General features: G+C 46.9%; 1 protein-coding gene across 6 annotated transcripts; it reads right to left on the reverse strand.

The window, feature by feature from the left end:
• Window positions 1–19,804: 19,804 nt before the first annotated feature.
• PFKFB3 (6-phosphofructo-2-kinase/fructose-2,6-biphosphatase 3) lies at window positions 19,805–57,797 on the reverse strand. Of its 6 annotated transcripts, none has more exons than XM_065743785.1 (16): window positions 56,716–57,797; window positions 38,017–38,134; window positions 33,162–33,287; window positions 32,789–32,885; window positions 32,096–32,162; window positions 31,720–31,794; window positions 31,389–31,445; window positions 30,083–30,207; window positions 29,049–29,256; window positions 28,179–28,325; window positions 27,705–27,809; window positions 26,589–26,718; window positions 26,329–26,391; window positions 26,096–26,160; window positions 24,517–24,687; window positions 19,805–20,255 (listed from the first exon to the last, which is right to left on the reverse strand). In XM_065743785.1, exons 2-16 carry the CDS (start codon window positions 38,093–38,095, stop codon window positions 20,226–20,228), a joined length of 1,545 nt encoding a protein of 514 aa, XP_065599857.1. In that variant the 5' UTR covers window positions 38,096–38,134; window positions 56,716–57,797; the 3' UTR covers window positions 19,805–20,225. The 6 variants fall into 6 exon arrangements, with proteins under 6 accessions (XP_065599857.1, XP_065599859.1, XP_065599855.1 ...); XM_065743789.1 differs by lacking the exons at window positions 19,805–20,255; window positions 56,716–57,797 and adding exons at window positions 21,045–21,215; window positions 23,026–23,048; XM_065743787.1 differs by lacking the exon at window positions 38,017–38,134.
• Window positions 57,798–58,692: the final 895 nt, after the last annotated feature.

Consider the following 58,692-nt stretch of genomic DNA (forward strand, 5'->3'; position numbering starts at 1 on the left):
TCAGAACTGAAAAGAACCTGCAGAAAAAAAAAAATAAAAAAAAGGAAAGGAAAAGAAAAAAAAAGAAGTAGATGAAGCACAATAGGAAAGGATAAAGAGCAGGTGAGCAGGTGTAAGAAATGAACCTGTGGTGGATGATAATGGGTTGACTGTGAGTGGCAGCCCAGCCTTTAGCAGAGGGGTTGGAACTAGATGGTCTTTACGGTCTCTTCCAAAGAAAGCCATCCATGACTCTATGATTCTATGAATCTGTCCCTTTTCTCCACAAAGGAAATTTTGGCTGGTTTTTAACTCATTGTTTGAAAATGCTTATCTTCTTAGGTCTGAAAATCACTATGTCTCTGGAAAGGAGAAGGCTGGAGCACCTCTCCTGTGAAGAGAGGAGCTGGGTTTGGTCAGCCTGGAGGAGATAAGGCTCCAGAGAGACCTCATTGTGGCCATCCAGTACTTAAAGGGAGATTATAAACAGGAGGGAAATCAGCTTACATAGATAGGTAGTGATAGAACAAAGGGGAATGGTTTTAAATTAAAAGAGGAGAGATTTAGATTAGATGTCAGGGGTATTATATTTATTTATTTATTTATTGCTAAGAGGGTGGTACATTGCTGGAACAGGTTCCCTAGAAAGGCTTTGGATGCCCCATCCCTGGATGTGTTCAAGGCCAAGTCAGGTGGGGCCCTGGGCAACCTGATCTGGTAGGGGGCAGCTCTGCCCAGAGCAAGGGGTTGAAACTAGATGATCTTTGATGTCCCAGACAGCCCAACCCATTCAATGATTCTACAATTTTATGAAGGCAGTCTGACTAATTCAAGCTGAGTTAAAGGGAAGTGACTTGGAGAAATGTCCGTAGGAATCCACCTATGAGGGGTAGATTCTACACGACAGACGCTCTTAGTTCAGACCTGTAGACCCATCAGGTGAACTTGATTCCTATGACATTTTATGTAGAAAGACTTGGTTGCCCAAAAAGATAGTGTGTATAACATATATATCTTCAAAAATCTCCACTTCTATGTGTTTAGAATAGGAGGGAGTTGCCCAAGCATATTATACTAGAGGTAGAATATTCCTTCTGCTCATGCTGGTTGCCATAAACCAAATACAAACTTGTTATCACAGGCCCCTCCAGAGCACAACATTGATGCCAAGACCACAAATGGAAGCAACAAGGAAGAAAATGATAAGCATCTCTGCATTTCCTGGCACTCAGGCTGCCTTAGCAAGGAATTCATCACCTGCCTGAGCTGCTCGGTGATACACACACTGTTTTATATGTGAGTAATGTGAGCCATTGAGATGCTTAAGTGTCCTAGCCAAAGACTTGGGGGAGTCGTGGTCACAGATTCAAGAATAGAGCTCATATGTCTTGTCTCTAAGTCACACTGACTAAGCACTATGAGAAGTTTCTTGTCCCATCACCTCGTGTAGATTCCTTTGTGCTAAATCACTAGTAGTAAAAAGGCTACAACAATTAGAATAATTAACTCCTACATAACCTTGTCGTGATGCACTTTGCAAAGAGCTCCAAGAATCCCTTATCACTGTTTTGCATCTGGCTTAGTTGAAGCACTGGAAAGTGAAATCATTCAGCCCCAGGCTTGTCCTTTTCAGTCCTAGGCGTGTCTGGGATCAGAGACACTCTAAGGTCACTATGAACTCTTGGATCTTAGCTCTCTGCTGGCCAAGGTGCAGGACTGCCAAAGGGATGTGTAGTCTTTGGCAACACCAGGACACCAAAAATGGTAGAGAATACATATTAGTTGTATCACATACCTACAAGCCACCCCGGGAAGGCTGCATAATCTTATCACTCGTACCGATAGTAGAAATGGTCAATTGAACGGTTCCTCAGTAGAGAGTGTTTTGACTGGAGTTTCATCTCTGCAGAAACCATACTGCATTTTTAGTTCTTTTTCTTCTGTTTTGTTTTGGGGGAGGACAATTCAGATTTACCCAACCATCTGCAACAGAAAGCTGATGACTGATAACACCAGCAGGAGCTGAACAGAAGCATCCACATTGCCATTATGCTAGGCTCAGTTCCGATCCTTCATTATTGGGAACCACTTAATTGATATTAAACTGCCATTTTCATTGCAGTACTGAATCATGCTGATCACATCGTTATCAGTTGTGTTTAACTCACAGACCACCAGTGCTCCTTTGAGCCTGCTGGTGGCACAAAGCAAAATTTTTAATGAGCTCAATCTCCAATTTTCACATTCTCCTCCAAAATCTCCTTTGCTTCAGGGTTCAAAATTCCTCAAAAACCAATTGCCTCTATTTTCCACTTTACAGGGGGCCTGACAGCATATCATACCTTGGTGGAGGCAAAGTTTGGTGTGGGAATGTGCTGAGATCTCTTCTAGATCTCTTAATCAAAATGTTACCTGAAGTCAAAGCCACCTGTCGGATTCTCTGCCCTGCTCAAGGATCAGAACAGAGATATTCACAGTTAAAAGTACACAATGCAACAAAAGTGTGATTCGGGGCCATTCACAGCCCCTTGAATTAACTCGAAATGATATCAGCTCCTAATAACAATTTGACTACTCATAAAAATTAGATGAAGCAAATGTATTTTAGCATCTTGGACACTGGCTAACACAGGAGCAAAAAATATTACTGAAATGGGTTTGGTTATTTATACTTCTGGAAGACACAGTACTCCCTCAACAACAGCAAGCTCTTCTGCAAGAAAGTTGATGATAGGATATTTTCCAGAGCCCCAGACACCTCTAATCACATGAGATCACACAGCCCAGGAGATACCCAAGTCCCATTTTCTTTATGTTGTAAGACTTTTATTGCCCTACAACAGAGCTACAGACAGTGCTTCCATATCACTGTTCACCTTCCCCTTGCCTAAAAGTGGACTGCTAGGGCTGAAACACTCTGAAGCTTCTTCATGGTTCTTTGGATTCATCTACAGAAGAGGGAAAGTTGAATCAATTTGACTGGATGTCTGAAGTTTATAAAGTTAATAACCTGGATGTGGCAGAAAGAAAAGAGGACTGGAGGGAGAAAATAGCCCACAAAATGCTTCTATATGACACCATGTCCCAGCTGAGCTGGTTTCTGCATTTGGCCACTGAAGCTCTTGTCATGTAGATGAAATCTTGAGACATTTGAGATGGTTTACCATCGTGCTCTACAGACTGGATACTTATAGGCCTGAGCTGAACATCTGTATTATTCTACCCAGAAGTAGCACATTGACCCAAGTTCTGTGCTTAATACGATGCTGTAAATCCAGCCCAACTTCAAAGATTTCAGCTGATTTACTTCAAGGTGATTGAGATTAGAACATGACGTAGAGAAATATGTTCCTTCAGCCACAACTATCTTTTCACTTGTTGGTTTAACACCCCTGAGCTGCTTAATGAGAGGAATGCTTCAGATCTGATCTAAAACAAACCAATAAACCCAAAGCAATAACCATCCTATCTGCTTCCCTCTGACCTTCACTGAAAGGCCTACTCAGCCTTCACCTCATAATTTTATGCTGACAGCAGGGAACATCCTAGAGCCAGAAGGAGATCAGAGAGAACAGCACCATAGCTCCCAGTTACTACCTTTGACCGAGCTTTTGCTCATTTCACCCCTGGAGTTAATAGCTTTTTCTTGCCTTCTGTATGAATTTTAAAGGCAAACAGCGACAAGTTTTGTTTCCAGACACTAACACATTTTAAATTTTGCACTCAACCCATAGGATTTGCAGGGCAATAGTCGTCTTCATTATCACCATCGTGAAAGTGAACTGGGAGCACGTCCCTGGAGGGACGACAAGGCAGACGGGGCTCAGCATGGCAGTAGATGGCGCTGAAGACCTCGGAGCACACCAAGGAGCCTTGGATAACCCACACTCACCTTCCAGGGCTTCTCGAGGAGCCTTTTCCTTCTTTAGTCCTTTCTAACAGAGAAACCACTGCAGAAGGACACGAGAAGACCCTCCCACTAAAAACTGGGCCATTAGGGCTCAGTGCAGAGCAAGCTAATCTTAGAGAAACTCTTATTAGATGAGGGGTCATGCGCTGTGTATAAGTTACTGGCTGTAATGGGGAGCATTAAAAAGTCAGCAAAGCATGCAGGATGGAACAGCCCTCTTTCTGGGCAGGTGTAATGCCTTCTCCATCACTTAGCTATTCCTCTATTTGGAGAGGTCAGCCTGATTGCAGAGAGCTGATGGCCTTCTTTCTCTGATTGCAGTAATCTCCCAAGGTGCAATTACATTTATAGCTTCACAGGTGTGTCTCCAATTACAGAAGTGCTGCAAGTCAGCTCCAAGCCACCGTCTGTCACTGTTATCACGAGACTGCTGGGAACATGTGACTACCTGTACCGTGAGATTTCAGGTCAGGAGCCATCATTCTTTTCTCTTATCTGATAGAACATGTCGTATCTTATGTGGAGCTGGATGCATCTGAAAAAAAGAATTACCTTGACCTCCCAGACTTCCCTGTCTGTTCTTCCTGGTTTCAGGGGAAAAGTAGAAGAAAATTCTCCTTTGGGCTGTTATGGAGCAGAAGATGTACACACATTATATCCAGTAGTTTGCTATAGTTCACATGGCTTTGGGACCACATGGGTTTCCTAGGTGGGAAATGCAGATTTGTGTCATTACAGTGATGGATAGATCTGATACTTTTCAGAGCTGCCTGACCCCAGCTTCCTGTCCAGGCAATAGTCAATCGTGTCAATGGTACAAGGACATATGTACCACCTACATCTAAGGTGAGCATCACATCTACTTCTTTCACGGCAAACCAGGCTTCACCCACCTTTCTATTACACTACAATGGGGACACTTAAGCATGTTGCAGGTGCTGGAGTGGGAAATCTCAATTAAGGCTTGTGTCTTCTTAGTAAATTGCTGTCATAAAAACATTGATAAGGATAAAACATCTCTTTAATTATCTGTGGGTGTAAGAGGCAGATAGAATTTTGCCAGAACAAGATGTTCATGCTGTCTTTAATAACTCTCTGAGTTATCAGTTCAAATTTCCTTCCTGAGTCTCACAGGGCAATGGATAATCACCCCGAGGATAAAACCCTGGCTTCAAAAAATACTCTGGTTGGGTGAAGACTCCCCTCTCTTTTACATCCTTGAAGACATTAAAAAAGAAACCAAACATTTCCCTGGGGGCCATTCACCTGGTGTAGGGAACCTGCTTTGGCAGGGGGGTTGGACTCGATGATCTGTAGAGGTCCCTTCCAACCCCTACAATTCCGTGATTCTGTGATTCCCTGACCTCTAGTGTAGTTATTCATCCCATCACAGATCATCATGATCATTCTAGGCAGGAAATTAAGTTTCTGACTGAGCAGTGTTATCTAATCACGACAGTCAACGTTTCAAACTAATTTGCCCTCCTAACCCTAACATTTTCCCCAGATCCAAGGGTGGTTATCATACATCACGTGTGCTAACCATCAAGGAAAGCTTTTCTCCCAGGTGCCACACCTCCACATTTTCCCTTGGCTTAATTCAGTCTGTCTGTGGATGAGGTGCATTAGTGGCCATGGAGTCAATCAGAAAATTTTCCTCTTGAGTCATATGAGGACATGTTTTTTTTTCCTGGTAGCTATATCAGGATATTGATCATGGTATCATTAAGGTTGGAAAAGACTAAGATCATCCAGTCCAACCATCAACCCCTCCCCACCGTGCCCTCTGTGTCCGTCTTCTCTTTCCTTGAAATACCCCCAGGAGTGGTGACCCCACCACCTCTTTGAGCAGCCTGTTCCAAAATCAATGCATGCACCCGATTCATATTGACTCAGCCAGATAAACCCAGCATACAGTTTTAATTAAATCTTTCTATTGAAGTTCACTCTGGCAGTGTGCTAACTCAACTCCATTTTCATCTAAGAACATACTGATATTACATACATCTCTATATAGGTGTGTTTGTAATGACACAGACTGAGAAAAGATGTAGATGCGTGCATCATGCGCCAGTTATTCACTTCTGCAAACATCAGATTCATGCATTGCAAATGCCAAGGCATCCAGACTATCAAATCCAGCATTGCCTATTCATATGTAGTTGAGTGTGGGTGGATATACGTATATGCATAAATGCATATGCACACATACACGCACATATACATATGTAAAAACTTGTGAGTGCGTGAGGATAAATGAGTGATCCAGATGAGCACTAAGGTGGAAGTTCAGCTATCCAAGAAGAAATGTTCTTGTGCATCCGGACACCAAATTGATGGGTATCCCAACACGTTTGTAACAACCTCACAGGCAGGAACTCCTTCCTGCCCTGCCTCAGCGGACAAAACTGTGCCCGACTTCTTTGCAAAGGAAGGAGTCTGGCATGCTGCATGAATGTGAGTGTGTCCATGAGACAAAGAGAAACAAATATTTGAATGCTGAGTGGCGATGAACAAATAGCTGCCAGTGTTTATCCCACACCCCAGGGTGGGGCTGGCACTCAGGCTGATCAGGTGAGCCTTTCTCTTGTTTATTTTTTCAGTGTTGTTGGTTTTTCTCCACCTTTGCCGGCCCTTCAGTGGGGTTTGGTGGGGGAGGTAGGGTCAGAAGTGCTCTGTAACCATTAAGGGTGCTGGGGATGAGCTGATCAGGAATTAATGGTGTGGGGAATGGGGAGGCATCTCTCTAAAAACAGTGAGTCAAATTCACCTCTGGGGAAGGGAGAATACAACCCAGAGCAAAGAGGCATTGATGAAGTACCGTATGTGCATTCAGTCACATCCACTGCTGTTTACTCAAGCTGGAAGGATGGGAGCAGGAGGAAAACCTGATTTAGGTCACATCAGCTTTTCTCATTCCTGGGAGCAAAACATCCCTTGGGCAAGAAGAAGGAGGAGACGATGAGCTGGTGCATTGCGTGGGTGATCAGATAGGACCTGATGCACAGTCCTGCACGATGCCATTTCTCCCAGCTCCAGAGGGTGGTTTCTGCTTCTCTAAACATTTTATTTTTTGTTGATCTCCTAGTAGGCTATTTTGGCTAACCTGACACTTCATTTCCATAATCGTGCTGCTTTGCATAACTGTGAACTCTTGTTCTCACCGCAAGCATTAGCTGACATGGATCTTGCCATATTATGTGCCTAAAGGATGGGCATGGCTTGGTTCCCCCATCTCCCTTCTCAGTGCACAGCTTCTGGGCTCGGCACAAAACCTTCTTGGACGTTGAGACTTGTAACCAAGCAGTGAGAGAGTTATCCAATATCTAACTGGCTATCAATTAAACATCAGTTTTGCCTGAGCCATGCTGCGTGCACTAATTACTGGAAACGACTCAGCAGCACGTGGTTTTGTGCTCACAGCCCCACTCTGTTCTTTCATTTTGAGCAACTGTGCTGTTCCCAGCAACTGGGCAAAGATGCAGCACTCAGTCACTTCTTCCACTCACTGCATGTGAGTGAACTGCATTTACTGGCAGAGAGCTGTGACTACCCACAACTTAAATATTGATGCAAAGCCTCCAGACTTTCTTAAGTAAGGGAGAAGGCAACCCCATGTGTTTTCTACAGGGTTCACTCTAAATGGATAGGTGAAATTCATTTAAGTCGAACACAAAGTCAAGAAGTTAAGGATGGGGTAAATGTCTTTGAGTTTTGTGGCTCCATCATCTGCCTAACGAGGTGACATGAATTCTGCAATCACCTGCTTCCTGGAGATCCTGAACTGAAAGGTGTGACTGGGGTGAGGTGAGAGCACTAATGCCCAGAGTGGTGGTGACAGAGGTTGATGTATGACATGGGATCACTGATTGGTGAAGACTACTTCATGACAATTCTCCGTACTGAATAAATTGCATCGGATTATCAGTCTATAACTTGGACCACAGTGGAGGAAGAGGGATGCTGGAAGGCAGGGAGGATGTTTTCACTTTGGATCTCCTTTGGGAGATGCCTTGGGGATGTCTGAAAGCAGAACATTCATCAGCCATGCAGGCGTGTATGTGGTTCTTGCTAGAGGCTACAGCTGAAATATCCAAGGTAAGGAGCTGTGAAATGTGCCTGGGATCCTGGAGATAAGAAAGGAGACAAGTTGGCAAGTCTTCCAGACCTGTCCTGGATGGAAAGAAACCATCTAAAGGCTATGGGCTCCAGCAGAGCTATAATGCTATAATGCAGCCTGCATCCCTCTCTGACCTCCCAAGATGCTCAGATGAGCATTAGATGTGCCACTCCCAGAGATAATAGTAATAGCAATAGAAATAGATGCAATAGCAACTACAATAATATTATTAATAACATTAATAGTAAAATATAAATGTATATATGAGAGGCAGTACTGCTTGCCCAAATTCCTGGCTAGCCAGAGCTAGTGTGCTGGTGAGGTAAAATCATCTCCCTCTGACTCAACGGGCCAAGAAATTTCCTATTCCCCTCACCTCTCAACCTCCACGTGCAGTTGGGACACAGCTGTTGGGACTGAGTTTTGCTCTGAGTGTTGGGACTTTCCCCAGGCCATGTGGCATAATCATGATGTGAATCACACCCTGCTCTGCTCCTTACCCAGTGGCTCCCAGTCTCCTCCAGTTCAACTGCCACAGAGGTTGAGCAGCCCCATTGTTTTGCCAGTATGAACACATTCCTGCAGAAAATTTCAATTTTTGACTGAGCAACATTTTCAGGGAGAAGGAAGCTCACCCAGAAGAACCTTGCCCGGCTTTCCCTGTTCTTCCAACCCTGTTTAAAAGGAGCTGGCTTTTCCAAGCAGTCGCAGCCCCTGCTACATCTCTTTCATGCCCAGGTGAGCTCCTACAGACAGCCCAACTACAGATAATTCCAACCAGAATGAGAAACAAGCTCCTTGACAGCTTTATTTACTGCAGACATGAGCAGTGCACTATGATTTAATTTGCTCTCTGTGCATATTTTCTTTGGTTACTTACTTGAAAGCAGATGCTACTGGATTTCTACCTTGGAATAGAGTTGTTTTTCAACGAATGCCTCAGTGCTGCGCTTTGTCTCACTTGCCACAAGCAGAGGTGATGACAAATGAGAGTGTCTGGGGTGCAGCTAATGGGATGCAAAGCATATCTGATCCAACAGAGGAGACAAGTCCTGATTCTGCAATCCCTCTTAGCCCTTAGTTACCTTTGGTATGTTCGTTTGTAAAGCTTCGCAGCTGTTGTTTATTCCTACAGAGATATCTTGACCTCTGGTATTTGTATAATGGAGGGTGCAAATGGATTTTGAGCAAGCACGGACTCCCCACGCAGCACTCTGCCATGAAACTGGACTCAGACCGCTTGGAACAATGGGTCCTGCAGGTGTTTATCTCAAATCACCCATTCAAAACAATAGAGGGATGTAACAGCTTCTCCATACTTCATCCAGTGTTTACACAGGGGCCAACGCAGCCCCTTTTTGGAGTGGATGGACAACTTGCTTGTGATCATTAGCACTTTAAATATTGACTTCCTGAGCAGTTTTTAATTATTAGTTATGGCTTGCATTTCTTTTGGTGATGACTGATTCGCAACCTGTGAGAGATGCACAGACGTGAGATCTCCTGTTATCATATAGTTGAGGAATGGACTGGACTTTGTGATTGTGTGGGGTTCTACCTGTGCCTGGCAAACATCACTGCAAGAACCCCAAAGCCAAGCCAGGAAGCCCAGTCCTCCCTCTCAGAATGACATACAAACCTATTGGCACAATCCAGAGGGAAAATACTGTGCAGTGCATTGCTTGTGTGGCCGCTGGGAAATACCAGAGGGCTTCAGATTCCCAGATTGCATGTGTGCAGAATGCAAAAAAATCCTCCCAAAGAAGCTGAAAAACTCACATTATGAGCTCAGAGCTATTGCAGTAGAGCCCATCCACTAAACCCCACATGCATGCTGTCTTCCAGCGGCAGCTGTGCAATGGCCTGGCTTAACTTACCCCTCCCATCACTGCTGAGTCAGCCTCTTCGCAGGCAAATCAGCTTCACAGCCATGACACAGAGCCTTCCAGGCTGTCTGACATCCTCACAGCCCCTAATCGCTGTGTCCTGTCCTTGCCAGCCCTCGGAGCTGTCATGCAGGGAGCAGCAGCTTTGCGAGGAGACGGCTTCGGGGGAAAGCGACCGTTTGTAGACGTGCTCAGATCAGCTTAGCAGATAGGAAGGTAATTAATACCTTCACTAAAACCACTACAGTCACACAGGTGGGCTTTCTGTTTGAACTTACCTCCCAACCCTTTCAGCCTGTCTGGGTCATTGGTGGCCATCTGTCTCTTGTGGTTTCCAAGATCATTTTAAGGGAAGATAGTGAGATGCCAAAGACACCCCTCTGAATCCTGTGTGCATTCCTGAGCCCATAGCTGCTTTCTGCTTGGACTCCCAGGAGGGGCCTGGAGGTGATCTGTTGTGTGGGCAAGGTATGTGCCCATCCCTCTGTGAGATAAGGGCAATAAACCCTAATTTCCTCTTTCTTGAGTGATGAAGAGCAGTCCCCCATTCTCTCACTAGCGGTGCTTTATCCCCATAAGTTTATCTTGCATAGTGTTTTCCAACAAAACGATGTTTTGTCAAAAATAGGCCAACAGTTTGATCCTGATGCCGTAGAACCATAGGATGTCTTGGTTTGGAGAGGACCACAAAGACCATCTAGTTCCAAACCTCCTGCTGCAGCTAAACCAAACACCACTAGATCAGGCTGCCCAGGGCCCCATCCAACCTGACCTTGAACACCTCCAGAAATGAGGAATCCACATGAGGAAGCCACTCTGGGTAGACTATTCCAGTTTCATGTAACCATTAACCTAAATCTTTTAGTTCAAAATCATTCCCCATGGTTAAAACCATTCCCTGTTCTACCATGTCTTCATTTCTATGGAAGGGGGATGACCAGAGTTGTTCTGCCTGGATTCCAGCTCGTCGCAGCTGAGTGAGGGATGCTGGATGCTACAGAGGGATCTCCTTAGGATGTACCACCCTGCCACTCTGCCACTCTGCCAGGGGTCGAGAATATGTCCATTCATGACATGGAAACAAGCTCTGGAACATTTGAAAGATGCTTGTTTCCATCTCATTTGGACAGGAATATATTTTTATTTTTATTTACATTTGAAAGAGAAAACCTCTGGTGAGCCAAAAGCCTTGGTGCTCTGCCAACTTCAACCATAAGTCTTGCAAACCCTTTATTACAGCTCTCCTGATTTAATTCACTTTTTATTTCCAGCCCCGTCTCTCTCTGGTGTTTGCTGGTTCTTAACAAATGTTTCTGTGAAATGTGTGCAGACTGACTTTTCTCACCTCTGTGCAGTGGATCTCATCAGGAGAAAATATGCTAGAAGCACCAGCTTAAAATTAGTCTCTGTGCAATGCCCATGCTCAGGAATACTCACTAGAAGCCTGCATGCTGGTTTAGCAAGTCTGGGAAGGCATCCTAGTCATTATTACAAATTAATTATAGTGAATATTGGTGCGTTATTATTTTATTATGCCTTATTTATACAGCTGCCAGTCCCTGCTGGGTAATTTATAGCCAAATAAGAAAATAACTTCTCTAAGTAGCTTCTAAAAGGAGAGCTGGAGTCCGTCTGATCTGCTTATTCACTCCGATGGGTTCTGTTTCACTACAAGAACATCAGTGAGAATGCACCCTGAGAGATGGTGCCTTCCTAGGAAAAAACTTCGAGAAAATTTTAAGCCATAAATCAAAATATTGGCTGGAAATGTGTTGGATTTTGTGGTGATGACACTGTAGATGGGCACATCTCAGGCAGAAAAGGCGTTCTCCTCCTCTGGATATCTGCCCTGGGAACAGTCTCCAGGTCCTTTCCATCACCTTTCTCCTGTAGGTTAAAGCCACCAGTGCAGTCACTGAGTCCTGATGCCTCACTGTTGTATATATACAACAGAAGCTAGGCAGGCTGAGCAATTATAGAATGGGTCAATAAACAAGGTATTTGTAGTTTATTAAAGCATACAAATGGGGCTTCTGGGTGCTGTTTGAGGAAGATAAGCTTGGGGGGGTGCCTACACACCATGTCAAAACTACAGAGCAAGAAATTATGCAAATGCTTAGCAAATGCTAAAGGAGCAGGGCAATTAAAGAGTGAGGACGTGTGGCAGGAGAGCACGTCTGCCTCTTGTCATAGCTGAATCTAGGCTGGGCAGAAGGAAGAGTGAGTGAGTCACGATGCCTGGCTGGTAGGGTGGCATCACCCACTGGTGACATTAATCCTGTCTGGAAGGTGAGGGAGCAGCTCTGGAACAGCCAAAGTAAGTCACAGTCCCTGCAGCATCACCAGAGGGAGAGACTGGAAGGAAATAAGCTATTAACATTTGTCCCACTACCTTGAGAAGAGGGTTGATGGTGTGATGTCCTGCAGAGTCACCCTCGAGGACAGTGTGCTTGCAGGTGACCAGAGAGCCATATGTGAAATTTTTCCTCTCTGTTCTTTCACTGGTCCCTGAAGTAATGAGAGAGTAGAAAAAGAGCCAGGACCAGAGAAATGCTTGGTGATGTTTGCTTCTCCATGCTGCCATATCATGGGACTCGCTGCTCCCAAGGGAAGACATCAGTATTTTTAGGTACTTCTAAACCCACACAACCCCTGCCAGCCAGCCAGCCTTCTCTCTACAGGAAACAGCAGCTCTGCCCACAGGTTGGCATCCAGCTTTGGTGAAAGCGTCCAACGCAGTGAAGTGCTCTCCAGTCTGGTTGATGACATTTATCAAAATGTTGGGTTTTCTTTCTGTTGATGCTGAGTCAGTTGTTTTGGTGGATAAAGGCAGCAAAAGACAAGACCCAGCTCTGGAAATACTTCCTCATAATGACCAAAATCACAGCTTAATTGTGGGGTTTGAGCTGCAGCTAGAAATATCTGGATTTGGGGCTATGCTGGTTCTCAAGCCACCCTCCACAATGGTAATCAGTTGTTAGGTCTTAATTACTGCTTCTCTTCATAGCTCCAATTCAGCTGGGCTTTTTGGTCACAACCTCTTCTGCCATCCACTTCTGTACCAGGCCAAAATTTTGCCAATTTTCTGGATTTCAGTGAGAAGAGTGCAAAAATATCTGTTTCAGGAGTAGACATCCAATAATGTCTGATGTGAGGTGTGGATGCAATGCAAAAGTCTGTGCCTTGCACTGGAGACATAATTAATTCAGTGCCTATATTATCTTGACCATTAGCTCATCACAACCCCTTCAGGTCATGCTAGCTGAGGAACATTGTCAAGTCTCCTTCGATCAGCCAAGAATGATCTCACTTTGCCAACAGGTTGGCTGGCCTGCTGCATCAGTTGGGTTTGGTCTGCCTTGCCATCAAGGTCACCACACTCAGCAACCCACTGGACGTGCTCTTATCATGTTATAAACTAGTTCTTCCATAGCATCATGGAAGATAACATTCGAGAAGACCTCTCAAGGCATGTAGCATGTTGTTGGCTGGTTTTGGTTGTCAAGATTTAGCTCGTGAGAGGAGAAACTACTAGGAGATGTGGCACCACTCTGTATGTCAGTGACTGATGTTTTGGTATTATGTTGCTATGTGGATACCAACAGCTGTGGGTGGGGGTGATTTCCCCATGTACTGTGTGGGACCACCCAAACCAGCAGTCCACCCTCCGGAATTGAGAAGCAACTGGCTTATCAGTAGAAGTTTTGGTTGTATTGACTCTTTCCAATTGGGAGTCAATCAATTTTTGGTTAGACAGTGAAATTCAGATGCAAGCGAAAAATTGCCTCCTTTTATCCATGAGCTGTGGCTTTGGGTCTACACATTCCCATAGGGCAATACTGTAGCCCTGAGACAAACCTATCCCTTTTTTTGAACACAACACATTCAAAACACGATTCCCCTCTTTGGTGAGGGAGGTTTGGGTTCCTGTTTCTCAAAAAGGACAATGTTTCTGGTAATGCTGGATTATTAGGAAAGCTCTAAAATGACCCATTCACCTACAAAAAAAGACTGCAGCAGAGCACCTCCAAGGAAGGGTCTAAACAGAATCCAGTTCTGTGGCCACAGTCACTGAAGAAGAATTTCGGGGTGAAATCAGTCATTTCAGTGTCACTCTACCCTTGTTACTGTCTTTAGAGAATGCAGTTTCATCTAGCACTGCTGACAATGAGATTCAGTTTCAATTCTCTTTCTCTGCCCTTTTTTTTGGACCTCAAAAGGAAAGAGATAGGAAAGGAAAAGCATGTGCCTGGGGAAATGACACAATCCAGTTTCTCCCTGTGACCCCACTGTCTGAAAAAATATATATTTTAAAAAGTTCATGTATTTACTAAGGATGTTGCAAGAGGCTGTCACAAAGCATCTGTCACTGAAAGGCCAGAAGGGTTGTTGAGTATCTATGATTTCCTCTTCCATGGGGTGGGATGCGGAGCTGGGAGGATGCTCTGCAGCTGCCAGGAGGGTGCTGTGCAAAATGAGATTTCTCCCGCCATCCTGGGGAGCTTGGCAGCACCTGAGCATGGGTGTCTGCTGCTGGTGGTACAGCTGGTGGCTGTTCCCAGTTTTTCCTTTTGAATATGTCTCTTTTTTTACCCAACATTTAAATTCTGAGAGGTTTTTTTTTTTTTTTTTTAACATCCTATATTTGTGGGATCTGAGGGTAGAGGAGGGCTTCAGCATTGCTGGTTCTCTCATTTGTTACCAGAAAGACACGGGATGTTGCAAAGCCATGGGATAAATGGCTGAGGGACCCTCTGATGAGCATTAATTGTTGAGCATCACTCTGTAGGGCAGATAGAATAAGCCCTTCACTTTGCTGTATCTCCATCCATTTGACCTTCTTGCCCAAGTGGGGTTACCACCAGGCCAATCCTGCAGGCAGGTAAGGCAGCAGGGATTGTGTTTCTTCTGTCCTTTGGGGCTTCCTATTTAATTTTGGGTCTCAAGTGAGAGAAGAAGGGCTCAGGCTCCTCCACGAGAGCCACAACCAAAGGGTTTAAACAGGAGATCCTGAACCCACTTTAAGTCCAGCTGCCCCTGGGCACACAAGGATGGAGGAGATCAAGAAGTAGAAGCCTGGTATTGCCTCCATTCCATCCCATCTCACCCCATCCCAGCTCTTTCCATGCCATGCCATGGCATGCAATGTAATCCCATCCCATTCCAGCTCATCTCATCCCATCCCACCCGATCTCATTGTAGAAAAAGTGCACACCTGCATTTAGACACCTGGAGCTGTTGCAAACCAACATAATCCCCATTAGCAACACCAAACCTTGCAAAATACCAATTCTTTTTTTTATTTTATTTTTTTGCCAGGGTAAAATGGAAACAAACCCTGCAGATGGCGCAGTGAGTGGCAGGCACTGGCCAGGCACAGGCAGGTGGACGGCTGCTGGCTGCACTTCATACAGCGTGCTGCATTGTAAAGGTTTGCCCACAGTTTATTTAATCCCTTGCACGTATCAGACGCATTCCTGAGCCATCAATCAGAGCTGAGTCAGCCAGCGTGACCGGTCTGTGTTTTTTTTAATAGCAATCACAAGTTCTCTCGGCTTGTTTGCTGGCAGAGAGGTTGGATATTTTTTTTTTTATTATTAATTAATTATTTTAATAGAATGATAAAGGGAACCCAGTGAATTGAGAAGGACTTGACTGTGAGCAGGAAACGTTCCTGCCGTCAGGGGTAACCTTTAAATCCACTCTGCTTCAAGGAATGAGTGCTACGGTACACAACACGTCATGTGGAAAAGAAAAAGAAACTCAAACCAAAAATCAAACAAATAAATGCATATAAAAAAAATTAAAAATAAAAAGAGAGATGCTGCTGGGATGGTGTTGAACTGTGACCCCTGCCATGAACAGATGGCATTTCAAGTCCCATCTTCTCCCTGCATGCAGAAAGAGAAGCAAAAGCATTTTCTTGCTGAACAGCCTTGACAGTGCTGCCCCAGGAGATGAAAGCTCTTTCTAAGCTCTCCCTGCAAGGATGAGGTTATTGTGGCTTCAAACAGCCATAACAAAGGATGCAGAAGCAGTGCTAGTGTTGTGTCTGTGCCCAGCATCAACTCAGCTGCATATGGGGTGGGTGCAAGGCCACGGTCCCTATTCTAAAGCAATGCAGGAGTGTTTTGTCCTCAACTGGGTCAGGGAGGGCAGCAGGTTGCTGAATAGGCAAACGAAGAAGGTGTGGTTACCAACTTTCCTGGAGAGCATTGAGTCCTCCGTGCCTCTGGGATGTTCGCAGGGTGAACATCACCCCACAGCTCTCAATGTCTGCATGCAAGCCTAGAAAAATGCAGGTGCAAATGAATTTTAAAACCCTACAGAATGATGGGGACTAGAGGAGAAGGCAGATGGTCCCTGAGCATCTCAAGCCCTGCTCCGAAAAGGTTCCTTCTGCCCCAAAGGGAAGATCAGAGCAAGGCTTGCAGTTGTCAACCAGCAGTAATCAAACCCACACCTATAGGGTTTTTTTTTTAATGTCTTTTCACCCCTATTTCAGGGGTGCAGTTGCTCAAAGGGGACCACATGGGGAACATCAACCCAAATACACTTCATGGCATCACATCCAGCTTACAACACTCTCTGCCTTGTCCTCCCAGTAATGCTTTGGGGTCAGAAAACAAAGTAAAATGAAAAAAAAATATTTATATGTGTATATACGTATGTAACCTCTTCATAGGGAATTTGACAATTCAACTCCATGTGTCATCTACTGTTTTCTAGCTCTGAATACAAAGACAGTCATGATCCCATAGGACAGCTCTGCTTTGACACAGCAGCACCAAACTATTGCAGAGAGGCGTAACAGGTTCGAATAAATGGCTGCTCTCAGGAAAAAAAAAAGAAAAAAATCATATAATCATTTAAGTTGTAAGGGACCCCAAAGGTCATCTATTCCAGCTCCCCTGCAGTCAACAGGGACACCTACAGCTCAATCAGGTTGCCTGGAGCTCCATCCAGCCTGATTTCAGATGTCTTCATGGACAGGGCAGCTACCCTAAGCAACCTTGGACTCTCTTTTACATTCATCTGGGATGATAGTGGGAAGAGTGCGAGGAGTTCTTGCCTTAAGTGCACGTGAGCTCTCAGTTGGATGAATTGCACTCTCACTCCCACTAATGAGCTCTCTCCATGGACCAAACAAAAGCCTTCAAATTGCTGCCACGTGGTTAGAATAGAAGGATTTATCCACCAGACCAGAATAGCTTTTCCTCAGTTGATCTGCAGAAAAATCAAGAGATTTGAGAGTGGGATATAAGGCACAGGAACACAGTAATCCCCACATGTATAGGGCAGGATTGAATTGGGCATGATCACCCTTGAGATCACCACCCTTAGGTTGGAACAGAGAACAGTTTAGGTTGGAAGAGACCTTAAGAATCATCAAGCACCAACCCCCTGCCCTGGGCTGGTTGCCACACAGTAGATCAGGTTGCCCAGGGCCCCATCCAACCTGGCCTTGAACACCTCCATGCTGTGCCTAAGGGCACAAATTTAAAGCAATGGTAAAACCAAGTCATGTCTGTATTTCAACAAGGTATTTTATTGGTCCAGCAACTGCAAAATATACAAATTTCTGAAAGGCAGACCCTGTTTAAGCTGGCACAGCTTGATATCAGGCAATTATTACAGATGTATATACAGAACAGTTAACAGCATAAGTCAAAAAAACACAAAAACCGAAGTAACTACCCTTCTCTCCAAGCTTTACAGTATGCATTAAATAAATAAACAGCGCTTTGCTATTAAAAAAAAAAATCATAAAAAAATAAATTCAAGTATCACAAAAAAACAACAAAAACACAGGAGAAAATAAAGCAAAAGGGGGGGAAAAAAAATCACTGGTGTGGTTCAACAGCTCTCTCTTTGCACCCTCCCTCCCTCCTTGACTGCACCATCACTGCTTGGACTTTGGTTGAACAGCCAAAACACAAGGGGAAGCACAATGGGATGGGATGGAGATGATGTCCTGCCACCCACTGCCAGCATGAGAGGACCACTTTGCCACTCAAGGGCCACAACCTCTCCTCTCAATGAAGTGGGATAAAATAAAAAAGCCAACCAACTTCAAAATTTCATCTTTTTGTAGGACCAAAACTTCTATTTCCAGAGAAGAAATTAAGCTTAAGGTTTGGGTTTATTTTTATTTCTTTTTTGCAGACTTTTATATAAGTGTATGTATGCATAGACACGCACTCAAGTACACACCAAACATCATGTTTACAGGGTCAATCGTGGGCAGCCAGACATCACATGCTGGCGTGTGCTGGCTTATCTTTGGGTAGCAGGAGGAGACAGATCAACTCCCCAGGAAACGGGCCGAGAAGGCAGCAATGTCACCTTCCCCCAGCATCTGCCCTCCTCAAAGGCAGAGAAACCAAAAGGGCTGATGTCAACAGCATATGGACACAAGTCTGTGTTAATGCAGTTATTAACATTAAAATAAAAAAAACACAAGGGAAATAAGTGTTTTTGTTTCATCTGTACAATATACACATATGGACACGCTCATACAGGGTACCATCAGGATGGTTGGATAGGGACCAATGGAGTCCCTGAGCCTTCCCTGCTGTCAGTACTGCTCCGAGCCTATGCAATGTGGTTTTGTTGCATGGGACTGAAGCACTAGGCACTGTGGTTCACCTTTTCTCATAGGACAAAGGGATCAAACCCCCCAGAAACCAAAATAAAATAGTAATTAAAAAAAAAAAAAACAAAAACCAACAACCTTACAACAACACTTTCCCCACAAATCTCTCTGCTCCCATCTGCAGGGATGTTTCCTACCCAGGGGAGAGGAGAAAGGCACAGAAGGGATAAAAGCAAAGGGCTGCCCATCTCTAAATCTCCCAGCAGTGGAAGGGGACTCTGATGACTTTGCCTCCTGCCTCCAGTTCAATTGTGGAAGGGAAAAAGACCAAAAAAAACCAAACAAAATGGGAACAGAGAGATACTGCACACAGGAGGGGATTGGGGGGGGGAAAAAACACAGATTTTTGCACAATGCAGTAGTGGTTAATTGCCATGGCCAACTGCTGGCTCACAGCCTGCATAAAAAGGCTCTCACCTCCAACCTCTGGGAGCTGGCCAAAGGAGCCCAAGCCAGGACTCTGTCCATTGCCCCCTGCACACACACACACACCCACCCAACCTCTTTGGAAGCCACAGTTACTGTTTTTGTGCAGTCCCAGCTTCTCAGCACACACAAAAAAATAAAAAATAAAAAGTTGCCTGTATTCAAGCTTCCCTTGTTAAGAGGCACAGGTTAAAAAGAAATAAAAAAAACAACCAAAGAAATATAGTCATGCTTCTGCCACAAATAAAGTGCAAAAACCAAGCGGTTTCTAAGTATAAACACATACCCACACACACATCTCTGTGCATGTATATATATTAAAGGAAAACAACGACAACAAAAAAAAACCTCTCTTCTTGACACTTTCTGTCAACACCCAGAGCTTCCTGCATCCTGCCCAAGACATCTGAGTGTCTGCAAAACGCACCCAGTGCAGCTCCACCTGCATCCTGCAGCAATGCAGGGACCCAACCATCCCATCTCCTCTTTCCTCCAATGCAGAGCATCCCCAGGAGCCAACATCAGTGTGGTTCCCCTCAATATTACAAGGGGCTCACAGCCAGTTTCACAGCAGCAGACTGTTATTCTCTGCAACATTCTCTTCCCCCCCCCCCCCCCCTCTTTGAGGGGCATCAATGAACATGAGGGTTTTATCATTTTTGGCTAAAACCAGGAGTTTTCATGTATGAGCTGGGCTGTGAGTGGGGCAGGTCATAGTTGGTGCGGATACAGGACTGCAGCACAGCACAGTAGGGGCTTTCTTGCAAAAAAAAATAATACTTATAAAATAATAATAATAATAGGAAAAAAAAAATCCATATTCCCCCTTTGTTCCCTCCCGCCCTTCCCGTCCCCATTACTCCGCTAACCCCGCACCATTCACGTATATACACACTCCACCCAAAGATGGATGGGTACCATTAGTCTATACAAAAAGAGATCAAAACCGCTTAGAGAAGGAAAATTAGAACTTGGAAACTCTCCTGTGCACTAGGAGCACTTCCCAGCTTGCTACACACTAGCAGGACGCCAGAGAGAAGAGCAGTGCTGCAGCCTGAAGACCTCAGAGCTCGTCTCCTTCCTCTCCATCGTTCTCCCACCTCTCCCTCCCCTCCAGCAGAGCAGTTTGCAGATGAACAGGCATGGGTAGAAACAGCCGAGGGTCAACCTCGCCACGAACGGAGGAGACCTGTTTACAAGCAAGCTTCAGAAATGATGATGGGATGGGAGCTGGCGTCGCTGGTGGCCTCACGACGGCTTCTGCGAGTTGTTCATGTTCTGCAACGAGAGGGTAAGGAGCATGGTTGGGGTCATGCTTGGAGGATCTTCAATGCATGCAGTGGGAAAGGGATGGAAGCACAACACGCCACTAAGAAAGCATATATCTACCACACGAGGAGAAGACATTGTCCACCCAAGGAGAGAGGTGAGGGAGACTTGTTGACTTGCTGCCTGAATCCCTCCCTTGAGCATCACTCATCCTCAGGGTGGGAATGTGGCAAAGGTAGGCCTGAAAACTGAGCTGCTCTTTTGGTCTGTGCAAGACAAGGAGATGGGAGCACCATAAGAGCCCAATTAAGCATCTCTCTTGCTTCCCACTCAGGTGGGCAGTGTCCCCACATCTGCTAGGTGTGGGGTCACTGTTTGCTCATCTTCAGCACTGCCCTGCTGAAAAACCAGCTCTAGCCAGAGCAGCAATAGCCTGGAAAAGCTGGTATGGATGCCAGCCACCATCAGTGGTGCAGCTGAAGCCAGTGATCACCTGCAACACTTCAAGAGTTCTAGAATGGCTTCAGGCACAGCCCCGGTGCCACCACAGTGTCAAGAAGAGACATCCACTAGTACACAGCAAGCAGCAAAGACCACAAATCCATAGACAACTAGCTGAGCACCAGCAAGAACAGCTCCCAGAAGTAATGATTGCAGGAGACCATCAGAGAAACCCAAGGAGAGATGACCACAACAAGGACATTTCTTACATCACAAAACTGTACAAAAATAAAGGGGAGGGAAGGGACTAGGAAACAGCTAGAAAGGCTTCTCAATCTATTTTTAATCTTTTACAACCTAAACTGTCTCTTACGAGCACCAGGAGCCACGGCCATGCTACGAGACAGCGCTGTTCTGCAGTAGTTAAAGAGACAGGACAAGGGTTAGGAAAAGCCACATGCACCCACAGCTGTTTACCTTGGAAATATTAGTAAAGAGAAAACTTTGAGAAAGTGACAAACAGGTCTTCTTTAAGCATGAAAAGTGAAAGGGGAGAAGAAGGGAGGGGTGAGGAGAAACTTTTAAGTTGGGTTGTTGTTACAAAGGGCACTCTGGATCACACATCAAGCAAAAAGAGAAGAAACCACCACATCAGTTCACCCTGCAAACACAACAAGTCCAGGGGCACACAGCTATGCCCCCTGGGCTCCCCAGGTATCCCCCTGGATGGGGTCAAGCCCCCAGTGGAGATGAACTCAGCAATACTGTTGCTCTCAACCACCTCCAGCAGTGCAAACAGGGGAGGGAGGGAATCTCAAATTCCCTGAACCTGTATGGGTTGTGGTGGAACACGGTGAGGGATTGGATGCACAAGGTGACAGAAGTGACAGTGATGAAGGTCACTCACAAACCAAAGGCTTAGTGGCATCTTCTTGGTTCCCTCAAAAGCTAATATTAAAGTCCCACAACAGTAAGTGGAAGCAGACTACCAGAACTGGAGAACTTTTAACTAGCTGCATCCAATCTACACCTGGGATGGGAAGCCATCACCACCTGATCCAAGAGAGCTTGGCGTAGCACAACCTGATGCAAACATCCCAAATTCAACATCAATGGGTTTCTTTGGTTGGCCTTTTTTTTTTTTGGTCTGTGTCCCAGTCAGTATGCAATAATTTTGGAAAAAAAGCTAAATGAAGGAATGGACAAAAAGTCACTCTCAAAGCGACCAAAGACCAGGAACTTCATTGAGGCAAGGGAAGGAACATAGGCACGCATGCCATGGTGAGCAGCTCAGCATTCACCCAGGAGCATCAGGACACTCTTCCTAAACGCACCCATCAACGAAGTCTGACTTTTCTACCATCCATTTTGGGGAACATGGAGTAAATGTGAGGTCCACCAGCTGTTACGTACAACCAAAGCCAGTTTATAGCAACTCTTCCCATCTTATCTCACAGAATGAATCAGGACGAGGATTGATGTGAGCTGACTGCTCTATAAGGACAAAAACACACCCCAGCCCAACTCCCAAATCACCCTAGTTTGAGAAGACATTTGAGCACTCCTTCTCTAATGGCTGATGCTCTCTTTACTCAGTGAGGTAATATGAAATGAGTCCAAAGGCTTCAATTTACCCAGAACCGTACTGTCCCTATTATACAATAATTTAACACCATCAAAACTTTAATCAATCCTAAATAATGCATTGAATGCTCAAGGCATCTTGCCTACTAGAGCTAGGTAGTAGGACAACATCCTTGTTTCTAACCCACCCAAGACAACTGGGCAGGTTAGTCCCAAAATTCACACTGGCAGAACTACAGATGCCAGGATCATCCCACCTCCTAGAAGTATATTCCACTTCCCACACAGGTGGATAAAACACTGCTGAGAACTGAGGTCAGACCTGAATCTGGAAATCTTCAGTGGCATCACAGAGGCATAACTCAAGAGTCCACATGACAGACAAACCACTGGGGTCTATCACTGTGAAGCGCTACCAAGGAAAACTCAAGGAAAACCCAAGGGTATCTCCAACTACTCAATGAGAAAGCAGGAATTCAGACAGCATCTCCAGATAGCATCTAAAGTCATTATTAGCTGTTTCCCAACAAAAATTTGAGCACTTCATCAAGATAGGATACTCAGGGGTTGGACAAATCAGCACTCAGCGTCCCCTTTTGTAATACTTAAGGGGCACCCAATTCCCACCCTAACACGCAGATATTCAGTCCAAGAAAGTCATGTCTCAGCCAAGTTTCACAGTTACAAAATAACCAGTGGGATGAGAAACAGGGGAAGAGGGAGGGAAGAAAATAAGACGGAAGAAGGTACTTACAGGCATGCCTTTCCTAGTAAAGGCTGTAGAGAGACAGAGAGAAGGGAAAGAGAGGTGTCAGTAACGCCACGCGAGACAAGGCAGGGGACATGGGACAGCAGCAAGGGGTACCTGGACACCAAGCACCTCCAGACCCTGTAGCCAGGACAGGGTTTGTTGTAAGACTCAAGCAGCCCAAAGCAAAGCCCCAAAAGCCAAGACACTGAGGAACTGACCCGCTCGGTGCTGTCCAGGGTGAAAAGGTTCATGCAAAGCCATGAAGCACAGCAGTTGGAAGGGATCCAGGGGGCACATCACCCTAATCCTGGCCAAGGAGGAATCAGGGACAACACAGACAAGGCAAAGAAGGAGCAGACAAGACAATGAGAGCCAACAAGAAGCACAATATGTATGTATATGGCTGCTTCTCTGGTTCCACCCAAGCTCATTCATTAAGGGATGCGGGCTTTTGTTTCTGGGAACCCTGACCCAAGCAAGGTCTCTCCATCTTTTCACAGGTGGGTGAAAGAAGAGATTACATACAAGCAACGTAGCAGCAGGGGAGGATCAGGTTGGATATTAGGAATAACCCTTCTTCTCAGAAGAGTGGTGAGGTATTGGAACAGCCTGCCCAGGGAAGCGGTACAGTCACCATCCCTGGAGGTTTTCAAGAAAAGGGGGAGATGTTGCACTGAGTGACATGGTCTAGAGCAGTCACAGGAACAGGTTCATGGTTGGACAAGCTGATCTTAATGGTCTTTCCAACTTTAACGATTCTATGAATCCCTGGGTTTTCACCCAGGGCTGCAGAAGGCAACTGATGTACATGGCATGGTGAACTCCCAAAGAGGCTTCAACTCAGTTTTGGCCCATTTTGCCTATTCTTCTGGGAAGAGAGAACTGGAGGCAGAAATGGGTCCTGACAGTTATCTTCCCAGTGGAAGCCCAAGAATATTTTTGTTGTTGCAATGCCCAGGTCTACAGTGGAGCAAATGCATTTGGGGGAGTTGAAAAGGCACAGGCCCTTTGGTTTTGCCCGCTTAGCCAACTGGCTCCCACATGGACTTGGTTGTGGGGACTCTGCACTGGATGACACTGGCTCGATGAGAGGTTAGACCAGCTGGACCCAGATGTCATTTTCAACCCCAACCATTCCACAATTCTGTGACACAGCAGTGTCAGATGGGGGACACCGAGGCAGTGCCTAGGTCAGCTGCTTGATTCAACCCAGAGCTTTGGGCTAACCGAGGGACTGACATCCACCTAACACTACTCCCAAAAACCAACCCCCAGCTTGGAGAGGGGGGCACAGCACCTATGGGAGAAGCACAGACAGAGCATCTCAGAGCCAGCAGCACAAGTTGCGACAAGTGCAAGCCATTCTCAGCTTCGGGAGCAACAGGAGGAAGACAACAAACAAACAAACGAGAATGACAACCAAAAGAAAAACAAAATAATAAAAGGAAAAAAAAACAACAAAAAAAAACCAACAAAAAAAAGAGTTCAACTAACTTGTCCCGGCAGCTGCGTGGGCACTTCCTGAGGAACACAGCCTGGCAGGGCAGAAGAAACAGCCACATGCTCCTCAAAGCTGTTGATGCGAGGTTTTTTGATGGGCTCTGGGCTTGCTAGAGGGGTAACGCTATTACGTCTCATGAGCGGGTTAGGTCCCTTCTTTGCTTCCTAAATTAGAGTGAGACAAAGAAAAAAAAAGTAAATAAAAATAAATTAAAAAAAAAAATGAAAAGGGAAGAAGGCGACAGTTATAAAGAAAAAAAAGCAAGTTGTTTTTTTCCTTAAAGCAGCCTCTGCTTTTCCCCCACAATTGCTTTTGATGTGCAAAGGATTAGTTGGATGCAGTGAAATGCTCTGGACACCAAAAGAAGAGAAACTATTGCACAATGTTTGAGAAAATAATATGATTTCCCCAGAAAGGGAGGAAAAAAAAAAGCCTTGCACTCAGAAATGAGATAAGAGTTTCTCTACACCTGAGCCTTCAATCACAAAAATAAAAGTTAAGCGTGCATTACCACAAAGTGTAGCAGTAACCAACAGCCATTGCTGGGCACAGCAGAGCAGTGCCCATAGCTCTGCTCACCAATGCTGGTCCCTCTGAGTATGACAGCAAGAAGAGGAAAGAAAAGTGAGCCTGAGTGGATAAGAAAGGATGGGGAAGTGGGACAGAGCAGCCAGCAAGGGTCAGCACAGCACCAAGCTCCAACTCATGGCATATGGGATGGAGGGCAGCACCCTTGTGGCAGAGCAGAGGAACCCAAGCGCTTTGCACGTGCCTCACTCCATCCTAACTGAGCCCCACAGCCACGCCAGGCAATGGTGACACAAGCACATCAATGGCCCTGCTGCTATGGGGAAGTGACCATCTCTCCCTATGCACTGAGGTCAGAGTATGAAGAAAATATGTGAATGGATGAGACCATCCAAAAACCCAGACGGAACCCATCACCACAAGCTTGAAAGGTTGGGATGCAGGGTCCCCCTTGAGTGATCCATCCAGCCCCACCACAAACCTGGTGTCCCCCTTGCTCTATTGTCTCCTGGTTCTGGCCTCTGAGTTCCTAGTGGAGCACAAAGACCTGACCTGGTGGTCCTCCCCTCTGCACAAGGGGTATTTTCCCCTGGTAAACCACCACCCTACATAACAGCAACCTGGTAGCCTCATGGAGCCAAAGGCACACCAGGAAAAAACTACACAGGCAGGTGCTGGCCAGGCCACTAAGCATGGGCTCTGCCAGTCAGCTGGGACACCTAGGAGAAGTCACCTTCTCCATCCACAGCTCTAATCCCTATTGGGCAAGTGGATGACCACAGGCAAAAGTCAGAGACTGGCTGACCTTTCCCTGGATCAGCTATAAACTAGGTAGCAGGCACATGCAAGAGTCCTTTGCCCTTGGAAAACCCCTTGATCAGCCACATCTATGTGGAGCAAGAGCCCAAACAATGCTCCCAGTCCCTCCAGTGGTACTTTGAGCCACTGGGCTGAGCAATCTCCCCAGGCATCCTTCCTGTTGGGTTACCATAGGGGAAAGGAAGGGGACACTGAGGGATGGCTCAGAGGGAAACACACACTTACCTCTGGCCGCTCCCTGTGAGTGTTAACAGCTTCAATATTCAGGGAGATGGATTCCACTCGGCAGCCTGAAGAAGGAAGCAAAGAGAGAAGAGGCTGTCAAGAAACCCAAGAGAAAGTGTTACAAGGTGTTCCATCCCAGACATCTGCCCATCTCACAGAGGTTTAGATTTGGGAGAAGGTGCAAGTTGAACACATCGATGTGTAGAACATCAGTAAGTAGTATTCCCACTTACCATAAGCCACTGGGGTCAACTTCAATACCGTGTGAAGAGGACATTTCAGGTAGGGCATTTCATCTGCAGGGAAAGCAAAACAAGATTATCCCACCCCCTCTCTAAATACAGGTTTAGATATCTTTCTCAGCACCTAAAGCCACCCCGTACCAATGAGCTGCATACTCCAGGTCCTGAAAGGACACAAGCACATCTCATCTCCTCCAAGCTGCATCCCTCCTCCAACAGGATCCACCTCCAGCCCTGGGACAGGAACTTACCTGCGCTCTTGTCCAGGAAGTAAGCAAGGAGACAGCGCATGACAGCCTGGTGACAGATCACAAGGACATTCTCTTGTCTCTCCAGCTCCATGATGACTGGCTCCAGGCGCTGCACCAAGTCTTGGTATGACTGAAACAGAAGAGCAGGGAGATGAACAGAGATTCAGGAAGACAAGGACCTCACAAGAAACAACTGTCATTGTCTTGGTCTGAGTATTGACTTCATGCTTCTGATTAAACTAAACCAACATAAATACTGATAAAGATGAGTAAAGTCCAACAAACCAGTGCTTCAGTTTGGCTACTCTAGAACATTGCCACTGATCAGAGGAAGAAATAAACCATTTACATCTCAATTACAGCCCTGGAGAGTTTATTTGAGGTAAGCTACAACTGCGAAGAGGCTTTGAGATTACTGTCTCTGTTGTTTCAAAACTTGCTTTTCTGTAGAATAAGTTCTAACATACGAATCGCCCTGAACATCTCTACAGTTTTGAAAGTTTTCACTAAGAGTCACTCCATATAGAACCATGACAGACACCCAGAAGGAACTCAGACACCTGGAGTCAGTGTCAGTCACTCCCAGACACTCTCCTTTACTTTAGACATGCTGTCATGAGGATGAAACTAAATATTTATTGTCCCCAAGTGCCTACGGACATGATTTTTAATTTGGGACTAAAAAGGTCAGCTCACAACCAAAATTACCATCTAGAATTGACGTAAATTCCCACCTCCATATGTCACATCTTGAAAGCAGATACTGTTCCCCAAGCTAGGAACAGAGATATCAGCATCAGCCCTCAGCAAATGACGCAGAGAGCAGAGGATGAAATTACTACTTCAGAAACAAATGAAAGGGGAAATCCTGGGCAGCACAACTCTGAGTGAACCTAATGGAGAGGACAGACTAGGAAGCCTTTGAATGTTTCCAAGTAATATGCTACAAAATCAGTGGGACAGATTGCTAATTGATATATTTCTTAAGACCTTAAAAGTGGGAGCAAAAATGCGAGCACCTGCTTTTCTTTTATTCTCCTATTCTGGGTGTAGACAAGAGCATGAAAACAAGAAGGCCACATTTAAGTAACAGCTGCATCTCCAAAGGTCTCCTACCTCTCCAGAAGGATAGCGGTAGTAATATTTATCCTGATCACGTAAGACAAATTCCTCTGGATGCTGATCCCTAATTTCTTCATAAGTCATTTCTTCACAAACACCCTGCAAGAAGAGGATAGCCATAAGGTAACTGGCCATGTTAAAACAGAACATGGCCCATCTAACATGGACACCCTTCTCCAAGGCAACAGTCTTTAATCTGCTAAGAGATCAGATATAGAGCAGTTTCATGCAAAAATCATCTTAATCTACTTATTCAAGCCAACATCCTAAACATTCTGCATAAAGCAGAGGTAAAATCACAAGCCAAATTATGAGTGCCAAAGCAGGAGAAGTATCCAATTCCCCATAGAAGGGAAAACTCCCTACAGGAGGTAGGGCTTAGGCAAGACTGAAAAAAACCAACAAACAACTATCATCTCCTCCACCAGTTCCCACTGAGCCTTCCCTACTGCAACCAAAGCTACTTACAGCATCTATTTCATTGAGGGCCTTCCACTGCTCATAGGGCAGCTGGAGTGCTTCTGCTGTTTGGATTGTTCTCTTCAGTTGGCTGGTCCAGACTTTGAGGTCCTTCAGGTTCTGCTCCTCGACAAACTTGTTCAGTGCCACTGCAAACTGTAGGACAGAGAACAGGTTGATTCCTGATCGAAATGGGAACCCATTCAGCTTTCAAATGAGTTATCCTCTCTGGTTCCTAGTAAATATTCCCTTCTCCAGGTCCTCTTCAGTATTCCACGGCAGATGTATTGGCCTTCTGTTCTAAGGTGGGGAACAGCCTCACACATCTGAGATTCCCAAAAAACTATAAAGGAGCATGAAAACACAGAATGGAAGAAGAAGAAGCTACAACCTAATGTAATCAAGGAACAGCAGCAGCATCCAAGAAACCATGTCACAATGTGGACTCCTTTCTATCATACTCCTATGATGTAAAATATCACAGACCTTAACCACAGCTCCCTTAACCACAGCTCTACTTATCTGTCAGAGAGTTAATTTGATGTTTTATGTAGCCCTTGACAAGTCATACCTCAAGTAAGTGAGTCTATTTGGACTTCAAAATGGTAATGGCAAGCCAAAATAGATAGTACCCCTCCATGAACCAGTTCTCTTGACCATGTCCTTGAAGAAGCAATTCTTGAATGGACTGAGCTCTTAACTGTAAGAGGTTTTTTTTTTTTTTTTTTTTTTTTTGAGGCCACACTTGAGCTGAAATTTAACCAGCCCTATAGATAAATCTTCAGACCACCCCAGCTGGTATTGAATATACATTCAGCCCAATAGATGGCATCTCCTACTGCCAAATCCCAGGGAAATAAATATTCCTCTCCTCCATACCTTCTTGCCCCTGTTGGAGAGGCCTGAGTCACCTCCAATCTTCCCCTTGAGGTTGAACTCACTTTCACCATGCCGACAAAGATAAATGGTACGGGGCTGGACGTGGATGTTCATCAGGTAGTAAACAATCCTGCTCTGGATGTGATCCTGAACCCTGTTGACCAGGAATCGTCGGCCAACATCGATGACTTTGATGAGAGAAAGCTCCCTAGGGAAATAACAGCAAGGACAGAAGGGGGGTGGGAGAGAGAGTAGGTGTCAGTGGGAAAAGTAGAAAGGAAAAACATCACAGAACAACCTTGTGAGGTATCTTAGTCAATGTAATCACTCAGCTAAAAGGATTTCCTGCAGGCTATTTTCAACAATAAGTTGATAGGTCACAGCAATTCATGGAGAGCTAAGTAACACGAGTGTAATCACCTTCCCTCCTTGCAGCAGTAAAGAGGATTAAGCCTAGCAAGAAGCAAGTTCCACCTCAAGACAGCACTGAGCTGGACTGAGATTATCCACACAAGGCACATGGATGTGCCTGTGAGAAGTGGAATGGCTGAGAGGTAAAACATTGCTGACTGGCTGCCCATGTGGCCATGCAAAAAGCAAAGGTTCAGCGAGCTTTAGTTGTGTACCCTGAGTCAACCTTGAACCTGTCTAAGCAACCCATTCCTTTAAGTGGCACCATGACAAAAGCATCCCAGAAACACTCCAGCCCACCTGCCAATCCCTCTGTTTTATTTGTATTTAGGCCTGGAACTGGGTAATCTTTAAAGTCTCTTCCAGTTCAAGACTTTCATGTTCCTATGAATATGATCAATACCAGTACATCTGAACACACCCCCTAACACAGAGCTGGAGAAGACAGTGCTACATTTTCAAGGAAAAAGTGTGATTTACAGCAAGCCTCAGCCACACACTATGCCAGCACAGTCACGTGTTTGAACACCAAGTGAAATACAGCTCCATACTTCATTACCCCGTTCCCAGGGAACAAAAGGTATTCAAAGAGAGGTTCTTTGTAAGTCAGCAAAGTTTCTTACCGGTCATAGTCATCGGGGTCAAGAGGCTGGTAGCTGGCCTGGTAACAATTGATTCTCTTCATGAAGTCCTCCATGGCATCGGTTGAATTACAATCCCGGTAATCAGGACTGGACAGTTTTACTTCCTGCAACAGGGGAGAGAACACACCAAAAGAAGAGGTCAGGAAGCTTCCCAAGCAGGCAGAGAAAGCTGCTGCCCCATCTGGGGCAACGGGTACAGTAAGGCTCAGATGGTCAGACCATGCTAATCTCAAAATCCTGTCATGACCCAGCTTTTGGCTGAGACATTTTACATTCATCACTTATTATAAGATAGAAGTCAACGGAGACACAAAGTTCAGCACAAGGAAAACGGATTTGCTATAAACCATTGTGTGACTACACACCAGAATATGCTGGAAGTGGTCTAGGAGAACTCACAGGGAATAAATTCTGCCTAACTTGCTTTAATGGGATGCCTTTCCAGAAGATTTAGGTTTGAGCAGAAGTATTACACATCAGTAACCTGCCAACCAATCCAGAAACTAATGGGATGACATCTCAGGGCAGCAACTCCCAGCAGGAACAAATGCCTCTAGACCAGTGCCCTTTGTGAAGCCAGTCCTGGGGGCAGGGCAAAACCCCTAGTATAGTAGACTCTGGATATCCTGTGACACATTCCCAGACACTGTAAAACAACTCCCAAATGCAGACTGGAGATAAGGTTGGAGCATAGCCCAAGGGGGGAAAGGACACTTCCATTGAAGTTAATCATACCCAGGTAGGCCAATTAGCATCTACTCACCCTAGCCAAGCCTAACGGGCAGAAGCTCATTTTTGCTGATGAGAAATCAAAGATCCAGCAGCTCCCAAAGGAGCCGATAAGCAATGTTTTACACTTCACTGCCCCGTACAAGATCTCAGCTATTGACAGGAAGCCTCTAAACTGAGCTTCTATTCCCCTCAAAACAGCCTTCAATAGATACTGTGAAGCTGGATGTAACTGAAAGTCAACAAATCTAACTGGAATTTTAACCACACCCATCAAGAAATCTGATGGGATTTAAGCCCTTAACCACACCTATCACTTCAAAAGGGAGTTTGAGGTCACTAAAGTATCCTAAATATACATCTCTCCTCCATCCTATTAGACATCATAGAAACACAAAGGCTCCCTTCTCATCCCAGGATGAATATATCATAAAAAGGCAAAGAACTCCCGACCCGCAACTGAGTCTGCTAGGATGTCTTTTAAAAAGAAACCAGTTGGACACAGATGGAGAATCCTACACAGAAGAAAACAAAAGAAAGTTACTTTCATGCTTACCATTACATTGGTGGCAACAACATTGGGGTCATTGCAGACAGATTCAATGAAGAACACCTGCAACGCAAAGCAAAGCCCAGCTGAAGTCCAGCAGTAAGGTTTGGAACATTCTGCTCAACCCATCCTTCCTCTCTGCTTCACCCAAGGAAGCACTCTTTCCACCTCATTTCTATCCTTTCGATCCCCAGCACTCAGGACCAGGAAAGATCTCCCATTCCAGCAGCAAAATCCCCCTTACAATAGAGCATCGTGAGGATAACAGTGATGAACTACACACCACAAATAATAAATAATGTCTATGCAACATGGGCAGCAGCAGGATGGTACCAACCTTGAACCCATTTTCTTTGGCAAAATTTAGGATCATCCCTCTCCTCTCCCGTGTGGTATTTGTGGCATCAAAAACCTTTAAAAACAAAGACTTTGGTTATCATCCAGGATGCCTGGTTTCTCACCAAGCCCTCTTCAGTCTAAATCCAGATGGGACAGTGGATATTTTAGAGAAGCTGAGCTCACTCTAGCTGCACACTTTTCTCTATCGTTGAGGGCATTTTGTAACATCCTTCCCCCATCTGCCTACTTCTGATTAACTTCTAGGAACCTTCTCTCAGTCTCTGACCCTTTTCCTGTAGGCAACATTGCCCTGAGCCATGCAGGACTCAGCACTTTCAGGATTAGTGCCAAGCACCACAGAGGGCATCTCTTACCGCAATCTGGCCAGCCTCCTCTGTAAGGTACAGCTTGACATCCCTCAGGGCAGCCAGAGCACACTGCCTGCAAAAAGACACCAGAGCCATGTATTTAAACATCAATTAAAATGATGCTTTATGCTTTGTAGACAACTAAGCAATTGAATGGAGGGACAAGTTGCATGATCTCCTGTCCATACACTTTTGCATGTTTCTTCTGCATAGGAAGAGCAGGGACTGAATGCCAACACCATTCCCTCATTACCTCAAGTCTTTGGCTTCAGCCTCTTACCCCCCTCTTTTTTTTTTTTTTTTTTTGCTGATGTTCTATCAGATGCTTATGTCAAATGGCACATTTGAGGGTAATGGGGGCCTGAAACCTAAATTTCTTCCTCCTAGGTGACACCCTCAGCCTACTGAAAATCTGACTACCAAGCTGCTCTTCGTGGCAGACAAAGAAGCAAAGGGCAAATACCACTGCAGAGCTCATGCCCTCCATCACTGAGCCTGATGGTGACCTCAGGCTACCAGTGATGTAGGACGTATTGGTGACCCTGACCTACCAAGCCCCAACACCTTTCATTTGTGCCTCTGCATCAAGGAAATCTCAGCCCAGCTCTTCTGCCCATCACCCAAGAACAAGTAGAGTAACCCCACTGTCAGCTTTACAACCCATTTGGGACACAAGAGGAGGACAGGACACACACTCACCTCCTGACTTTCATTGCCTCTTCGTTGTCGGGACGAAAGAAGTCATAGGAGCTGTAATGCTTCACTGCCTCACGACGATATTCCCCCACATTGAAAACTGCAGGAGAAAGGCAAAAACCATCAAAACCAGGAAAATACATCAGCTTGAATCAGCATGCAGCTGCCGGGAATAACACCTTTTAGCAACAGTCTGAGTCAAGACATCTTTAGAGGAATAAGCTCAGGGATATCTTTGTTTAAAAAGGGATGGGAAAAACAGGGCATCTCCCATCCCATGTGTGACAATGTCCCACCAGTCACAGGACTGAGGCACTGTAACTCCTTCTGAGGAGCTGAAGCTGGTCCTTTCCCCAGAAACCGGTGAACATCTCACCTTTTGTAGGGACACCAATCCAATTGAGGTAACGAGTCAGCTTCTTGGAGATGTAAGTCTTCCCTCGGGCTGGGAGCCCGACCATCACTATCACAGTGGGGGAATTGGCAAGCTGTGGCCCACAGGCTACAAGGAGGAAGAGAAAGCAAAATACAAGCAGCTGTTAATTCACCAGCTCATCCTCCTTGTTGTTGAGCCAACCTCCTCCAGGTCTTTCTGAAGCTGCAGAAAGCCCAAAGCCTCCGCACCATCTCCCCTGCATCCTCCACCCATGAACCTGAATGACCAAAACTTCAAGCAGAGGAGCCCACCAACTCAGTTTCACAATGGAATCTGCTGAAAGAGCACATCAGAGCTGGAGCATATGGTGAATGGCTCTATGAGTCACAAGTGAGACGACCGGCCCACTTAAGCCATGCTGACCCAAATTCAGAGCCAACAGGCAAAAGGAGAACATCCTAATGGACGCAGAGGTACAGCTGACTTCCCAAAGCATCTTGCAGGACCCTCTGCACCTCTGTTTCCCCATCAAGGGGAACACAATCCCTCATTCCTATGGTAGGCTGATATTAGGAAAATCCAGAGGATGGCCCTAATCTGATTAGAACCATCAGCATATAAAAGCAGATACACGAGAATGATTTATCTCTTTTTCTTCTAAACCTAAGCTGATTACTTTTAGAAGAGAGTCTTATATCAAAACAGGTGTAAATAAACCCAGAGTGATGACTGGCAAGCTGAAGAAGATTCGAGTTCACTAGAACTACATGACCAAAATGCAAACAGAATGATGACAGATTTACCCAGGAGAGCCACTTTTCTCCATAAATCATTTAGAAATTGAATTCTGGGACAGTAGACTGATTCATAGGAAAGCACACACAGCAGCATCCCTCTGCCCTCCCACATCACCAATGTTCACATGGCTCTACACACCAAGAGCCCAAGGCAGCAAGCCAAACACTTTACAGGCAGGAAGGGAAGATCTTAACGATGCCTAATGGAATTTGGATTAGGCAGCCACCTTTCATACCACGCAGCATCACGTGCTGAGCCCTCCTGGCAAGGAGCAAGCCCCTCCAACGGGATTTCTCATCCACCCTTCAATCCTGGAAACCTCATGGGAAAGGAATGTGGGGAGTGAATGGCTGATGGCAGAGTTGTAAAAATGTGCCTTAATTATGGGCTATGAGCTGAGCTGCTCTCCTCACTGTGGGGCAGGTGGGATCCTGGGATGCAGCACAATTGGTAGCTGCCAGGGAATGGAAGCAAGAGGGAGGGATTGGTCCCAGGGAAGGGCAAACACACCGAGAGGTATGCAGAGAGTATGCAAAGCACGTGGCATTTCCCTTCCAACAAACAAACAAAAAATCCTACAGCCAAATTAAATCCACAAGTTTAAATGCCAGAATTGCAAAGAGCCACTCATCATCTGCTTGACTGTCTCGACAAAGCAGAAAGGAGATGAGAAAGCTACCAAAAAAATAAGATTTCACACCCCCCCTTTTTTTTTTTTTTTTTTTTTTTGCTTAAGTATTCTGCATTCCTCAGGACAGTGCACTGGGTCCCTTTGTGCAACCCATCCCCTGGGTGCCACGTTTCAAAAGCCCAGGGCAGCTCCCACTGACCCCAGTGGCAGGCAGTGACTTTGAATGGTGGGGTACCCAAGGGGCCAGGCATCCAAAGGGAAATGGCTTTTCCTCCCTGAATGTCTAAGTGCAGACAGAGAAAACATGTCTCATATAACCTAACAACTTAAGAGGGAAGGGAAACAAATTATACCTCCTTTCTCTATCTGCCAGCAGACACAAGATCTCTGATATAAAGATCGAAGCCTAGAAGGTTTGAGCCACTGGTGCTTAATGAGGGACAGGGACAACACTGGGTACTGTCTGGAGCCTAAGGGGGCACAAACAAGTAGAACTGAGGCAGTCCTAGAGCTCCTGCCTCCATAGGCATCTGGGAAGCACTTCCCAAAGCTCCAGGTCAGTGGTGGGCTCAGCACGTGCACCTACCTATAAGGAACCTGAGCCCAAATCTAGCCAAGTCACAAAAGCCAGCCCCAAGAACTTTGCAGCAGGGATGAAATAGAACCCGTGTTTTGCTCCTGTGCATCACAAAGACTCAATTCATCATTCCTTTTCACCACACCAGAAAGCTATCAGGGTTTTCAATGCATATTCATTACTCATTAAGGACAGCAGTCCAGGTAAGCCAAGGTTATGGATGACTTTCAGAAAGCTCCAGCAGTGTATTTCATTGAACCATAGAATGGCTTTGGTCGGAAAGGACCTTAAAGCCCATCCAATTCCAGTCCCACTGCCATGGGCTGCTGCCAAACACCAGATCAGGCTGCCCAGTGTCCCATCCAACCTGGCATTAAACATCTCTTCAGATGGGGGCACAAACAGCTTCTTCAGTCAACCCATCGCAGTGTCTCACCACCCTCTGAGTAAAGACTTTCTTCTTAACATCTAACCTGAATTTACTATTTTTTTTTAGTTAAAACCATTTCCCCTTATCCTACCACTGTTGGATCATGCATAGAGTCACTTCCCCTCCTGCTCATGAGATTTCCCACAATGAGGTCTCCCAGGAGCCTTCTCCAAGTTCAACAAGCCCAACTCCCCTAACCTTTTTTCATTGGAGAGAGTCTCATAGGACCTCGTGGCTGGGAGCTGCTGAGAGCTCACTGGAGTGCAGAAGGAAAAAATTAAAAAAAAAAAGGCAAATTTTCCTCTCTAAACGGTAAGATAAGAGAAGGAGCCACCTCCCAGATCCACGTGCTTTTACAGCCTCTTTGTAGGCAGTGCTCCCATACACCTCCCCCTCCTGAAAACCCACGCTGCACCCTCCGTGCTCCTCTCAGATTCCTTTTTTTTCCCAGCTTTTTTATCCTTTCTTTTCCTATCGCGTTCTGCTGACGCCTTCTCCAAGTGACACATCCCGACTCTGCACATCACCGCAAGGAGCTCACACAACCCGCACAGCCTCCCCGCGTCCCACGTGCGGAGCGATGCGATGGAGAGGGGCCCGCCGCCTTCTCTCTCCCCCTGCATCCCCCTGCCCGGCCCCTTCCCAGCCCCTACGTGAGCGACGTGCAGCCGGACCCCCATTGAATGGATCGCCGTCAGAGGGCCGGATGAAGGCATCGCCGCATCCATTCGCGCTGCCGTGAGGGCAGGAACAATCGGGCCAATTATTCCACGCGCAGAGCATCCACTCGGCGGTTTCCCGTGGATGCTCTGCGAGCCTCTCCCGGTGTCCCCCCCCCCACCCCCCCACCGCAACAGCCTCACATCGCGCCTTTGTGTCCCCGTTCTTTGTTGCTGCCGAGAAATGGACGTTGCCTATGGGAAACTACTTAGTTTCCAAAAAGCTCAGTGGGGCTCTTCCCATAGATCTCAATGAATGATGCCCGAGCGTGGTTTGCTTCCACCCCGAGAAAAATAAATGAAATAATTAGAAGCCAAGTTAATAACGAGCCGCTTGACGTATTACAACGTTAAGAAAACTCTGCTCTGTCAGAAACCAGAGGAAAAAAAAAAAAAAAACCCACTTAGGAATTTCTTTCAGAGGTGTCAGCCCTTGAGAAAAATTCGCATCACCCCACGCCAGCTGCAAAGCATTACACCAGTCCCAACCCCCCCCCCCCCCCACCGCCAGCCCCACTAAAAGCAAAGCCCCGCGGCAATCCAGATGCTGCAGAACCCCTTGGAGGCTGCTCCCACGGATGCGCGTGGGGCACAGCATCATCCCTCACGGCGCGGCCGTGGGGCAACCACTGTGCAAATTAACGCTGCTGTGAACGCAACCCAGAACCTGTTGCTTTGTCTTTTTGGTTTCTTCCTCCCCCCCCAAAACGGGCAAACTTTCCAGCCAAGCGAAACACAAAGCAGCTCGAAGAAAACCTCGCGAAAACCATCGGAAACACTGATTCACCCAACTGCTTCCATCCCCCTCCAAGGCTGCGAAGTGCCACCTCTCCTCCTTCCCTCCCCACGGCCCTATGGATTCCCACAGCAGCCCACGGGGGAATCCCACGGAGCTGCCCCAGCGGTAGCTGTCAGCTAAGGGCGAGCGAAAAGCCGCGCTGCGATCCACGCCACGGATGCGCCCACGCGTCCGCTTTCACTTATTATTCATTCAATTTTATGTTAAGGCACGGAGTTCGCTTTTGAACAGCCACATTCATTCCGAGCGTTGGCGAGGGGGTCGGAAGTGCCATTTCTGCCCAGCCCCAAACTCACTGCAGGACTTAAAGGTAAATCCTTCTTGCACTTCTCTACCCCTGCTACCTCGCCCTTACCGCAGCTCTAACCTTTCCCCTACAGAATTCATTGCTAAAGGCTCCAAGCTGATCGCCAGGTATCAATTTAAATCAAAACAAAAAAATCAAACCTCGCACAGGGTGTAGGACACCCCGAAAATCCCGTCGGATTTAAACAGGGAGCTCATCTTAGCGACCTGCCCCGTAGCCTTATAATCCCATCGGCATTATGAGGCGGAAGAAGAGGAGAATTAGGCCACGCGTGTCCCGTGGGGCCGTATCCTGCACCGCTGTGCCTTCCTCCTGGAAGTGAGTCACGGGCCGGCGGAGGAGGGACGTATGGCACGGGTAACACAATATATCGCACGCCGCGCTGTATAGCGCAAATGATAAGAGGCGCTACTGCGCATCGCGTGATAGACGTGAATATTAAGCGGATGCGCCGACATCAGGAGGGCTCAACCGAGCAGGCAGCATCGCGCACGAGGGATGCAGGGCTGCTCACGTCCCATCGCTGCGATGCTACGACCTCCCCCGTCCCCCTCACCCCCGCCCAGCACCCCCACTCCCCATGCCCGTACTCACAGCGGCGGGGCAGCGCGGGGCGGTTGTCATTGGGCAGCCAGATCTTCTGGATGCGGCTCTGCGTCAGCTCCATGGGCATGGTTAAAACAAAGGTCTTTTTGCGCTGCTCCGCGGCCACCTTGGGGCGTTTGCACGGGGTGAAAAGGGAAAAAAGACGAAAGGAAAAAAAAAATCTGGAAAGGGGAAAACAGTGAAATAAATAAAAACGATTTGCTGCGCGGAAGGTGGAAGGATGGAGGTGAGGGCACTGCGCGGTCACCGCGTGCACGAGAGAAGGGTGAAGCGCAGATGTTAATATAAAAACCCGCAAAATAATAATATTAATAAATAAATTTAAAAGTTTTGTCTTTTTTTCCGCTTTAAAAAAAAATCAAACCCCACCAGCCGGCAGCAGCAGGGAAAAGGATGGAAGCGAAAGCCAAGCAGCAGCAGCAGCACCGCTCCTCTCCCCACTTCGCGCTGAAGCCGGCCCGGCTCCGGCACCGCCTATTTGTAGCCCGGGGGGAACCGGCAACGGCTCCACGCCCCCGGGGGCGGTCCGGGAGGAGCGCCGCTGCGCTGTCGCGGAGGGCGGAGCTGAGCGGAGCGGAGCTGAGCTGCCGCCTGGTGAGCGTCTCCCGCACTGCAGCGCGGACAAAGGCGGCGCCGCTGTGCCCGTGCCCCCCCCCCTCCCCCCCACACCTTTTCGGCCGGGCTTTGTTCGGGGGTGGGTGGGGTGCAGGTGGTGGCGAAGAGATGGGAGTGGAGAGTGAACGCTAGGCGTTGGAATAATGGGGTCGGAATGAAGTGGGATACGATGAGAGCAGAAATAAAAAACGTGGACGAGTAAGAATGAAGCAGAATGCCAATAAAGCAAAGCGCGGGGGGGGGAGGAAGAAAAAAAAAAAAAAGTGATGAATAAATGCGATAAAGCAGAAGCGAAACGCAAATAAAGAAGAAAAAAAAGCGCAAGTGAAAGTCAGGAATTGAAAAGAAATGCAGGACTTAAAAAAAAAAAAGGAAAATGCAAAGAAAAAAGGTAAAGAAAAAAAGGTAAAAAAAGTGCAAAAAAATATAGAAAAATAGAGGGAAAAAATGAAAAAAGAAAAATGCAAAAAAAAAAAAGGAAGAAAGTAAAAAATAGAGCAGAAATAAAATGTAAAATAAAAAGGCAGGAATTTAAGGCAGAAATAAAATGCAAATAAAGCAGAAAGAATGCAAATAAAGTCAGGCAAAAAAAAAAAGAAACGACGAAACGAAGCAGAAATAAAATGCAAATCAGAAATGAAAAGAAAAAAAAAGCAAAGAAAACCTTAAAATAATAAATAAAAATTAAAACATGAAATAGCGCAAAGCTAAAAAAAAAAAAAAAAGGAGAAATTGAATTAAAATAAATTATGAAGTGCAACTAATGTGGAAGAAATGAGTTGGGAATAACGTAACGCCTAAGAGAGCGATGAGACGCGGAAAGGAGCGCTGCGGTGCGCGCATCCCGGGGGGGGCGGGGGCCGGCGGGGCTGCCGGCGCCGCACGTCGCTCACGTCGCACATGGCTGAGCCGGGCAGGGCCGCCTCCTCCCCCCGCGGGGATCCCCGCACCGCTCCGCCTCTTCCCGCCCCGCTCAGCGCAGCGCTGCCCGCCCCGGAGTGGAGGAGAGCGGGGATAGTACGCTCGGCGCTGCGTTCTCTTCTACGGAGCGCATCCGCGCATCCTTACGCATCGTTACTGGTAACCGAGCCCGCGGGTTGACCTGTCCGCTTTAGAGGAAAATCTGTAAAGCCGTATTAACGACCCGAAGAAATACTTTTTTGTTTGTTTTCATCTCCCCCCGATAATTAAATATATCGTGTCACCCCCCACTAAATAATCCCTCTGGGGATGCGCTGCCCTCGAACAATGTGATGGACCTAAGAGGGGTCCAGGGTTGGCCGGTGTGTAAACCTGAGACATCTGGTAGCTGGGAATGCCACACATCTGCTTGGGTAGGTGTTAACAGTGCAAATACTGCACGGAAATTAAAATGCCAAGAAGGAACATCTGGGGTTCTGTCTCATTCTATACGCATATATATATATTCCTCTATTTATATTCCTCTATATAATGCTCTGTATTATTCCATATACTTAAGATACTATATTTTCATTCTCTCTATATTTCTCTCTATATATAATCTATACTATTCTATATACATTATACCACCCCCTATATATATAGATTTTCCTCCCCTCTATGTACAATCCCCTATATTATTCTGTATACATCATACTACATATGACATTTCTCTCCTCTCTCTATATGTAGCCCTCTGCGTTATTCTATATATGTATTATATTAGATATTATTATGTTTCTCTCCCCTGGAAGCACAGCGGGTGTGTATTTTTGTAACAAACCCAGAAGGGATATATTTTTAGCAGCCTCCCTATATGGCACTAAGATGGATGGGGTGAAACAACGCACGGTGCCTCCCCTACAGGATAAGTGCATTCACGGGAGAAAGAGAGGAGGGGGAGGGAAAGCTGCTGTGAGGGAACTGGAAAGGATGCTGAGATTTGGAATGTGGGAAGGAAGAGTGGTGTGAAGGTGGGGACGAGGGGGTAGCTTGTCACAGCTGATCCCTAAAATCACTGCCCTGAGAACACTGAGAGGAGCGGGAGGAGAGCGAACCTCCGCCTGAGCAAAAATCACCATCACATCAAATTAGATCCACCTTGTAATTCTTGGCTGAAGACAACCGATTAACTGGAGCGGAAAGCCAGACCATCCTTAAACTCCTAAATAAGTGGCCTGGTTTTCAAAGGCATGAGCAGCCAGCTGCTGTGAGTGAGGTCAGCTGGAAGGAGCATCATTACTATTTATAAGTCAAGCTGATTTGTAAGGGTGGGGCAGTGCGAGGTGCGTGGGGAGGTGTAAAAAGGGAATGGCTTGAGATCTGCAGGTGCTTGATGGGCTGTAACGACCTTAAGGGTCCAGGCGTGGTGGGAGTAGAGGTGGAAGTGTGAAAACCCAATTCCATGAGAGCAGAACTGATGGTGATGATAGGTTGTTAGCTTCTCTGCTGCCAAAGCCTCAGCTCCTCCATTCCCTACTTTGCATCCCTGCTGCTGAAACACCAAACTGATCAAGCAGCTCACCCCAATGTGATGTGACCTAAAATCAAAACCTCGAGTCCCCATCCCCTTAGGGATGGCAGCCAGCTGCACTGGCACTGCTCCCATGCCATCAAAATGCAGGGAATGGCGCCCCAACTCTGACTAAGCTGTGATTCATCACCTTTTCCCTTTCTTTTCTTCTCTTTTTTTTTTTCTTTTTTTTTTTTTCCTTTAAAGGAAACTTGAAAGCACAAGAGCTATTCATGCCTACGCTCAATGTAGAGCATCTCTTTGTGATATGGCATTGAGGCGATGGGGTGCAGCTTGTGTGACGCTTGGGGGGTCTGAGAAGACAGATGGGATCATAGAATCATTAAGGTTGGAAAAATCACTCAGATCTTGTCCAACCATCACATGGAGTGACATCAGATGGAGATACCCGTGAAGTTACAAGTCCCAGTATCCAACTAGATCTATGATTTGGTGACGTGGTTAAATTTGGAGATGCTGGGTCGCACTGTCTGCTCTCACCATAAGGATGCAGCTCTGTGCGAGCTGGGCAGCAATTCCCAGCATGGCCTCAGTTTACCAATCTGTGAATTGGGCACAGTTCTCTTCTGGTTGCAAAGTGCAACCAGCAGCTGCCCCAAATCTTGCCAGTGCACTGAAGACACCACGTTGCAACAGAGAAAATTACTCATCTGGGATAGTGGAGGGGCATTTATAGTTGAAAACAAACTCTTACAAAAAAAAATATGTCAGCAGGACCTGGGAGGAGACAGGAAAATCGTGTTTGCAGTGTACTGGGGGAAACGGGTGCTTTCACAAAGGCAGGGATCAAGCCCTCCTCTCACTGCTGGCAGTACTTTTTGGGGGGACCCTGAAAGCGTTTGCCAAAGGCGTGCAGAGTGGAAGGGTTTGCACTGGAACATCGCGTGCTTGGGGCTGAGCTCCCTTCTCCCAGTTGCGTGCAAACACCCATCGAACCCATTCCCCCACCTGGGGACAGGCTGTCCAGCTTTTAACCTATTGCACTCTGCAATTAGACCTGATGTGCCAAGGGAATGTCATCCTTCCCCAACAGTAAGCAGTCTCCAAGCACTGAAATACACCAAACAAGTGCTTCAGGTTGCCCAGCGTACATCCGCTGCTGCAAGCAGTGGCTTTTCTTAAAATAGCTGCAAGCAGAGAAGGGAAAATAATTCAGATGGGTTCAGGCTTGAGGAACAAGTGCTAATATCAAGAGGGGGAAATCCCCACAACGCATTGCCCAACCCCAGTGTACCAGCACCAGCTCAGTGCTGTGCTGGGAGCTGCTCTTACCTTGGAGCTGCAAAAAATAGAGCTTTTAGCAATGGCCAAGCAACAAGTGGCAAAAAAAAAAAAAAGTGGTTGCTTTTGCTCAGCCCCTGCTCTGAGCCCTCCTGTGTGCAGTTGCCATTGTGCTTGGTGTGGTGTGGAAACTATTTCAGGACACTAAATTCTGCCTGAAGTCAACCCTCCATCTTGGAGGTTGTTTTTTTTTTTTTTTTAATTATTTTATTTTTATTTTTTGTCTTATTTCTCTTATTCAGGTAAAATGATGAAGGTTCAAACCTAGTTAGCACCTGGATTACAGCAAAGGGCTTTGCAAAGGGAGGACAGCTGTGGTGTGGGTGGGGTGCTGGTGATAAGTGGGTGAGTTGAAGGCAGATAGTTCAGGAAACAGCAGTTGCAAACACATTGCCTGATCGTGATGAATGTGTGGAAGATGGAAGGATGAGAGCCTGGTTTAAACCCAGTTCCTCAAGGATTTTTCTTTTCTGTCACACCACTCCCCCCCGGGAGGGGGGTGACAAGTCCCTGGGAAGTCCCCATAGGGCCACGTGAGAGTATAAGATGGACCCCAAAGGAGCCTCCCACCTCGATGTTCCTATTTAAAACCTCAGGGATGGTGTTTCATTCATAGACCCATCTTGCCTAAACCAAAGGATCAGATACAACTACATCTCTTCTTCCAACCTACTATAATCTTTTCCCATGGAAATTACCAGGAGAAGGTCCCTATGGCTCACCTATGAGAGCACCTTGTAGGGCACTAACTGAGGCAAGAAAAGTTACAGTCCAAACCCCTCCTGTAATTCTCAAGAAAGAAAACTAAGTTGAACATAACATTCTGAACCTGTAGTGTCTACCAGAGCAGGAACATTTCTCAATGCTGCCTGAAAGTCTGCTCAGAAATGGGTCCAAGAAGCTTGAGCAATGTCCTGTGAAAGTTCCTGACCTCGCAAGGCAAGAGCAAAACAGATCTCACCCCATAAACTGCTAAATCAGACAGCTGACTCCCTGTGCTGCAGAAGCAGACATGGGGTTTTCAGATGGTTAGAGGGCAACTGCACTGCAAGCAGTTGGGAATATTCCAGTCTTGGGAATCTGATATTGTTTCTTCTTGACATGAAATTTGGCTGTAGAACTCCAGGCTTGTTCCCAACAGAATGGGTCAAAGGGTGCAGATATAACAGTGCCAAACTCCAGGTGATAGCACTGCCACTGACTCCACAATATTCACATTGGCCTGGCACTGGGATGCAGCTCCTCCTCCCAGGTACTTCCAGTTATATCAAGCCAGCATCTCCCATTTTGTCCCCATGCTTTTTCCAGTGTGAAATCCCTCAGTGAAGCCCTGGGGTTGATGTAGTGTGTGGTGCCACAAGATGATAACTTCAGGCGACCTGACTAAGATGCCACAATCCCCTCAGACAAAGAATCCAGCACAAAATCCTGCTAGCTGGAAAGAAAAAGAGTGCTTACAGGCTTACTGTATCCCAGGTGAGCCGGATCAGACAGCACCTGCCCTGCTGCCAGCATTACCCTGCCATACATTACCATAGTGCCTTCTCCAGGCGCATCAGCAGAAGCAGGGTCACATGCTCACACCACATCCAAACCCAATGCCAAGTGATACAGCAAGTCAAAGATCCAACCATAACCCCACTGTTTTGGGGCAGGTTGTGTTAATCAGGAGCTTAATCGCCAGCCCAGTAGTGCATGTGGGATGCAACACCCTATGGAGCAGCCCGTTCAACCCATTTAAAGTGGAAGATGGTCACCCTCTGGAAATCACAGCCTCTTATTATCCTGTGGACTCTGCTATCGAATTATTTCCTAACATCTTATTTGCACTTGCCTTTCATTAAGGGCCTGGATTGTTATCTTGTTCGTTGCAGATTATTAAATCCAACAATGGCAAAGGCTGTGGCCTCTCATTCTGGGACTGACTCACCTTGTGATGCAACAGGGGCAACCTCAGCATCACCATGGCAACCACCGGGCTTCTCAAAGAGTAGTGATGTCATAAAGCCAGATGCCAGGGGATGGTGGGAAATCCCTCAAAGAAATGGGAGAAACTATAGCACAGTCACAGAACTGCAAATATTAAAAGTCAGTCCCAGGGCAGCTGGCGTTAGGGAGAAAGCAGAGAGGAGGGAAATGGGTGGCTGGTGTTCCTGAAGCTTGAGGAGCTACTTGGAGGTACAGATTAATCGCAGCCTGGGTAAAAAGACATTGTTTTAATCTCTGCCATTAACCCCTCCTGATATCAGTATGGGTCCCAGTATTAGTTCTTTTATCAGTAGGTGATAAAACACCATTCTACTGATATAGGTTGGTTTGTTTACTACCAGGTAACATCCCAGGAGGATCTGCTCCATTTGGAGCATGGCTCCTGCTCACTGTCACATCCACACCCACCATATTTGGGAAGGATTTATGTCATTTGGGTGGCTACAAGACTTTGGATACCTTTGTCCATTTCTGCCTCCCATGGAGAGAAACAGGCACTCCCAGAGCTTGCCCTGCTATGGATATTGGTTGTAAATCAGGCCAAGCTGTGTCCCAGGGGTGCCTGCAGCTCGTGAGCATGGAGGTAGATATTAGTGCTGTCTACAGCCAAAGCTATCAGATTCAAAACCTGGTGGGCTTCAGAATGAGGTGATCCAAAACACCATTCCTCATTCCTCAAGGCACAATTCACGCAGGGAGTCAGGAAGAAGCTTTGATGAGGAGTTGCATTTCGAAACTGCGTACGTGCTGGTGATCTTTCCACACCCTTGTGAGCACATCTGCCATATTGACGACTTGCTCATCTTTGCTTCCTTGCAGAGTTGTAGTGATACAGGTGATTGTTGCCCAACAGCATCCCACGCATCTCAGCTCCAGAAACCATGTTTGGGACCAACACCAGTGCTTGGGTTGAGGTGTTCCCTGGGTCAGCCTCCCTAAAGGTTCACCTCTCTATTTGGCTGATGGAAACTGCAAACCATCAAGAAACAAGGAGCTCTCAGCATCCCAGTTCTACTTTTAAACTTGAGACAGACAGGGACTACTTTTAGGATGTCTGTGAGATGAGAGGTTATGGTCAACAGGTTGAAATCCAGAGTAGGAAAATGCACAGCTATGCTGAAAAAATGTTACAGATCCAGCCAGCTGAGAAGCCGTTGTGAAATGGCAAAGACTTCTGAATTCTCTGAACCAAGAACAAAAACAATCAAGAGATGAAAGGCTCTGGTTCAGGACCTGCTTGTCACACAACGGACATCCCAATTTTATTTATTTTTTTCTCTTTCATTGATATTTTCCTATCAGACATGAAAAATGTTTATTTGGAATTTTGGGACTAGCTGAAATAAAACAGGGAACTTGCTGCCAAACATATTTTCTCAAATGTATTTATGGTTTTGTTGTTTTATGTTTTTCTCACAATGACAAGCTGTTAAATTCCCAGGAAAATCAAAGAATACAATTCAGCCGAATGTTTTGATTTCTACTGTGGAGTTTAGCATATAGTAGCAAAGTGGTGTTTTGGTACGTGGCCATTTGGTAGGGATTGGGAGGGCAGCTGTCATGTTTTGTAACACTAGGGAATGACCAAGTTTTCTCCCAAACCTCTTGCTGAGCTGATGGCACAGTCAGAAACATGTTGGCTACTCCATTGACCACGAGTTGTCCCCACTGATGGATGGAAAAAGGTGAAAAATGCATTCTCATAACTGCTTCAATATTTCTGATCACATTACCCATCAGGAAATCAGAGCAAAACTCCTTGCCTTAAGGAGGCTGCAATTCTACCTTCCTCCTCCTCAAAACCCAAGCAAATAACTGTAAGAGATGTGGGTTTTTCTCACATGTTCATCCACACCATCTCAGTGGGCCCAGCACATCTCCGTTTGAGCCCTCAGAGACAAGAAGGTCAGAGCAAGGGTTTCACATTTCCCAGCCCGGCTGTTTACTCAGTGTTCAGGAGGCATTAAAACAACTGCTAGAGCATGGCCTGAGTCAACACAAGCTCCGACAGCCGCCCAGGCAGGCTCTTTTGCCAACTTCCCAATAAAGAAAGTGAGAGGCACTCAGGCTGAAGGCACGACCTTCCTTTGCTTCCTGTCACGCTTTTGTCGCCTGGGCTTGCATAATCCAAGGCACCAAAGTGATGGGCACTTGCAGATGCCCTGAAGGTTGGACAGACCCTTGGTTTGCACAGACTCTTGGGTCAGACAGACTTTCAGGTCAGACAGACTTTTGAGTTGCCCAGCCCATGCACTGAGTCAATGGGAAGCCCAGTTTCCTGCACCCATTGGGATGCAGACACTCACGGAGCCCAGAGCATTTCCCAAACCTGCCAGCTATGCAAGGTAAAGGTCATTGCTACTGAGGACCCCACCAGTGTAAGTCGAAGGCAGCTAAAAAGACCTGAAAACCCACTTCCATGCAGCCCACCAACCCAGATGAGCACAACCCCCTTGCTTGTGGATCACGTGCTGGGTCACATGCGATGGCCTTCTGATGCTACTTAAAAATCTGGTCCTTTAGCATTCAGACAGACTCAAGTCATCAATGAAGCGAGGTGACTAAGTCCTGGCACTGGTGCACACCAGCCACATCCCACATTGCTTTGTTTTGTCTTGTTTGCTGTTAGCCACCATGGCCACAGCACCAACCCAACCCCAGAGCTGCAATCCGCAGCCCAAACCAGAAAAGGTAATCACAGATTTTCCAAAATTTGGTGCTGAATCAGTATATCCCTACCTAGAAAAGTCCTTCCTTTTTCCACACACGTGTCCTCTACCAAGAAGTCACGTAAATTGCTGTCATTGCAACAACAATTTGTTGAGAGTTTTTTAAAGTTTTATTAAATCGTGTTCAGCTTCATCTTGCTGATGTGTTTGACTTGGGTTAGTTTCTAAGCAATTCAGCTGTGCCCAAAAATGACCAAAAAAAGAAAGACAGCAGCAATTAGAGGCAATTTCACACTTGGGAGAACCAGAGGCTTTGCAAACCGTGCTCCCCTGTGCACGTGTTAGTCCCATTTGCTGAGGTGGAAACCCATTGCCTGCTTTTGGCAAAGAAACCTCAGAGAAATAAACAAACAAATCACTGCTGACAGGTGACTTTTCCACCTCAACTCATCCTTCTCAGGACATGGTTCAACAGCACAGAGTGGCAGAGCTGCTTTGGAGTTCCTCTTCCCACCCCCAAAGCTGTGAACTGCACCCAGCATTCCAGCTGGGAAATTGACATAGGTCAGAAATAACGAAAAGCTTTTTAAAATTAATTTTTGGATATTAGGAAAAAATTTCTTCTCAGAAAGAGTGGTGATGCATTGACACAGGCTGCCCAGGAAGGTGGTGGAGTCACGGTCCCTGGAGATGTTCAAGGAAAGGGCAGATGTGGCACTGAGGGACATGGTTAGTGGGCATGGTGGGGATGGGTTGACAGTTGGACTGGATGACCAGAGTGGTCTTTTCCAACCTTGATGATACTATGATCCCACAGTGCTGGGGCTTCCTTGGGCTCTCAAAGCCCAAATCTCAGCCCCAACCACATCCTGCTGCTCCCATTAGAAATCTTTCACTCATCAGAGGGTTTTCTAAGAAAATCATTGAGCAAGATTAAAACCAAGTAACAACTCAAATCTTTGCCCTGGGCATGTTAGGGTCTCCTATTGGCATCAAGATTGGACACTTCTCTGGCTCATACCCTATAAAGGGACAAGTTTCCCTTAAATGTATTTATATCAATAACTTTTGAGCTTTTATTCTCCATTCACGCAGCAGTGCCTGTTTGTACTTCTGGGGGCAGAATAATTGTTTCCCAGGGCTGCTTGCAAACAAACACCCAGCACTGCAGTTTCTCCCCGTTGTTTACCATACCGTCCTCAAGCTTTCCTAGAATTCCCTCCTTGCCAGAGGAAACCCAAGCACCAGCAGTCCCTGCTCACGCTCCCGTCGCGTGCTGGCAGCTGTAGGGCCTCCAGGTCGGGAAGCAGAGGCAGCATTTCCTCCCAGTGCACACGCGAGCAGGGCATGCACAACTCATGCAGCTCTGCGGGCTCGCACGTGCTTGGGAGGGCTGCGTTGGGCCGTCCCCCACATGGCAGCGAGCTCTGCATGGCCAAAACCAGAACGTGTAAACAAGTTTACCCTGCTGCCCTGCAAAAGGGCTCTTCCCAGGTCAGCTTGGGTAAGCCAGCTGCTAAGCAGAACGCTCGGGGTTTTGGCTCAGGGAGGGGAATAAATCATTTTGGCTGGAAGGGTTTCATGTGTCAGCTGGTTAACCTGAGCTCTGCTGCGACCCTGCCCCAAATCCTGGTGCTGAGAGCAGTGCCTCCTTTTTCCTGCAGATTCATTGCCTATTCCCCATTCCCCAAGCAGCTCCGTTCCTACGCAGGTCACTTTGCAGGGAGAAGTTTGTCTATCTCACATTCTGCACCTTGATCTCAAATAATCCATTCTGGGCTGAGTGAACAAAGCTTTGCCCTGTATCCATAACGCCCTGCACCTACCCAGAAGGGTAAAAGCTCCGTGTCACACTGCTGTAAGGCACAGAGCAGCAATGTGCACCAGGATGTCCCTGCCCTGGGACAGGGGACACAGTGCTGCATGCTCCAGCAAGGACAGGCTTGATGCAGACAGCGCTAGATCTGAAGATAAAATAAGATAAGATAAGATAAGGGATTTGGACTGCTGCCACACTGCTGTTGGAAAGGAGCTGGCAGCGTGACTGCAAGCACTGCTAGGTGCATGTGATGCTGAGCAGCCAGGATTGCATGCATCTCCCACAAATCACCACAGATGTGCCAGGTTTCAGAGGGGGATTTCTCACCAGCTCGGTTTCCCTGTGTGTAATAACCACAATTTCCCTTTGGAGGAGCAGCATCTTAAAGGAAAAAAGGGCTAGGGTCTGTGGCTGAGAACCAGACACCACTGCATGGGTGCACATGCCAGGCTGTAGCCACATGTGGCATGGAGATGGCACCCAGAGCAGTGCTCTGACTGGGATGAGATGCAGCCAGACCCACACACAGCATTAATCGTGGGGCAGAGCTACCAACAGAACCCCCAGTGTTGTCCCATCAGCCCTCTCTGATGAAGCCCACGTCACTGCGGGGCTGGGAACAGCCTGTTTGGGTACAGTAGCACTGGCGTGGGCACACACCCAGTACAGTGCTCAGGACTCGCTGTCTCGTGGTATCAAATTGCTGTCTTTGCAAGAAATAGCACAGGCTCATTGCAGCCCTGTGCCTCTGCTCAGGTCCTGAAGGTCTCCAAATTGAAGCTAAAGCCACAACCACCAGCACACCACTGCACCCTCCCATGCCTCACTTTCCCCTGTCACAAGTCATACGTCTGGTCATTCTCAGAGGAGGATTGACATGCTGGGGAAAAGGGAAAAAAACAAACCTCAGCAGCCAAATACGAGCCAACAGAGTGATGTCCATGGGGTAAAAAAAAACAAACAACAAAATCATGAAAAAATGCAGTGAGGAAAAATACTGCACAGGGAGGTGGGGGAGTCACCATGACTGGAGGTGTTCAAGAAAAGGGCAGAATGTGGTTAGTGGGCATGGTGGGGATGGGCTGATGGTTGGACTGGGTGATCTTAAAGGTCTTTTCCAACCTTAATGATTCTATGATTCAATTTCTGCTTTTGGGAAGAGGCTGAATCAGGGAGATCAACACCAAGGAGATGTTTCCTAATTGGGATTTGTGGGAGAGCACGAAGGGAATGTGTTTGTGCTCTGGGAAGGAGAAATCTTAAAAGGAGAAGCATGGAAAGAGCTTTCAGACTGAAAAAAAAAAAGTGTTATGAAGAGAATGTAACGGTTCTCAGGAGTGAGGAAGACTGAAGGTAGGTACAGGAGAAGTTGCTCAGCTACAAAGAAAAACATGGGGAAAGGTTATTGTGGAAGGACAAGGAGTTCCTCAGGGGGAAATATGAGATAAATTCTCAGAATCACAGAACTGTAGGGGTTGGAAGGGATGTCTAGAGATCACCTAGTACAACACCCCTGCCAGAGTAGATCCCTAGCCCAGGTTGCACAGGTAGGCATCCAGGCAGGTCTTGAACGTCTCCAGAGAAGGAGACTCCATCACCTCTCTGTGCATCCTGTGCCAGTGCTCCGTCACTGCACTGTGAAGAAGTTCCCATGCATATTTATGCAGAACGTCCTACACTTCAGTTTGTGGCCATTTCCCCTCATCCTATCACCACAAATCGAAAATTGCTCACCCAGGGACCATCCCTCATGGCCTTTTTTCAGCCTTCCTGCTGCTAAAAGGTGTCGGTGTTTTAAAAAATGCTGGCTGCCCTACAGAGACCAAAGGCAGCTCTCGTGTGCGTGTATGCATGCACGCAGCAGGCAAGCAGAGATCACACCTTGCTGGCTGTTGGTTTTGAAATCCTCCCACGTTCCTCTGCTAAAAGCCCATGGTCATCTGATTTTTATATGAACACCTCCAGAGCTTTGCCTTCACAAGAAGGGATCTCAGCAGGTTCCTGCTGTGGACAAAGATGTGGGGATGAAACTGTGAGGCAGCTGCCGTGGCAGGAGGGAGAAGATGCAAAGGCAGTGGAGGGTAGGATCTGGGAATCAGAAAGCTTTCAGAGGTGTTTTCTTTTTATGGCAAGAGGGAATTCTTTCATAATTGAGGGTGTGTTAGGATGGGGTTGGGCACATCCAGGTAGGTTTATTCTACCTAGGGTGACCACTGTGATTGGTCTACTCTAGCTAGATTGGTCTACTCATGCTGGTGGCACTGGTAAAAAGCATGTAGGTCGTTCATCATGTAAATCAGGAAAAAACTGTTCTCAGAAAAAGTGATCAAGCAATGGAACAGGCTGCCAGGGAGGTGGTGGAGTTGCTGTCCCTGGAGGTATGGGAAGCAGGAAGATGTGGCACTGAGGGACATGGTTAGTGGGCATGGTGGGGATGGGCTGATGGTTTACTGGATGATCTTAGAAGTCTATTTCAACCTTAATAATTCCATGATTCTAAATATGGCACAGGACAGTCTTCCATCCATGCAGGAGGGAGGCAAGATACCAAGAGGAGAGTTCTTCCAGCAAGTAGCTTGGTGGCTGCCTGGCTCTGGGAAGGGAGGCTATAGGCATGCCTGTCTGCTCCCAGATTAGGAGATGGAACAATGCTGTCAGGAATTGTATCTTAACCTGGTTTCAATTCCCAGACTTGGGAAATCTGAGAGGCTGTAAAAACTCATCTCACCCCATGAGCTGGTTTCTGTGAGCTGGGTCCCCAAAAGCACCCATAACAATTGTTGTAAGCCTCCTATCCTAATTTCAAGCGATATCAAGTGGGCTTTGCTACTTGACTTGCCCTGCTGGTGCTTAATGCACAACACTATGAAAATTGCATCAGCACCAGTGAGAACACAAACACTGGGCACAGTGTGTCCTTCAACCCATTAAAAGCTCTTAACAAATGCTAGAAAAAGCTAAAGAAAGTGTGATGTCATGGTGGAGAGGTGATGCTCATCAGGTGCTTTCTTGGAGAACAGGCATATATTAGTATGGGTGTGATGTGGAGGTGGACACCTGCACACATGAGTTGTTTGCTTGCGTTTTGGCCAAGGGGGTGAAGTGAAATGAAGAGCCACAAGGAGAGCACTCTGCCGAGAAGCACAAGCCATAGGGAAAGCGGGATGCAAGGTAGTTTCCAGTCTTCCAGGAAAGGTGATTGATGAAAACAAGGTGACGCTTTAATTAAAGCATGAGTCTGTGAGTCAGGAGGGATGGAGAAAGCTCAGCCGCACATTTCCTCCCTGCCCTTTCAGCAGATGGCTTTGAGCAGTCACCCACCCTGGCAGACACCAGGGCAGACCCCACAGTGGAGGATGACACCCAGACCCCCCCTCCCCCCCAGGCAGCTCCCGACAACTGCTCTGCTTCTCCTCAGCTGTGTCACTAGAAGATGTAATTCATCTGTGCCCATAAATTCCCCTTTGACGTGAAGTACTCAACACATGCACAGGACTGCCAGGAAAGCACAAGTAAGGAGTAATGGATGACGTGACCAGCAAGCACAGCAATGTGAGCATTTGCAGGCCAGAGTGATGAAAGGTGACAAAATTAGCTGTGTAAGTACCAAATATCTTCAGAAAGGCCCATCTCCACCCTTTGGTGTAATCACTGTGGAGAAGTAGACAGGTTTGTGGCAGGGTGTGTTATAATCTGAATATATACATACATACAGGAGTTATGATTTCATTGAATCATAGAGTCATAGAATGGCTTGGGTTGGAAGAGACCTTAAAAACCCATCCAGTTCCAACCCCCACTGCAGAGGGTTGGTTGCCACCCTCAAGATCAGGTTGCCCAGGGCTGTATCCAACATGGCCTTGAATGCCTTCAGGGATGGGACATCCACAACTTCTCTGGGCAACCTATACCCATTGTGTTATATGCAAGGATGCCCTCCACATTGCTTTCAGACTAAGGAGAGACGTTCAGTTCAACTCATGTCTACTTTCTGTCCCATCACCAGCCCAGCATCTTCAGTTTCAGATCCCTCAGGAGCGCCTGAATTCCTCTGCATCCCTCCTTCCTCTTCCACCTCTGCAAGCTGCCACTGCTCCTCCAGTGCTGTGCACTGCAGGATGGGGACACGCAGTTGTCACTCCATGTACCACAGGGAATGCTTTATGGGGGATTTCAGACATACTCAGTAACCCTGTCTGGAAATGGGACTTCTTCAAGCCCAGGGAGCAGACAGTGTGCAGGTTTGTCATGTCTATGGAGTTGCACCAGTGTTGCAACGCTGCTGCTGACATCTCTGAGCAACCTTTTCTAGCCGTAATGTCTCTGTTAATTGCTGGAGAGTTGGACTTGATGACTTTTAACGTTCCCTTCCAACTCAGATGATTCTATATCTAGGCAGCAGAGCCCCTTTCCAAGGACATGGTGTCCCCCATCACCTCTCCAAACTACAGCCTACGTCCATCCAAGCCCACTTCTCCCATAGAATCGTAGAAAGGCTTGGGTTGGAAGGATTGGACCTACTGCTCAGCAGTAATGTGCCCTGATAACCAGCAATCTAAGCAGCACCCAGCAGGTTCCCCTGTCCATAGCTGGAAGTCTATGCATTTAAATATAAGCAAGCCCTTCATCACAGAGTCATAGAGTCATGACAGACAGGTTTGAGTTGGATGGTACCTAAGAGATCATCTAGTTCTGTTCTCTACCATGGGTAAGATTACCACCCACTAGATGAGGCTGCCCAGGGCCCAGTCCAGCTTGGCCTTGAACACTTCTTCCTCCTGTTTATAAGCTCCCTATAAGTACTGGCAGGCCTCAATGAGGTCTCCCTGGTGCCTTCTCTCCTCTGAGCTAAACAAACCCAGTTCCCTCAACCTTTCTTCATAGGAGAGGTGTCCCAGCCTTCTGATCATCTTTATGGCCCTCTTCTGGACTTCCTTCAACAGTTCTGCATCCTTCTTGTGCTGGGGGCCCCAGGCCTGGACACAGTGTCAAACATTTTTTTATTTTAGATGTGAAAGACCTTGCATACATCAAGTCCTTTCATGATGGCTAATTGCTGGAGCCATACCCATGGCAGCCCATTGCTACCAGCATCATGTGTTCAATCTCTGCTCTCTGGCTTTCAGTGTAATCTCCAGGCCCCTCCCAGTCTGTAATACTGCAATAAATTCTTTTGTCCTTTGACAGGTGAGAAATGTCCTGCTCTCTGCCAATATCCTGCTGGTTTATCACTTGCACACTAGCAGCATTCTTCCCATCAGCAATAAAGCTGTATTTTTCAGGCCAGGTGAATGGTGTTTTAGTTGAGACCTCCCAACACTCTTATCAGCAGAACTGCAGCACAGCCAGAGTTTGTCAGGATAAGAAATGAGATTTTTTTCCAGTGCTCCCAGCTGATGTGGTAGTGTGTAAGAAATCAGTTCCTTCTCTGAGCCCATTGCTTCTAACTGCCCTGGATCATCCCCGCTAGAAATGTCTTTCTTTATCATAACTGCCAAATGCCTTGAGGTTGGCTGAATGGCAATTGTAGAGCAGGCACGAACCACAGATCCTGAGGTGATGCCACTGGCTGCAGTGCCTGGAGAGAAAGGAAGCAGAACAGAGCCAAACACGTGCAGGATTCAACATATGTTTGTCAGGGAAACCCAGGAAAGTGATGCCAGAACTGTAAGGCTGAGAAGCCAACAGAACCAGGGAGAAATCTGCTTTTTACTCCCAGGTTTCCACATGAAAAGATGTGTCTGGGAACTTAACATGAGACTTTATTATTATTTACTGGGACTTTAACATGAGAGCCCCAGTCTCCACATGCATCTGGCTACCTGGGGTTTGCAGAGCCTCCAGGCAGTTTCCTTTTTGCAGCTCTCAGTTCCCCTCAGCAAGCCTTGGGGTGAGATGCTACTCCCAAAATCTCATCCTTCTTGCCAAGCTGCCTGGAGGCCCCATTTTCCATTGAGGGGGTTGGTTTTACATCCTGACTCCAACCCTGCTGAGGCCACCACCTTCAGCTTTTCTAGTCTCAGCAAGTCTTACAGTCTCCATCTGCAAGAAGAAGGTTCCTTGCTGGGGGGCTCTTTGGAATGAACAAAACCCATCCACACTGCCCTATGAGCAATGCTGGACCTTTCCAAGGTCTTCTTGGAGGAGTTGCAAATTGATGAGGGAGCTGCTGGCAGCTGCTCTGGCATTTCAAGGTCGACCTCTAGAGGTTTGTAAAGGAGCTGTGATTGGGACAATGACCAAGAGTTGCAGAGCTGAGTTGTCCATAGCAAGGTGACAAGAAGATGCAGGGTAGTTGTGCCACAGCATGGCACCATGGCCACACTTTGCTCCCTGTCCTCACCAACCAGGATTTTGCATTTTTGAAGCCTGGTGCATTCTGCTCTCCTCCCACTGCCTGCTGCCTACTATCTCTCCTGCTCTAAATGAATCTGTTCATTGCCTAAAATTAACCCAAGACCTGCAGCCTGCTGTGCTGTCAGGATGCGAGGGTGTGAACCACATCACTTCTCATTAAGCCTTAAATGGCAACATCAATCTCTGTGCCTGAGATCACGGGCACTGTGAACATGACTGCGGGCAAACTGCCTCACACCCCAAACATCCTCCCCACAGCAGGGAGAGGTGAGAAAACCAAATCTAGTCGCCTCTTCCCAGTTTTCAGTCCATCCCTGCTGCTCTTTCACACCACACCAGTTTCAGCAATGCTACCCTGTGCCCTGCTGCACACCAGCAAGGAGACACTGCTGTGATTCAGCAAAGTAGATGGGTTAGAGGCTGATCAGCATCCTCTCCTTATGTCCTTGCATGCCTTAACTTACCCCTACATCCATATCTCCTGAATAAGGCTTTTTCTCACCTAGTTTCTTCACCCATCAGAGCTCCTGGGACAAGAAGCTACCATGAACATCCCTACTATGCCAACACCACTATACACTGATGTGAGACATGATGCTAAGAAGGAGGTGACATGAAGGCTTCCATTTTTCAGCAGCTCAGGGGAGATGGAAAGCTCATCTACCCACCTGCAGGGCAGCAAACGAGTGCTATCAGGGCTCAGAATCTTAAAATCATTAAGGTCATATAGTCCAAGCATCAGTCCATCACTACCATTCCCACTGAGTCATGTCCCTCAGTGCCACACCTACCCTTTTCTTGAACACCTCCAGGGATGGTGACTCCAGTACCTCCCTAAAGAGCCTGTTCCAGTGCCTCACCACTCCTCCTGGGAAGAAATTTTTCTTACTGTCCAACCTGAGCTGGGTCCTCCTTGCCCCATGCCGCCAAGCTGGGTGACAGCATGAATGCTCTCCATGTAACAGTTACATGGGAAGAAGAGACTTTTGGGGATGAGAGAGCATGAAGAAAGGCTGTGAGGTGGAATACCCCTCTAAGAAGCCTGTTTCCTCCCAGGATCCCAACGGCACAATTCCTCCAGCCAACCATCTCCCAAGGACGGATGTAAATGCATGCAGGTTGCCAGTTCTCAGTCTGCATCATCCCCAACCCCCCTCCAGCCCCGCATACACTGGCTCAGAAAGCTCCTGCTAGCCTATTCTCCTCCTCTCTTACACCACCCAGAGCTGATTTACCCCCAAAAGCAGAGAAACTGAAAACACACAGCCAAGGGCACGCGTTTCTGCAACACCCCTCCCCCCCCCCCCAACCAGCATCATAGCGTCTCTATGCCCTGGAGGCACAGCCAAGCTTAGTGCTTCCATCTCACACCCCTACAGAGGTGTTCGTGGGACACCTCAGCCCCCCTCCTCCCCCCCAAAGCCATCTCGGGGTGCCACCCACCCCAAACCCCCGGTCTCTACCTTTGCGGAACGGCATGGGTGGGCGGGATGCAGGGCTGCGCTGTCGGTGGCAACGTCCAGCTCCGTTTCTTAATTTACTCTTCCTCCTTCCTCTTTTTTAATATTTTTTTTTTCAGAAGGAAATGGACATATTTGGGCAAAGCCGGGCAGAAACCGGCGTCATTTGGAGGCAGGCGTTGCCGAAAGGAGGAAGTTCTTTGGGTTTTGCAGCTTTTAACCCTTCGCATCCCAGAGACAGCAGGGCTGCTGAGCGGAGAGCAACAAAAGCATCGATTTCATCTTTGTTTTGCAGTGCTGCTGGGCGAAGCTGAGAAAACATTGCTTCTCCCAACACCAGGAACTCAGGCATTTAGCATCCTCTGGCCACCCTTGCACAAACAAGAGGTTTCTCTGGTGGTGTTCCCCAGGGCTCAGTACTGGTGCCAGCCCTGTTTAATTCTCTTATTGATGATAAGGAGATAAAGCATGCCTTCACTAAGTTGGCAGATGACACCAGTTTGGGAGGAACTGTTGATCTGCCTGAGGGTAGGAAGGCCCTACAGAAGGATCTGGACAGGCTGGATCGATGGGCTGAGACCAATGGGATGAGCTTTAACAAGACCAAGTCCCCCGGGTGGTGCAGAAGGATTGGTCTGCATGATCTTAGTGGTCTTTTCCAATCTTATCGATTCTATGAGTCTCTGATCTGGCTGTGCTCATCCACATACCTAGGATGAGCCAATCCTCATCCCTTTTGGATCACAGCAGGAACAAGCAGCACAGGGCTGAGCTGTGAGCTGAACCCAGGTTTTGAAGCATCATCACTGTGGTTACCATTCAACCCGCAGTTGAGGTTGCAGCAGGAGGTGGAGTGTTACAGTTCTGGGAGTTGTTCATTTTTACTACTGCTCCTGTACTGCTCTCACTGGAGGTAGAAGACCTTCCTCAAGAGGTGGCTGTGCCATTGATTCTGCCCTGCAGTGGTGGCTGCACATGGAGACATCCCCAAGCGTCAGCCTCGAGTGACAGAAGCACGGAAGCTTTGATGACATGGAGATGCCGAGCTTCTTGTCAGCATCTAGAGCCAGTTAGGGTAGCTGGTTTCTGCCCCATCACCAGCAAATGCAGCAGGAAACACTGAAGATAACTTCAGGGCAAATGAGAGTCCTTCTTGACTCCATGCATCCCAACACCCATGTGCTGGAGGGACTCCCCAACCATGCTCAAGTCCAGGGTGCCACAACAGTGACCTGTCTTCCATGGGATTTTTATAGCAGAAGCAGTTGTTATTTTTTCTTTACAATAAAGCTTTTTTTTTTCTTCTCCATTTGTTGGATTTATTTCTTCTGTCTACCGTGCAGCAGCTCTGCTGATCCATCCCTAAGAGGACTGGGAGTCAGACTCAACACCCGTGTTTATTCTGCTGAAATGAGTGCTGCTCCTTGATGATCTCTGGAAAACACAGATACTTCCGTAGTCATATGTCTTGGGATAAATGCTGATTATCAGTTCATCCCTGGAAGAATAACCCCAAAATGCGGTATAATCAGGTTTAGACCCAGTGATGAACTTGGGCATCACATTCATCAAAATTCATGTTTGGATGCGTATGTCCAGATCTGTTGTCCACAATATCCTGCCCACGCTTGCATAGCCTGGAAGCTGCATAAAACCTCAGTTGTTTTCATTCTGCAACCTAGGTCTTCCTTGGTTGCTCCAAAAACACCTCAGCAGGAACATTTCAGAGTTGATCAGGAATCTATATTAAAGGCTGGTGGTTAAGGTCCCTGGTTGGACCTTGCTTCCATCAGGGAGGCAGAGAGGTTTTCCCACCCCATTTGCACTTGGAGTGGTACAAAGGTTTAAATATCCCAAGTGCAAAGGGGAAATGAATAAAACGCCTGGTTGATAAATTGGGATTTGATCCAGTTGCTCTGTGTGTTGGGACAGAAGGCTCTTGGACAGAGCCACATCTCCATGTGTTTATTCTGCTTCTCC

The sequence above is a fragment of the Cyrtonyx montezumae genome, unplaced genomic scaffold, assembly GCF_038088225.1.
Source record: "Cyrtonyx montezumae isolate F1298 unplaced genomic scaffold, pur_monq_1.0 scaffold_3, whole genome shotgun sequence".
In the NCBI taxonomy this organism is placed as follows: domain Eukaryota; kingdom Metazoa; phylum Chordata; class Aves; order Galliformes; family Odontophoridae; genus Cyrtonyx; species Cyrtonyx montezumae.

What these genes read in the sequence shown, in the direction of transcription:
- PFKFB3 (XM_065743789.1), bottom strand. Translation starts at nt 38,095, where the DNA reads ATGCCCATGGAGCTGACGCAGAGCCGCATCCAGAAGATCTGGCTGCCC. An exon ending in GACCCCGATGACTATGACCG is followed by an intron (nt 29,257 to 30,082) that starts GTAAGAAACTTT and finishes TTATTTCCCTAG; the next exon opens with GGAGCTTTCTCTCATCAAAG. An exon ending in TCTCCAACAGGGGCAAGAAG is followed by an intron (nt 28,326 to 29,048) that starts GTATGGAGGAGA and finishes TCTGTCCTACAG; the next exon opens with TTTGCAGTGGCACTGAACAA.